The sequence below is a fragment of the Adiantum capillus-veneris genome, chromosome 11 (genome assembly GCF_014529385.1).
Source record: "Adiantum capillus-veneris isolate H3 chromosome 11, ASM1452938v2, whole genome shotgun sequence".
Classification (NCBI taxonomy): domain Eukaryota; kingdom Viridiplantae; phylum Streptophyta; class Polypodiopsida; order Polypodiales; family Pteridaceae; genus Adiantum; species Adiantum capillus-veneris.
Genome location: NC_140941.1, coordinates 163,025,978 through 163,098,066, shown reverse-complemented (window position 1 = coordinate 163,098,066; position 72,089 = coordinate 163,025,978).

Genomic DNA, 72,089 nt, shown 5'->3' with positions numbered 1-72,089 from the left:
GTAGGTGCTATGTCGCGGAAATCAATGCCCATTCCGTAGGAGTCGTATCGTAGATTCTGTACGGTTTCTCTAGCAAACTCTCCGTATTTGTGCACATGCTCATTACATATCCTACACTTGCGCAGGATTTGATACTTGCAGAGCGTGCACGAGCATGCAATCTTTTCCTCCATGTTAGTTGATGACGTTGCCATCTACAATGATTATGAATGTTTTTTTAATATATATATATATATATATATACTCCTCACAATGTAAACTACCTCGCATTCTCTAGTCTTGCCCAATCTCCGTACACCTCGGTCCAGAGGTGTACAGAGATCAGGACCACCGGGTCAAAATCTCGTCTTTATTGGTCAAATCCTATATGGGTAGACACATACGTGCACTCCCAGGTGTACATGGCAATGCATGTAGCAGACAAAACCCCTTTGCCTCTTTTAGTTCCATAGTTTCTTCTCTGTCTACGAACCCACCTGCCTCCATTCGGAGGTAGCCTGTCATAGAAAGCTTTCCAATGCCGCACTTGATGAATCATATATTAAAGCATGACCATTTTTGTCATTTTTGTAATGTTCCGTCTGTTTGCAATTTTTTGCACAGGTTTTTCCAAGGATATTATGCCCATCCTGGTGTTTTTTTCACCACATGCACAAGCCATGGAAGTTCTTAGCCCAATGAAAGTTTTCTACCTGATTGTAAACCGGACGGGGCCTCCATGTCCAAGCCAGAAGATAATGTGGAGATGGATGAGCAACTTGAGAAAGGTTCAGAAGCCTTGCATGGTTCTTGCTCAAAAAAGCAATCTCGATCTCTCTTTCTCTCTCGATCTCACTCTCGCTATCTCTCTTTCTCTCTCTCTCTCGATCTCGCTCTCGCTATCTCTCTTTCTCTCTCTATTTCCTTATTTTCCTATCTCTCTCTCTCTCTCTCTCTGTCTCGCTCTTCACTTCCCTACCTCTCTCTCTCTCTCTCTCTCTCTCTCTCTCTCTCTCTCTATATATATATATATATATATATATATATATATATATACACATATATAATATATATATAACTCTCTTTCTCTATCTCTCTAGCTATTTCCTATCTCTCTCTCTCTCTCTCTCTCTCTCTCTCTCTCTCTCTCTCTCTCTCTCTCTCTCTCTCTCTCTCTCTCTCTCTCTCTCTCTCGCTCTCTACTTCCCTATCTCTCTACTGATCAAACGAGCGACTGAGCTAGGGAGATCTAGACGTCCACGACTGTGGAGGACTACACAACATCGACAGAGGCTGCATCAGAGGATCTAGCTAGGTCACTTTGGCTCGACATGCATAACGCCCGATCAGACTACTAACCATGGAGGAGATTCATGAGATCCGCCAGCGACAGCTGCTGGATCTCCTATGATCTACCTATCCCAGCTAGCTCGTTTAGATGTTTAGTCCATACCCAGCAGTTTAGGACTCCATAATATTCTATTTTGTCATCTTCTTACTCTGACTTTGTATCAGATCCATCACATTGTAACTTTCTTGTCTCATGTCTCATAGGTCACTTTGGCCTTTCGAAGACGTTAATATAACATTTCATTTCATTTCTCTCTTTAATTATTTTTCTTTAATTTTAATTTCCTAAGCATACATTAATCTCTCTCTCTCTCTCTCTCTCTCTCTCTCTCTCTCTCTCTCTCTCTCTCTTTCTCTCTCTCTCTCTCTCTCTCTCTCTCTCTCTCTCTCTCTCTCTCTCTCTCTCTCTTTCTCTCTCTCTCTCTCTTTGATTACCTACACACACACACACACATTTCTCTCTCTCTCTCTCTCTCTCTCTCTCTCTCTCTCTCTCTCTCTCTCTCTCTCTCTCTCTCTCTCTCTCTCTCTCTCTCTCTCTCTCTCTCTCTCTCTCTCTCCTAAACACACACACACCGCTCTCTCTCTCTCTCTCTCTCTCTCTCTCTCTCTCTCTCTCTCTCTCTCTCTCTCTCTCTCTCTCTCTCTCTCTTTCCTACACACACACACACACGATGTGGAGAGAGAGAGAGGGGTTGGGGGGGGCATAATACCTTTGCAGCAGGTGGAGGCCAAGATTTGAGCAGAGCGCAGGCAAAAATGGCCCCTGTTGCTCGCGGGTTTCGCTTTTGCCCCAAAAATTTTTGCGTCGCTATACGCATCGATATAAGCGTGGGAAATAAATCCTTTCCACGTGTATATCGACGCACAATGCGACGCGTATATCGACGCCCGCTAATTTCGTCGATATACGCGCGTCGATATCTGCATGTTGTGTTGTAGTGCCATCCAAAAGGCTCTAACTCTTCTTCAGGAAATGGTTCTGGGATATAGTCCATATCCTCTATAACCCGCTCTAGGATACATTCCTCACGTTTCAAGCTACCACATTGTGAAGCTCCACACATCCACAGTTCTTTAGGATTACCTAACCAAGCTGGAAGTTCTGATCCTGCTACTGTGGCGGAATCAATCTCCTCAACCGGTGTTCTCGTCACATCCCTATAGCTATGGTCCCTCAATTTTACCTTTGTTATGGTTTCCATATGTCTCAGGTATATATGGTCATAACCCCAATCTTGGACCATTTTCAATTGTCGCATGAATGGTCTTCCCAGAATGATGTCATAGTTGTTATTCTTGCCAAAATCAACAACAACAAAAGTGTGTTCATATTCAATGCCACAAGAAGTAATAAGTACTTTTTCTAGAAATCCTAGGGGCTTTTCCTTGTGTCCGTCTGCAAGCTGCGGGGTCATTCGTGTGGATATCAAGGCAGGTTTTCCCCATTTTTTCCAAACCTCTTTGGTTGCAATGGCCACACCAGCTCCACTGTCAAGGATTGCCATGGTTTTTACATTATTGAATTCCACAGGAAGGGTGGTGTTTCCATCTTCTCCCTCGTAATACTCGCCTACCTTGTTTAATGGCACTGGCCTAGTATTTAGTTGAGGCATTTCAAGCTCTTTGATGCCTTCCTCGATTTGAGTCATTGGGGTTTTTACACCAAATTTCTCTAGACATTTACCCACATTAGCCCACATGTTTGGTCTTATTCTGAGAAACTCGGCTAACATTATTGTACAGGTGACTGGGGTAGATAGAATATCTACTAGCCCCTTTGAATCGATGGCCTTGTTGGGAGACAGTCTCTCAGATGGGACTGCAACCACATCTGACTTGGTCTCGTACTCTCCCATGTAGGACGGTAGTGTTCTTAGCGAATGGAGTTGACTATCCATAGATTGTACAGATCCTTTGTCGCCCCAATACGATCGCACGTCTAGATTCATTTGAGATCCAGTCTCAAATTCCTCTATTGGTGGTAGAAACACTCCTCGTTCATCACCAGTCTTTTCTACTCGTTGTCTTAGTTCATCGGCTTCATTGGCCTCTCTAACTTGTTTCCACAATTTGTCAAGACCATCTATCTCTTTACAATCCTCAGGTATAGCTTGGTGAAATCCCTCATAAGAGTTATCCGTGGTATTCAGTACTATCCTTGGTTCTAATGTTGGGTCTTGGGTCTGTGCTCATGACTAGAATCTGGTTGTTTGAGTTCCTGATTTGGTGGGATTACTTGTGTATGCATGACATGGATCACATCGTCAGGTTTTGCAACTGGTGGTTCTAGTAAAGCTTGGGCTGTTTGAATCATTTTCTGGCACATTTCAAACCTTTGCTTTTCTAGTTCCGCATAGGGATATGTCATCCACCTGTGTTCTTGGGTTTGGTTGTTTTTGAGCCTCACATCATAGGCTTTTAAGAGGTCATCTAATGTCTCATTAACCTTCTCTGCCAACACAGATCCTCCTGAACTAGCACTTCTCGGTTTCTCATCTGTGGATGGTTCTTCTAGAGGTTTAACCATCTGTGTAAGAGAAGGTGCCTCCTTTTCCTCATGTTGTTTTATCTTCTCCTCAACTTCGGTAATCTTCTCAGCTAGGGATTTTTGCTCTCATTCCCTGCTTGCTTTCATCCTAGTCTTTCTAGATTTCCAACTATTTCGTTTGCTCTTGGTTTTTTGACTAGGTGTGTCTCTCTTTGGTCCATCATCCGTCTTTGGACTCGTGTCACTTTCCGTGTTCTTTGTCTCTGGATTCTCATCAGCTTTCTTCTAAGCTTGTGCTCTCGTAACCACTTGAACTGGTACGACATTTTCATTTTCTAAGCTACTAGGTAGCTGAAAAATCCCTAATACATTTTTCGTGATTTTCCTGATTTGGTTTGGGTTTTTCAGGCAATCGGGGATCAAGTGAGTGATGCCACACTCAAGAAAATAGGCATTTACTTCAGTGATCTCCGTATGAGGACATTGTTTGACCAAGTGGTTGTCACGACTTTTGTGACAATCTGTCTCTAGTTGAGGAGATTCTTTTAGCATTTCCTCTTGACTATAAGCAAGCTTTGACCTAGATAAGCCGCTATTTGCAATGAATCGCAATGTCCTTTCGTCCATTTCATACCCTATTTCTTTTGATTGAAACCCAGGAGGTGGAGGTTGTATCGGCCTCACCACTCCATGTGTTTCTCTAAATTTTGTTGCTCTGAAGGGTAGTACTCACTTTGGTTGCTATACCACATTGTAGTTGGTACTGGCGTTGGTTTATTTGATGCCTCCATCATTGGCATGTATCTCATGTCTACCTGCATTCTAGCACCTGGCAGCGGAGGTTGTTGTCCTAAGACAAGATGTGGCCTTAAAACTCCTACTGGTCCTGGCGCCTTCCCCGTAATGTATCTAGGTGGAGTAGGCGCTTCTGGAACAGGTTGTACATACCTCTCCCTAGCATTTTCCATGCTATAATAGCACTCTTCCTCCGTATGGTTCGTCCATTTTCTCTCAATTTCACACCACTTCGGCTCTCCCGAATCAGACCTTACAAGAGGAATCAACCTCTTGACCAAGTCGTCGATAAGCTTTTCTTGATCAGTAGGTGCCGTTGGCTTGGCAATGGACTCACTTATCTGTGAAACACTGTGCTGAGAGGATGTGTCATGTCCTTGAATCCTTAAGTCCTTTCTTTGTATGCCTCACAATTATCCACTAGATAAAGAGATTCTTTGATCAACTGGTTTAGCGTCATCCTCCTTATCATATGCAGATCCTTCTAAAGGCCCGCATGTCTCATTCCCTGGATAAAGATCATCATCAGTTGTGCTTGCATAGGTAATTTTGCTCTCGGATAGAGCTGAACATATCTCTTGAGCCGTAATGATGCTTTGCGTACTGATTCATCCTCTTTCTGTTTGAATCTATGGATTTGCGAGACCGTGTTGTGAGCAATGCCTTTTGGTGAGAATTCTTCAATAAACTCCTCAAACAACTAATCTAGGGTCTCAAAATCCCATTTTTCCACCGAGTCGAACCATGTAGCTGCATCATCTTTGTAAGAAAATAAGACGTAGCTAAATAGATAATTGAGTAGATTACTTAATGGAGAGAGACAGATTTATATACACGAGATTATAGAGTAGAGAGAGAGAGAGAGAGAGAGAGAGAGAGAGAGAGAGAGAGAGAGAGAGAGAGAGTACACATGATATACGTGGTTCACCCAATGTGGGCTACGTCCACGGGAAAGCATCCACTCAATGGCTTTAGTACTTCAAAACAAGAAGTAGTTTACAAAGGGATTATACCCTTAATGGAGCTCCCGCCTTGCTTCACTCTCACCACCTCACACTTACCTTGTTGCATCAACTTCACACTATGAAATGTGTGTAGAAATGGCCTCCTTTTATAGGCCAAAAGGGCTACCCTCTCTTATGAGAGACAGCCATGTGTAGCCGCCCTTGTGCGAATAAGTCCAAATCGGACCCTCCAATCCGCCCATGTGTGGCCGCCCTTGAGAAGATAAGTCTGCTTTTGAATTCGGCCACCGGCCACCGACCATTGACTTCCGACCACCGGCCACCGGCCATTGACTTCCGACCACCGGCCATCGGCCATTGACTACCGGCCACCGGCCAATCGACAGGTTGTTTTCCACCCACTTTCCGGCCGTCGTCCGGCCATAATATTTCGGCGAAAAAGAATATTCCGGTGAAAAAAGAATATTCCGGCCTTTAAAGTTGCCCCTGATTCTTGTCCGTGAAAATTTTGGTTTCCGGTGAGTGATTTTCCTTCACGCACGATGGCTTCTCCTCATAATGGGGGCCTTACAAATGTGCGCTTTTACCACAGAAAATTATAAGGGTAAATCAGGCTCCATACTTAACAATCTCCCACTTGGAGACTGATCTCCAAACCAAACCTGTGACTGTCTTCCATTCTGGCTTCCTATCCTTGAATGCCGATTGAAGATGAGCAAAAGCTCAACTTCTCCTTGTTGACCACCTTTGTAAACATGTCTGCAGGATTTTCACTTGTATGCACCTTTCCTAGCTTTAGTTGTCCCTCTTCCAAAAGCGTGCGTATGAAGTGATATCTCACCTCAATGTGCTTTGTCCTTGAATGAAAGGCTGAGTTCTTCGCAAGATGGATAGCGCTTTGGCTATTACTGTACAAGACACAATTGTCTTGTTTGAATCCAAGCTCTTCTAAGAATCTGTGAAGCCACAGAATTTCTTTGCTTGCCTCCGTCATTGCTACATACTCTGCTTCCGTGGTAGAAAGTGAAACCACTTTCTGCAGCTTTGAAGCCCAGCTTATTGCTGTGCCTCCAACCGTGAACACATAGCCAGTAGTGCTCCTTCGAGTATCTTTGTCACTTGCCATATCTTCATCAGCATACCCTTCTAGAAAAATATCAGTTCCTCCAAAATACAAAGCATTTGTTGTTGTCCCTTTTAGATACCTAAGTATCCACTTCACAGCTTGCCAATGCTCTTTACCTGGGTTTTCCATGAGCCTACTCACAACTCCCACTGCATGTGCAATGTCTGGCCTTGTCCAGACCATAGCATACATTAGAGAACCTATCGCTGCAGCATATGGAACTTTAGACATATAGGCTATCTCCTCTTGTGTCTTTGGACACATATCCTTCGTTAGTTTAAAATGACCAGCCAAAGGTGTAGAAACTAGTTTTGCATTTTGCATTGCAAACCTTTCTATTACCTTCTTGATGTAATCTTCTTGAGATAGCTTTATTGTCTTCTTCGTCCTGTCCCTTGATTTTCGAGGCCTTTAAAGTTGCCCCTGATTCTTGTCCGTGAAAATTTTGGTTTCCGATGAGTGATTTTCCTTCACGCACGATGGCTTCTCCTCATAATGGGGGCCTTACAAATGTGCCCTTTTACCACATAAAATTACAAGGGTAAATCAGGCTCCATACTTAACAATCTTCTAGAGTCAATCCAAATCCCGCAAACTGTGTCGCAAAATCTGAAACTTCCTCTGCTCTAATCACTCTTCTAAAAGCCGTTACGTGATCTCTCGGATCTTTATCTCCGGAGTATTTTATGTTTACCCATTTCTGGACTTGGGATGGTCTAACTCGTCGATTGTCTACAAGTCTAACTAGAGACTCTCCCAATCCTTCTCTTGTTATCGCTCTTGAAGGGAATCCTGGTGGCTCTCTTCTTGGAATTCCTATAGGAATTCTCGCGTTTGGCATTTGTGGTCCTTCATTGACCCAATATCCACCTCTTTCTAGTAAATTATGTGGATTTGTGCTTTCTACAACTCTGTATTCTCGTCCATACTTGTCGCAACAACTATAGATCTCCATTGACAGTCAACTCCGTATGTGTAGACATATAAGAGCTTGTAATCCGTTATCTCTTCTAGGTATGGATCTGAGCACCTATAAAGATTTACCTCATTGTCGTCAATGTATCTATATAGTCCTTCACTCTCATGAACAATCATCCAAACTCTCTCAACAAGATGGATCTTTATCAATGGCAAGTTTGGAAGATCCATTGTGGGAGGGTATTGCTCTATCGTCGGGATCTCCAAGCTTGTGTAAGTTGCGTTTGAATCTAGGGTAGACATGATTTCAGGGCTTAAGAGCTTTTGCTTGGTTCAAGTAGACTTAGTCCACTGTGTTCAAGTGCTTTGGTTAGGAAAAAGTCAAAAGTATGTCCAAAACCGCAACCGTTTCGTCACAATTCTCACAATTTGTCGCTTTCAGACACCCCTAACTTGCGGATATATTTTGAGGCCTCAATAAACGTTGGATTTTTCTCTAGTCTGTAGAGCCGCTCTCAGGCTACGTTTTGATATAAAAACTTTTCCTATCCGATACCGTTTGTGAAAGTTATGGCCAAAAAAGTGAAATGCAGTTTAGAATGGTCAAAATGAGTCCATTCAATTTTAAAAGAAGATTTGGGATCTCTGTGACACTGTGAACACTTCTGTATGGTCAAAATTACACTTGGACCCTAAAGATGGCGTAGAGACATCCTACGCGTAGGATGTCTATATGCTCAAAATTTAACAAAATTTGGTCTAGAGACTCCCCTTAAGTCCAACAACACAATGGTATGCTCAGAATTTCATTTGAAATCAAAAATCTCCTTGAGACATCCTACACGTAGGATGTCTTTTTGCTCAGAATGACTTGAAATTTTCACCCCAGCTTCTCCTTGATGTGCTGATCACAGCGGTGTGCTCATAGGTTGGTTTGGAGTCCTAAATCAAGCTAGAGACATCCTACACGTAGGATGTCTAACTGCTCAAATTTTGTCCAAACTTGATCCCAAGATTCTCCTAGTGCTCATCAACCCAATGGTATGCTCAAAATTGAATTTGGATGCCAATAGGTCAAGATTTAGGCTGCAAGAGCTTCTATTGCACTCCAAGAGTAGGATGTCTGACAATTCTTGTCTTTGCTTGGTAAATAGGCCAAACAAGGTCCAAATTCACCTTTGAAAAAAGTTCTGGAATCCTTGAGACACTTAGAACCTCCCTATATGGCCAAAGTAGAATTTTGACCACTTTATGACCCTGGAGACATCCTATGTGGAGGATGTCTTTTTGCTCTGTTTCAGCTCAAACTTGCACTGTAGCTTCCCCTTGATGTGTTAAACTCACAACTATTTTTACTTTTTGATTCTGACACCTATAGGTTGGTCAAATGATCAAGAATCTGTTCCATATCTGTTCGGATGAATTCCTAAGTCAAATCAACTCCAAATTGGACCAAAATTGACTAGGAGGCTTGCCTAAGGCTATACAACACCCTGCTATGTCCACAGTTTGAATTTGGCCTCTAAATCATGCTTTAGACATCCTACTCGTAGGATGTCTTACTACTCATAATTGCCCCAAATTTGAACCATAGACTCTCTTTAAGGTGCTGATCATTGTGGTATGCTCAGAGGTTGATTTGGAGTGCTAAATCATGGTGAAGACATCCTACGCGTAGGATGTCTAAATGCTTAGAATTTCCCCAAACTTGAGCCACAACTTCCCCTTGATGTCAGCAACCCAATGATATGCTTAGATTTTAATTTGGATGTCAAAAGACCCCAAAACTAGCTATGCTTGCCTTTTTCAGTAAAAAATGCTAAAGTCTCCTTAAAACCCAATTTTCTCACCCAAATAAGCTAAAAACTCTCACATGCACTCAAAACATCATGTATAACATGCACATGAAGTCACCCTATGGTTTGGTCTCAAAAATTATGCCTTGGGCACAATTTGGATAGGATGTCTGGCAATTTTTGTGTTTTGGTCTTATCCTGTCAAAATATGGTCAAGTTCCCCTTTTCAGGTGAAAATAGGGTAAAACCTACCTTCTGAACACACTGGTCAACTCGGAATTTCAAAATTTTCACCAGATTACCCTGTAGACATCCTACGCATAGGATGTCTACTGTGCTGATTTTTTGAGACTGAAGTGTCCCTGATGCTTCCTTATGCTCTCAACAAGTGCAAGTATGCTTCACAATTGCAAAAACATGCAAAAATCACTCAATTTAGCCGTTGCTGGAATTTTACGTTTTTTGACTCCGCCTTTTGGCTTTTGGTCAACAAAAATAGGGAAAAACACCCAAGTGAATATGTTACTAGGGTAAAACCTACCCTCTGAACCCACTGGTGCAGTCAGAATTTTCAAATTTGGTCTCCATAACCCCCTTGAGACATCCTACGCGTAGGATGTCTATGTTTATAGAATTGCAGGTTTTCTTCACAGAACCCTAGCAAATGCTCTTTTATATGCACAGCATCAGTCAGTCATACAAAAATATCCACAAAAGCTTGTTTAATGCATTTTTACCCTCAAAAGAACACTTTTCCGTGATTTCAAATGCAATTAAGCACTTTAGCAAATAATTCAGTGTTGAATAGCTCTAGATCAGAATCGGATCACTTACCTAAAGCTACTCCTACAAATCATATGGGGTTTTACATCTATGAGTAGAAAAACGCTTCACTGCCACACAAGGACTAATAAACACTTTTATCACTTCACAAATCAATCGACCACCAACAACTACTCTATCCACAGATCCTAACTAAACCTTTCTAGTCGCACACCCTCGGCAAGACAGACGCTTCCTAGCTATCCACTTGATCGCGGAATATCCTCTTCCGGATCCACTTAAGAAAAACGCTTTCTTTAGCCAAAACTAAATCAAGATACCCTCACACGAGTGTTTGTAGGAAACCTACTTAGGTCCTTGTGTCCTCGGCAACGGCGCCAATGTTGGATGAGCGACTCACAGACACATGAAGTGCATGCAAACACTACCTAGATCAACATAATGTCAATCGAGGACACAAATGACACGATAGGCACACGGAGGAAATCTCTTTAGCTTGTCAGGATGAGACCATCCTACACATACAACACTCTGGAAGGCCAACTATACCACAATCAAGAACCTCACTGCTCTCAACTACACCACCTAGCCACATACACACATACGGAAGGTAACTCACCTAATCATGCCAGATTCGTATGAAATTTAAGGAACACCATCCTCTCACTAGGATACACCTGTCCCTAAGCTTCTACACTCAAAACCCTCACTCTAAACCCATCTGCGGAAAATGCGTAGGATGACAGAGCAGAATTTTGAAAGTGCCCGAGACTGAAATTTATGAGTACCTATGCATAGCTTATGTCGCCACAATTCTATAGACTACTAGCACGCAGAAAACAGACATCGTTTGATACACTTACGGCCACAAATAGCTCGTTGATGCGTCGGCGTGTGCGCTTCGTCTCGCGTGGAATGCTTGGTGTTGTCACGTAGCTCTCCTCGATCCTACAACAATGGTGCAATTGGATCTCCAATGTGTTGAGCTAGCCGGGCGTAGCGAGAGGATAAAGCTCACGCTCACTCTTTCTCTCTCACACACAGTAGACGACAGCGCTAAAATTTGTATTATGATAAAAGTCTTTTTCTTTACAAAATGACCTAGGTACCTTATATACTAAGGCTACCTTAGGTTTAACCAAAAATGGGGTTGAAAGGGTCAAATGGCTTTGTATTTACAATTTGGAAGTGCCATTGCACCCTGGCTTTTGAAACTAGGATAACTACTCATTAGAAATGACATTTATAGCTATAATCCGCAGCATTTCATAACTCGCAAAAGATAAGACTTTGGTATGAAACTTGAGTTATGTTGTGTTGTTGACCCGGCGGTCAACAGTTGCGGTAATATTTTCTCTCGTCTTAAATTTCCTAATAGGCACTGTTTTGACTACAACAAAAGTGGCCATACTGAAGATGATTGTTAGGCAGGTCACTATGATGAAGAACAAAATATTACCACTAAACAACCACATTTATCTGGAATTTTTTTTTCTTGTGAATAATGTGGATGATCTGATTGTCCCACTCATATGTGCTATAAGCGTCGATACGACACAGATCGCAATCTTGGAGGGGTCACCGTACATAAATTGTTTATATCACTTGCGTTCAAGGAATATTTCTAAAACTCCTTATCTATGAATTTTTGACATAAAAATACACCCTTTTCATATTCAATCTATAATTTTTTTTCCCAATTTCATTTTATGGTACCACTCTCAACTACTAAGGATTTTTTGTGGACTTGTTTGATGTGAAATGGTTCAAGATAACATGGAGGGCCACCATGCTACTCTGCACAAAGGAGAGTTGGGTTTCCTTGAGGTGGACTCAGCCAAAAAGTGAGCCGACCTTCGAGAAACTTTTGTATTACCCGAGTATTCTAAACAAGTAAGTCGGTAAATTTTGCCTCATCACTCATTCGGACTTTAAAGGACTTGTGTGCCTTGACTACTCATGTAAGATACCTCACTCTTATAGGTGATATTCCATCCTACAAAGTACCCAAATCTTGCACAACATAATGGTTTGAACTGCATGATAGAGCCAACCAAGGCTATGCATAGACACGATTGTTCAACCCATGCACACAGTCATCCCGAAGTACGACATCTAGGAGGGGTGGAAGGGCACTAAGTAATTAAGGGCAATGTTTGAAGAGGGAGGAAAAAGTTTGATGTTAACGAGTGATTTTTTGCAAAATTACCTAATAATGCCCTTATAATTCATTAACAGGGAAATTTAACTGATAATATCTCCCCGATGAGTGTAAATAGTGTATATACTATAAAAAAATCATCAAAATTTAGTGGTGATCAAAATGTCAAGGTGGACAAGCACAAAAAATTTCAATCAAATCGAAAGATGGAATCGGTAAGCCTAAATTAAGCGGTCAGACCTACATTTGCAAAATTCTTGCAGGATGAGCTACAGTAATCTGATTGGGAAATTTTTTGAGTTTAACATAGATTTCACGGCTTAGTAGGACTAACAGGGGAATTTGAGAAAAAATGGCTTTGGAAGCCCGAGTATAGATATCTCAGGTAGGCTAAAACCACCTCATTTCCACTGTTGCTTTGGAGAGAGAGCTTTTTGTCCTCTTTCGTGCATCTTTTTCGGAGTCTACAGTCACCCATTTTCAGTGCCGTCTCACACGAGACATGAGGGGTAAGTTCTTTACTCAACAATGATCCATTTTGTACGGCCGGTAGCTAGTCTAAACCCCTAGGAAAAACCCTAGAATTCGAGTAGTGCACGAAGACCAACGACCAAAAATTGACCATAGTGGCCCATCAGCTCCACCAAATCGGATGAGATTTGAACTGAAAAATGCTAGAATTACATTTTGACTCCACAAACAGCTTACCTATGAGGTCTCTAGACAATTTATATGATTGGTTTCATAAAATCAATCAAGCAAAGCCCTCGAAAAGCAGGAAACGAATCGAAGACTACAAAGCGTCAAATTGACTCCAAATGGGCCAAAATTGGATGAGTTGCTTCACAACTATGTTGCGGACAAGCCCATAGCCTCAAAAGTGACTAACCAACTCAAGAGGCAATGTAGTCACAGATATCGATGATTTTAGAGTCGACAAAGCACAAAGTGATGCCGGCAAGGCCAAACTTTACCAAATTCAATTTAGGACTTGTTTTAGGTGTATAGAAGGTTTTTAGGTAAAAATAATTAAGTTTTGCAAGAAAAATGTGATTACTATAAATAATCACGATTATTTACTTTTTCCCTATTTTGGCTTGAAAGTTGCATCACCACCTCACCTATCACTTGTACACACCTTTTACATGCCAAAATTCAAGTATGAGCCAAAATGATCACATATAACTTGTAAAATTACCAAAAAACGGAAAGAAGTCCTTGCAAGACAAATTGTGAGTTATGAGCCACATTTTTTGATCCAAATCACCTCATATCACATACACAAGGTCTATACAATGCCTAGAACCAAGTTGTACCAAAAAAATGTTCATTTTGGTAGAAAATCTAATAATTGTGATTGCAACTTTGCCATCACAGATCCAAAGTACATGATGTCCTAAGGCCACTAGCCAAGTTTGAACAAATTTGGATCTCAAAATCTCAAAATTTCTTTATATCTACTATTTCATAGATCTAAAGCCTAAATTTGGTACCATTTTCACCCAGTGCACTCAAATGAGCCCATATTTCACTCAGAGTATGTATTTGGTATATACTTCAAGCCTATAATGCCAAATTTGTAAAAATGTAAAAACATTATTCAGCTGTAAATAATCGCTTGCAATTATTTGCTTTTGTTGCAATTTTTTTTATTGATTTTATGAATTTGATCTTTACATGTTTTTATGCCTGTATGCATGTTCAAAAATTGATTTGAAGCAAATTGGACCAAATTTGTGAGCATTTCAGACTAAAGGACTGTTCAGAGAAAATCTACCGAATTTGCTAACCTTGACACTCTATTCACTCAACAGGAGCCATGCAAGACACATAGAGGGCCAAGAAGAAGCACTCACAGAAGGAGAAGTTGGAAGAGCTACTGCCATACCAACTGGACCCAGATTCAGTCAAGAATGCCAAAGCAACCTACCTGTCAAAGGAACAGCTTGAAGAGAACAACACCACAATGTTCACAGGCAGATTCAAGAGAGAGGAAGGACATCAGGTAGAGTTGAAACTTCTACCAAAAGAAGTTTATGATGTCGTAGCAAAGCCCGAGACCAAAGAAGTAGACCGAAGGTTGGAACTCAGAGATTTCTATGAAAAAGAGCCGTGTGAAGTAGACTTCCAAAAACTTATGAGTGTTTGCAAGATCAAAGAAGATGGAACAACCCAAATCTTTGACCAGCAAGGGAACAAACTCGAAGTGGTGATTACCAAAGAGATAGTGGCAAAATCTCTAAGACACTTCCACTTCCTTGCCAAGAGACCACCAAGGTATACGACACCAATTCATGGGATTTCCACGACCTTTACACAAGTTCTCAAATCAACAACCAGGAAACCAATTGACCATGCACAATATGTTTTGTCCACATTGAAGGGGACAAAGAAAAAAGGGAAAATTACATACCTGGGAGCACCCATAAGTTTTGACTAGAATTGCCTACCATGCTATCGGCATGGCTGACAACTTGCCGCCTATCCCAAATCAGAACACTTGGATAATGTCAGGACACCCTTCCCCTCAAGCTACAAGATCTACCAAGAGAACATACAAGGCAGATGAAGAGTCTACTGAGAGCTCGCTAGAACGGCATAGCAGTGAAAGCTCACAAAATGAGGATAAAAGAGCACGAAGGGAAGAGACGAAAAGAGAAGCCATGGCAGCAGACCAGGAGGAGCCTATACAAAAACAAACCCAATTTGAAAGAGAGAAGCAATTTTACGAACGCAGCCAGCAAGCACAAGGCAAGGACCCAGCAAAGTGGGTACCCATTGAGCTTAAAGGACCAAGAACTAAGCATCATACTAGGAAACAAGCTGAAGATCCCACCGAATCACTAGAAAAGATGTGTCAAGAAGCAGAAGCCTTGAAGCTGAGAGAAGCCCAAGAAGTGGCAAGGAAAGCAAAAGAAGTGGTAGAACATCAAAAGCAAGTAGAGGAAGCAACTAAACAAGGAGCAGCACAACATGATCATTGTGATGTGTCTCCCCACCCTTTTTCACCTGTTTCTGAACAACATGATCACCCCATACCAAGCCCACCACCATCACCAGTAGTTAGAACCATAGAAAATGAGCCAACAAAAGAGATAGAGCATGAACAGCAAGAAGCAATGGAATCTGCACAACAGGCAACTACTACACAAGAGCCACACAAAGAGAAAGAGACAAATCCGGAAATGGTAGAAAGTCATGCACCAGAGGACACCACAGGGTTTGAACAAACATGAAAAGAGGATATCGAGGAAACGCTCTCTACCTCAATACAACAAGAGAAGGCCGAGGCATCCACAAAGCCTCAGGATGACAAAGCAGAGGAGGGTCATCCACAGCCACAGCCACAAGGGCAACAGCAACCAACCGCCATGATGCCGCCAAAAGATACACAGGAATCTGTAGAAACATCAAGTCAAATGGCACGAAACAAAGATTGGCAATCAAACGATGAAGTGATCCTGCAAGTTAATGAGTATGCCAAGAAAATGCAGGACATGACTAAACAACTTTTCTCAGCAGCACTTAGCCGTAACACAAGGGCCAAAGAATTAGAAATGGTGAATGATGCACTCCAAGGGGAGTTAGACAACCAACTAAACGTCATTACCGATCTACATAGGCAAGTACAAGAGTTGAAAGTGGAAGCCGAACAACATCAGCTCGCAAGGGATAAGTAGTAGAAAGAGATAGAGGAGCTCGATGATCTGCCTACAAAGTTGTGAGATGCTTGCAAAGCAAAAGATGAACAGCTGACAAAAGTTACAAACAAACTTCTAACGGCAACCCTGTCAGCTCACAGTTAGATGTAGCAAATGACTCCCTGCAGTACTCAAAGCAAAGAATAAATGATCAGGCAATTTTCTTACGACAAATTAAAGAGAATCCCGTCGTAGCCTCGATCAAAGGAACATATGAGGTCTACAAAGCATTAGAGAAAAATAATTTAGAGTTGGAGCTTAAACTCGAGGAGTCTCAAGGCAAAGACCTGGCTTTAATGCGGGTCCAAAGAGAAGACGAACTACTGAAAGAAATAGTTGAACTTAAAAGAGTCAACTAGCTATTGAGAGAAGGACGGCCATAAACATAAGAAGAGGCAGGCACTTCAGAGCAACCATAGATAGAGATCCCATCAGTTTCATTTGTTGAGATGGAGACATAGCCAGCAGAAGAGCTAAGTGGCAAAGAGGAGTTTCAAGTACACGAAGTTTGAGGAGGATGCACTGAAAGAGAAAATTACATAAGAGATAGATGAGTAGTGGAAGGCATCCATGGATTGTGAGCTGAGAGTTATTCACTCTGTCAACGTTACACAACTCACTCCCAATCAAATCAATGCACAATGGCACCAACAATCCCTGCCTTACAAAGGTGGGGTTGCTCCAAGTAAAAGAGAGGTTGTACAAAGACATGCAGGTAGACAACGCAGATCAAGACCACCCAAAGTGGAGGCTCAGTTGGTTGAACAATAATCCAAGGTATTTGATTCTGTTCACAAGAGCACATGCGAACCTACAAAAGGATCCTACTTTTTGTCCCGTACCAAGAGTAAGGACCTGGATAGCACATGAGGCACTAACAGAGAAGCGGCCAACTTGGTTGAATTACCCCAGATTGCCTGCTCCAGTAAAGGGACCACCGACAGAAGAGTACATGGTGAAAACCCTAACGGGCACCATGTCCTTCTTCAAAAGTCTACCAAATCTATCATGGAATACTTTGATGCTCACCTGCATTGAAGTATTCCATGAGCCAGAGAAAGCAGGCACCCCGTGGGTTTCATTCCTTGAGGTTAACAAAGGTTTGTGCTATGATCTCAGTGGAAAACCTTCCAAAGAAGTCCTCTATGGCTTCTAGGCCAGATGCATGTTTTTACCTTCTCACAATATGTTGGCATTTGAGGAAGCGTTCTACACAGGGTTCTTCACTAGGCGAACAAAAATATTTGGGCCAATGATTAGCAACCTCACATCAAGGTTTGTAGGCTACTCAGCGGTGGAGCTGAAAAACAGAGTCACTATGAAGTTCTTGCAAGTGCTAGATAAAGAGAGGAAGATCAAATACCAAAAGGCACTAAATGCACTTAAAGACCGCCAACCTGAAGATTACTTCAGCCCATAAAGCTGTGTCAAGGGACGACGTGCAGGCGAGGAGGGGGGTAATGTTAGCAACAAGCTAACACGGATACCATTTTTTGAAGCTCCCATGTAAAAACACTTATTATTTTTTATAAATTGGGAATATTGTAACTCCTATTTTTCGAGTAAACCTTGTAATAGTTGAGTCGGGGGTTGTATCAACCTGTCATTACCTATCTTTAGTTAAAGCTCCCAGATTATTAGTTTTGACCACCAAAAATCTTGGCTAAGGTATAAAAGACAATTTTTGTACGTTATTTGTAAGTTTTGGATAATGAAATACACAGTGTGAGCTAACGATGCTCACTTCTCTCCTTCTCGTGCTTCATACTTCCTCTTTGGTTGTCACATTGCAATAGAAATTGTTGCATTGCAATCCCAAGTAAGAGCTCTATGCATTGACGCAAACACATCACAATATTTTGTAGCTTTTGGCGTCGCCGACCCGCGGCCTAATTTCATCATAAGTAGGAATTTATACTTCAAAATCAAAAACTAAGCATAGGTGGGATATTGGGGCATCATTGCTAAGCATTTGGATGCATTTTGGGTCGAAAACGACTAGGTCAAAAATCCACTGTTGTTAATAATCGCAATTTTGGCACTTGACCTAAAGTGAGGTTTGAGACCATAAGCATGTGTTCTTAGGTCTTATAAACTTGTCCTAGAAGTTTCATTACGTTTGGATGTCATTTGATGTTGTAACGGATGTGACTTGTTTGTCGATGAGTGATTGGCTTTTGGTAATTTCAGTCACTTGAGTGTAGCTTGAGTTAGATTCAAGTTTTTTGTTGTTTTCTAAGATATTGACAACATCTTGTAGCCTCTATGCACTAGTTCAGTCAGCTTCGTCCCATGGATTGACAATTTAATCGTGGTTCTCACTAAACTACAATAAGATAGGATAGTGAGGTTAGATACACATCCCACACCAAGTATATAAATCGCCACCAAATAATAATCAAGTGGCAATTTACTTTCTGCAACAATGCTATTGTGGATCAAAGTAGATTGGAACGATCGTCCCACTACAGGAGGCATCGACAAACGACACCTGGTCCAGAAGATTCATGCATGGGAAGCCAATCAAGAAGACCCTCCTCGCAAAAGAGGTTACACATATTTGCCCAAAGAAACCACAGTCATTGAGCAGCTCGCAACCCAAGGTGTGGCTTTGGCAAGTCAAGGAGAGATCCAACCTTGCTGCACGCTCGTATAGCAGAGCTAGAAAGAAAGTTGGCATAGTACGAGAGGTAAGATATGGACTTGTAATTGAAGAAGAGATAGGTAATGCGGGTCTAGGCGATTCATTTGGCAATTTAGAATTTTGTGAAAATCTTTTAGGGGATCCATCCCATGATCTAAATTAAATCTCCCAAAGAATAATGAGCTCTTTTTGTATCTTAAATCTCAAGATTTGTAACTAAAACCTCTTTTTGATATGTAAATCTCTATTTGTTGGAACAAATGAACATGCTGGATGTTGTTGCAATTGTGTAAGTTTTATTCTCTACCCCTCCCTCTTTTTGACAATGATAGAAAGAAGATGGAGAGAAAGACAGAGAGAGAGAGAGAGAGAGAGAGAGAGAGAGAGAGATTGTGAAGCTAAAATCCACACAAATGGCATTATAAAATTAATTGAGAATATATTACAAACTTTATAGATCATCCGTCCCCTCAACTACAGGCACATGTCATCATTTTCTTCGACATCTGAACATTCTGGATCAATATCTTTTGCACTTAGAAAAGAGAGATGGTTTAAAGAATTTTGGAAATCCAACTTGAAATACTTTAAAACCCTAACTTGAAGAACTCTAAAGACTAAACTAAAAATACAATTAAAGCTCTAGTTTGAAATATCACCACACATTGCACACCATTAATGGTAAAATATATTTTTACTAGTTTAATCATCAACAGGCCTCAAGCCAGATTTGGTTACAACATGATAGTCAACATTATGGGCTCCATTCAAACAAAGGCTTAAATCCCATATTTTAGGCCTATCAAATGTTTTGAGAATTTTCCACCAGCAAGATGTTTGTTCACATTTTGTAAAAATTCACGCTTGAGAACTTCAGAGGGCTCTAGAATACATGCACCCAAGCATTTAAGAATATATGAGAGACTATATATATCAGATGCTTTGGTGAAAGGAGGAGTGTTGATATCTTTAGGGGTAGGCCATGGATAATCTCGCTCAAATAGAGTTCTAGTTGAGGGTTGAGTTTGGCAGATCGAGAAATGTTGCCAAAGTTTTTGATGGTGTACTCTATCCCCAATCCATGATTCCAGCATACACTCCTTGTTTGCCAAAATGTAGTAGCATATTTCTAGTGTGAATATCGTTGTGAATGAGGTTGTGACCTTGTGGGGGGGGGGGGGGGGGGGGTCACTTAATAATTATATGACTATCACGTGAGTGCAATGGAAGGGGTTGTTAAATTTATTTTTTTCTCACATTTTCACATACAGAAGGTATTGTAAAATGCAATTGGGAAAAAAATTTACAGATTGAATAGGAGAAGGGTATATTTTATTTCTAAAAAATTCACAGATAAGGAGTTTCAAAAATAGTCCTTGAATGTATGCAATATACATAATTTATATGTAGTGACCCCCCCGAGGTCATGACTATGCATGAATTTCATCGTCTATAGAAGAGCATTGCAGATCGGCAAAATGTTGTCTATGAATTGTTGTAATGTTTGATGTGTGCTAAAACTCTTTGATTATAGGCTTGCTTCCATCATGATGAGGGGAGTAATCCCAAAGCTTTGCGGAAAGCTTCAAGCTTCTCACAAGACAATGCCTTTGTGAAAAGATATGCAAGGTTGTCCTGTGTTGGCACATAAGCCAAGCTGATCTCTCCTACTGAGAGCCTCTCCCTGACATAGTGGTAATGCACCTCAATGTGCTTTGTGCGAGCATGAAAAACTGGGTTCCTTGCAACTGCCAATGCGCTCTGACTGTCAGTGTAGATAGTGTTGGCAGTGTTCTGTCCACACCCAAATCAGCCATAAGGCGTCTGAGCCATACACACTCAACCGTAGCTGTGAAGACTGCCCTGTACTCAGCCTCACAACACAAAGTGGCCATAGTAGGTTGCTTCTTTCTCAACTATGATATACATGAACTGCCAAGCATGAAACAAAAACCACTTGTGGACACTCGCATGTCAAAACAACCAGCCCAATCTGAGTCCGAAAAAGCATGTAAATCTGGCGGCAATGATCCCCCTTGGGATAAAACAAGCCAAGATGTAAAGTGCCACTAAGTTAGCGGAAAATCCTCTTGACAGCCTGCCAATGCTTAGACCCTGGGCTATGCATGAATCTACTGACCTGTGAGACTGCAAACTGAATATTTGGCCTCGTGGTGCATACATAAATGAGGCAACCAACAATAGTTTGGTAAAGAGTGACATCAGCAGGATCACAAGCATCATGTATACTTAACTTCAAACCTGTTTCCATGGGAGTGGCAATAGGTTTGCAATCCTCAAGTCCAAACTTACATAGCAATGTCTCTATGTAACTTTTCTGACACAAGGAAATACCACCATCACACTGCTTAAACTGTATACCCAATTAATGATGCAATAGCCCCAAATCTTTCATCTTGAAAGTAGCATTAAAATCAGCCTTAAATTCAGCAATATGTCTCTCATTTGGTCTAGTGATCAGAAAATCGTCAACATAAAGAACCACAATGAGAAGTACATCACCCTCACGCTTTACATACAATGTGCTTTCTGTTGGACTGTTACGAAAGCCTTGTTTAACCAAATGAGTGTCAGCTTTCTCATATCAAGCACGAGGAGATTGCTTCAACCCATACAAAGCCTTCTTACATTTGCACACTTTGTCCTCTTGTCCTTTTATGACAAAACCGCGAGGCTGCGTTACATAAACTTCCTCAAATATGTCACCATTCAAGAAAGCAGTAACAATGTCTAATTGATGTACATCCCAACCAAAATGAGCTGCCAATGTACATAGAAAACGCACACTAGTCACACGACAAGTGGGAGTAAAAGTCTCTTCATAATCTATACCTTTTTCCTGTGCATAACCCTTTGCAACAAGTCGAGCCTTATGGCGGTCAATCTCACCATCCGGATTGCATTTCAACTTGTAAACCCACTTCGTACCAATGGCCTTTTTTCCAGGAGGCAAATCACATAAAGTCCATATGTCATTTTCTATGAGTGCATCATATTCTGATCGCATGGAAGCCATCCAATTTTTTGAATTCTGTGCTTCATCAAAAGACAGAGGCTCCTCAACATCATGTAAGCTAGACACAGCCAAAGCATAACAATCTGATGCATAAGATGCATGGCGAGAGCCTGAACGAGTACGACTAGACAAAGGTGCATCCAATTTACTATCACATAAAGTGTGCACCAACCATTTTGGCATACCTCTAGCCTGCTCATTTTCAGCCCTTTCCTCATCAAGTACATCATGTACATTTGCATCAGTAATAGGCTGATCTAGAACATTTTCAGAAACCCCCATAGGCTATACATTTGCCTAGGCTATACATTTGCCTCATTGGAACTTACATTCGTATTTCCACCACTGAAAAGAGGCAACAAAGTGTCATAAATGTCCCGTGAGCTTACATTACTGTCTCTAGTACATGACAGCAAGGGCTGAACAGAATCTTCCACAAACACTACATCCCGAGAAACCAGAATACGTTTTGTTTGAGGATGATACAATCTGTAACCTTTGCTTTCAGCACTATAACCAACAAAAATACATTTGACAGCCTTATCATCCAATTTTCTGCGCTGCACTTGTGGAACCAAAGCATATGCCAAACAACCAAAAACATGCATGTGCTCAATAGAAGGCTTTCTATCATGCCATGCTTCAGATGGAGTAATGGACTGCAAAGCTTTCGTAGGACACCTGTTAAGTACATAAGTGGCACACATGATGGCCTCAAGCCAAAAAGAATGCGGCAAAGCTGTACTTTTGACCATACATCGTGCCATTTTCGTAAGTGACCTGTTTTTCCTCTCAGCAACACCATTTTGCTGAGGTGTATAAGGCACTATACATTGGTATTTTATCCCACGACTAGCCAGAAATGCATTAAATTCATGATACATATACTCTCCCCCTCGATCAGAACGGAGGGTGCCCATAGTACATTCGAGACATTTTTATCCATAGCTAGAAATTGTTTGAAGCACATAAAAACTTCAAACTTCGCTTTAAGCGGAAATACCCATGCATGCCCGAAGTAATCATCAATGAAAGTCACAAAGTACAGGTAATTGCCCAAGGACGGAGTTTGCATGGGCCCACAAACATCACTATGCACAAGCTGCAACCTGCATGTGGCCCGAACTGAACCATCCTTTGGAAACTTAGAACGTTGAATCTTACCCAAAATACAGCCTTCACAAACATGTTTGATAGGTGCTTCAAGAGGCGGCAAAGAAGCAACCATATCAGATTTCTGCAAATGCAGCAAACAGGCAAAATTCAGATGACCAAAACGTGCATGCCAAAGTTTTGCATCTGAAATAGCCCTTGAATCTGCAACAGCATTTGCAAAATTTTGTCCACACTTGTCATTCAAAGTGAGCTTATACAGCCCACGGCACAGAAGGCCAGATGAAACAATTTCATCACCAAAACTGAGATCATGAACTGTACATCTGTCATCCACAAATTTGACTACACGTCCAAGTCTAGCAAGTGCGGATACAGACAAGAGATTATTTTTTATCCGAGGTACATAAAGTGCATCAACAAGTGTGAAGGAACTTCCCTTTGCAGCAGTGACTGAATTCCCATGAGGGACAGACTCGAGAGAGGTAAACAATTCACGATGTGAGGTAATGTGCTTTGTAGCACAACTGTCAAAATACCACACATGTGAATCTGTAGCAACCTGACAAGCATGCATCATGGACAACAGGATTGTAAGTGCACTCTGTGCTAAAATCCCATTCTACATCAACATCAGCATTACAGACTCCTTTCACAGAAGACTCAACAATGGTTGCATTTGTAGTGGAACTAGCATTTGCAGTGGAACCACCCTCTTTCTTCTTAGCCTCTTTGGCCTTCAACTTAGGACACGACTTGATCAAGTGATCATTTGCTTTACAATAATGGCAACACATATTCTTTTTGCCCTTATCACCAGAGTTTCTAGACGAATTGCTGCCATAGCAGAGGCATTAGGAACAAAAGTTTTGCCACTCACAGCAGAACCATGAGAAGTGGTTGCATTGTTGTTACCACCCTTTCTTTGAGAAGCAATAAAATCCTGTTCAATTGCACGCTGTCTAGTACTGTTTTTTCTGGAAAGTGACTCTTGCAACAGCAATGTGCATACTGCATCAAACTTGACAACTTCTGGATTTCCTTGGGTCATCAGTCTCCAAGTACGAGAAAAAGTCTGGTAGGAATCTGGTAAGGCATCAAGAATAGTTTGCACAAGGGAACTTTTTGAAATGACTTCACCTGGAGAAACAAGTTTCTCATTGATATCCTTGACACTAGCAAGGAGAGTTTCCATATCATCTTCCTCATGCATAATCTTCGACTCCAGCTCTTTACGCAGCAAAGCAATTTTAGCCTCATTGCGGCTTGCATAAAGACCTGCTAGAATATCCCAAGCCTATTTTGCAACTTTTGCTGAACGGATGTGAGGAACAATGGTGCGCTTCACAGACAACGCAATCAATGCATGAGCCTGCGCATCCTTAACATCCCAACGAGCTTGTTCTACCGTAGGAAAAACAACTCTTACAACAGTAATCCTTGCAGCAAGGCCTGCAACATCCTCAACATTGCCTACATCCTTAGAACCAGGGCGTACATCAATGCCCTGCAGAATATTTGAGACGCCCTTTGACACAAGAACGTGTTGCATCATGTAAGCCCGCATAGGGTAATTGTCCCCATCCAACCTGTCCTCAACAACAAACATCTTGAACACATCTGTGTTGTTGTTGTCAGCCATGGTAAATGTTGCACCTGATGTGAAAACTACCCGAAAAGAGGAGAAACGGAGCATGAAAAACACATGCTATATAGCACAAACCGTAGAAGACTGTAAGGCACCTGTTATGCAGAAAATGGCACTGACAAAAATTCTGCACAAAATGACGAAATAGCCTGTGTAGTTTACTGCCTACAGTGGAAACGGAGGCCGAAATGAGCACAAATTGACCTGCGAACGCTCGCCAAAGCTCACTGAAATTGGAGAAAGTGAGCAAGCGTGTACTGGAGCAGCTGGCGACTAAGCCCGGGAGGACGCAACCTGCTTTGATACCAATTGTTGGAATTAGGGTTGCAAAGAAACACACACAGCTTGGAGAAGATGAAGTAAGCTCAAGGCACACAATAGAGAGTGTATTACTTAGTGTGCAATGGAAAGATAGATAGCCCTAGAGTGATGGGCGTATATACAATGCACGGGGGAAAAAACCTCCTAAATAGGGAAAAAATGCCCCAACGGTCCTAGTGTGTTCACACACATCACTACCACATGTATATGGTAACAATTGCTCACCACCGAGTCGCACTACATGGATGGATTAGCTATCTTACATCATTTCTTCCTGGTTGTTGATAACCACTTCGTTGCACTACAAGAAGATTGGGTTTATAGATTACTTGTCTCTATCTATTGTTGACCACCGTGTCCCACTACAGGGAGGGGTTTAGAATTTTTAAATCCTTCATTCTTGGTTGTTGTTGATCATCATGTCGCACCGCAAGAAGAGTAGATTTGATAGATTATTTGTCTTTGTCTAATGCTGACCACCGTGTCGCACTGCAAGGAGGGGTTTATGGTTTTTAAATCCTTCGTTCTTGTCTATTACTGACCATCACGGTGCACCCCAAGAAGATTGGATTTAATAGATTCCTTGTCTCTGGTTGTTTTTGACCATCGTGTCACACTATAGGAAGGAGTTTAGGATTGTTAAATTCTTTGTTCTTAGTTATTGCTTGATCATCACATCGCACTGCAAGAAGATTGGATTTAATAGATTCTCTATCTCTAGTTGTTGTTGACCATCGTGTTGCACTGCAGAGAGGGGTTAGGTATCTTACATCCTTCACTCCTGGCTATTTCTGATCATCGCATCACACTGCAAGTTGATTGGATTTGATAAATTTCTCATCTCTATTTGTTGCTGACCACTATGTCTCACTGTAGAGAGGGGCTATGTATTTTAGATACTTCATCCTTGATTGCTATTGACTACCACGTCACATTGCAGGGAGATTGGTTTTAATAGATTTTTTGTCTCTGGCTGTTGATGACCACCTTGTCGCATTGCAAGAAGGAGTTATATATGTTTAGATCTTTTGTTGCTGGTTGTTATTATTATCCATGAAATGTTTTTGTTTTTTCTGTTTTTGTTTTTTGTCAAATTTATATCTATTCTGAATCTATCTTAATTTTATTGCTTTAGTCATGGTAGAGACAAAGTTAACGTGTCAGCATCACAAAATCATTTGTGATGCTCTAGTTTTATCTCTCTATGGAGATTCAGACAATCATTTGCATCGGGCATTGATCCACAATAGGCAAAGTTCAATGATTTTGTGACTGAACTTGTGGAGCAATGCTTGCTAAAACTGTGCAATGCATTCCTTGTTTCATTTGACCTAGCTCTACGCACTAATGGAGTAATGCACAACACAGTAAATTATTTGGCCAAGTCACTAGGAGCTTTGAGAGTATGGTTCATCCAAAAATCAAAGCCAAATGTGGAATTAAAGAGCGAATGCAGCTTGTGGCACAGTTACATTCAAAATTGAAGAGCAAGGATAAGTTCAAAGTCTCTTCTAAACGTCCTAGCACAGAAGAGGATGTGCCTTCTCCTTCAAGCGGCACCGAGCCCTTAGTTGTACACCTAGATGATACCACATGTCCTCCTATTCTACACTTACTTAGATATCATTCTATCTTTCACCTGCAAGCACCCCAATTAGGTGAAGGACGTTTTACAAATGTGAAACAAGTTTCAACAGCCCATCCTCTCTTCAAAGATCCTATCTATGCGGCAAAGATCTACAAGGACCAGATAGAAAGCAAGCTGCTTTACAAACACTACAAGAGGAAGCAACTACTACTATTGTTCAGCACCATGGCATGATATTGCCTCGTGCTCTTGTTCATTATAGCAAAAGGCCCATGTTAATCTTCAAGATTTGTAATGGAGGTCACCTTGAGCAGTGGGTTCATGCATGTCGTGGACTGATCATGTCCTTAGGGCATGGCACTTCCCTTTACTCATGTGCCAGCTCTCGTTCACTACATCACTCCAGGGGGGATTTGTTACCATATACATGTGGTAGTGATCTGTGTGAACACACTAGGACCGCCAGGGCATTTTTTCCCTCTTGAGGAGATTTTTCCCCCCGTGCATTGTATATATGCCCATCACTCTAGGGCTATCTATATTTCCATTGAACACTAAGTAATACACTCTCTATTGTGTGCCTTGAGCTTCCTTTGTCTTCTCCAAGCTGTGTGTGTTTCTCTACAACCCTAATTTCAATAGCAACAACCAGAGATGGAAAATCTAATTGCACATCCGAAGCTACTCCCTGTAGTGTGACACCACATAGCTCAATAGCAGACAAGGAAAAATCATCTAAAGTTTAAACCCTCCTTGCAGTAGTGTGTCACAAGGATCAACACAACCAAATATGGGTGTCTAAACTCTCTTTCTTTGCAGTGTGACACGGGGTCAAATAGTCAAAGAGAGCGACTAGCTTGCAAAATAACACTGAGGTGTGAGCAAAGCTCCACAACAATAGTGCTGGCAAATACATCATCAAAGGAAAAAACATAAAAAATAAGCATAAGTGCTTACTTGACTACTTTCTTTCTCTCTCTATCTCTATCCTGGATGTCACTGCGACAACTCGTCTTAATTATCGCGATGCCTTTTTTTATAAAGCAAAAGACATTTTGATCAAAATATGTTTCGATCAAAATATCTTTTATTCGGAGATACACATATAAGACAAGTATACAACATATAATACCAAATTATACGTACAATTTTTGTTATATAGACGTATAAATGCAACTTAGCTCATCCTCGCATAACTCAACATAACTCCATATGTCTATATAGAGCTCTCTGTCTAGGAAAATGTCCTCTATTTCATCTAAGAGTTCCTCTACATGCATCCCTCTTTCAAAACCAATTTTAGGCTTGTCTAGCACCACCCATAGATTCTTGCTCGTTCTCTTCTCCGGTCCTCTCCACGGATGCCAAGGTGACTCTTCAGTGATTAACTCAAGGTTTTATGATGTCGAGGCTTGTTGATGCTATCTTCCAAAGAGCAAATCTTGTAGCTTGTGTGCTCTTTTCTTGATTGTGCCATCAGGATGCTTTAGCATGGTGATTTACTGAGTTGTTGATAGCACTTTTGACTGTTGTTGATCTTTTACTCGCCATTGATTCCTTGGTTTGTTTGGTGTAGAACGGTGTGGTTGAGGTTTTTGAGGCTTAACTCTCCATTGCTTGATTGATTTTCCCTTTTGTAGAGAAGATAAGTGCTCTTTTTTCTGTCAAATCCATTTTGTGTTAGATTCCCTGCTCGGAGATGCTCATCTCTGTGTTTTGACCTTTGGAAACATCTTTGGTATTGTCGATGATGTTTTGGACACCTAGATTTAAATCGGCTTGTTCTTAAGCTGTGCTTTCGGTACCCAAATTTGCTTGACTCCTTGCATGCTACCTGTAGAATTTGCTTGTTGATAGGATGGAGAATATTTATTACTTTGTGGTTTGGTTTGTTGAGTGCTTCCTTTCCATTCCTCCTTGCTTGGTGCAATTGGAACAATGAGTTGTCCGCCTTTAGGTGATAGCTTGAGCTAATTCGTATCCCAATCTGGTATTGCCTTGTATGTCCGCATCCATGAAATTCCAAGAATCATCATCTCATTCATGTGTTCATTTGGCAAGCATACAAACTTATGAGGGCATGAACATCCATTTACTATCACGTATAAGTTGACTACTCCCAATGTTGGTGTTGGGTTCTTGTTGCATCCTTTTATTGTCGCTATTCCTACTATCAAAGGCTGACTTGTTACTTTCTTGTACGTGGAATAGCTGATTGCATTTACTCAAGCTCTTGTATCAACCAATGCATTTGTGCTATGGTTGTTACTTTGATGCAAAGGTCCATTCCATCTAACCAATCATCATCTCTTGACACTGCATCTTCTGGCAATTTCCATTGTTGGTTATCTATTTCGTGGGTGTTGATGGGAATAGATTGATGACTCTTGAGAGCAGCTTTTATTTTGAGTACCCGAAGTTGAGCTTCCTCTTGGGCTTCATCAATCACTTGCTGTTGTTTTATCTTCCTTTGCTTGGTTGCATGCATTCTTTCCAAAAATTCATTGGTTAGTGGAAAATTGTACTTCTTTAAATGACATCCACTAATCCAATTAGCCATTGGTTCATCATCTAGGGTGGATGGCTTAACTGATCCCCTTGGAGATACATCTTCAATGATAAACCGTCCATTTCCCTTTTTCTCAAACTTGGGAATGTGTTGCTTAAGGGAGTAGACTAGAACTAAGTCCCCTTTTTTGAAGATTTTTGTAATTAGATGGGAATCAAAAAACTGTTTTTGTTTCCTCTTTTGTGCGTAGATGTGAGCTACATCTGTTAGCCTTTTCTCATCTAGCTTCTCTAAATCTTCAAGTCTTTCTGACAATTCATGTCTAGTCCACTCAAGATCCTTTGCTACCCTTAGTGTCAGCAATAGAAATTCTATTGGCAGTATGGCATCAAGACCATAAACAAGATTAAAGGGTGTAGCATTTAAATTTGTTTTGAATGAAACTCGATAAGCCCATAGAGTTGCATGGAGATTCATTTCCCAATCTGTTCTTCCTGAACTAACCACTTTAGTCAACACCGAGCTAAGAATATTATTCATATGCTCAGCTTGTTCGTTTGCTTGTGGGTGACAGGGAACTGATTTGTTATGGATGACCTTAAATTCATTAAGAAAATACTCAATTAATTACCTCATTGAGAAAATGAGTTTCCCTATCATTGACAATTTGTATTGGCAGCCCATATCTTGTGAACACATACTCATATAAGAATGCGGCAGTGATTCTGGCATCATTCTTTTGGGTTGCTTTAGCCTCGGCCCACTTAGTCAAATAGTCCATAGCTACAATGATATATTGAGATTGGGTTCTATAAGCAGGTGGCTGGATTGGCCCAACAAAGTTTATACCCCATTTTGTGAAAGCTCTAGCTCCCATCATTGGTCTTAAGGGCATGCTATCTACTCGTGTTGGCATTTTATCTCGTTGACAAGCATCACACCTTTGAACATATTCTTTGGCATCTGCAAAAAGTGTTGGCCACCATATGCCTGCCATTTATATTTCTCTTGCGGTGGTCTCACTAGAAAAGTGACCACTAGCTAATCCAGCATGTGCTTGTTCTATAATCGGAATATATTTGTCTTCATTTGCACAAAGGCACAAATGTTTATCCTTACCTCTCCAATACAATTGGTTCCCAATAAGAGCATAGTCTCTTGCTTCAGTTTTGTCATTTATATATGCTGTGGATTATATTTAACTCTGAAATTAGTGTTTTCCCTATTTTGCATGATTTTTTACTTTATCGCATGTTTATATGCTGTGGATTATTTGACTCTGATCACATGCGTTGCGAGCATATTTGACTCTAATGGCATGAGATGTGAAATGGTGATTTTATTTGTTTACATTTTTTCCGTCGTTATGCCCTCTCGGTCTCTCTCTCTCTCTCTCTCTCTCTCTCTCTCTCTCTCTCTCTCTCTCTCTCTCTCTGCGTAGTGATATACAACTCTATGATTTTGCTTTCTCTCTCTAGAAGAGAAGTCACTCTCTCTCTCTCAAGGATTTATGATCTCTTCTTCCAATGGTAACTCGCATAAATACTATCTCTCTAAAATTTATACTTTCTCTCTCCGTCAACCACACATATATGGAGTCTTATGACGATTGAAAATTACATTAAATAGATACTTTATGCTATGACACATATTTGGTTAAAAAAACTCTAAAGATTGCTAAAATTGTCAAAAAAACTTGAAATGAAAAACTCGCAAATGTTAAATCCCCATCTAAAACACATAAGCCAATAGGCACTTTATTATTGAAGTGGGGCATCAAGTAGAGATTGCCTTCCATTTGTAGGCTCACCACATAGATTGACCATGGCAAATCTCCAGGCTCAATTTTCTCCTTTTGAAGGTGAATTGTCCATTGCATGTATTTTATTGATCCATCTGGAAAAGCCATTTTCTTTGTTCCACACTTCAAACTAGATCTGAGCCATTCCTCGCATAGCATTAAAAGTGTTTTATAAACAACATCATTGATGTTATACATTTTGACCACCTCCTCCCAATCTTTACATGGTGAAGACTCATTCAAATTGTTGAAGCCTTCAAGAAGTGCATCTTGAATCAATTTGTCTTGCTTCAACTGCTTGATTCGATCATACATGTCAGTTGCATCACCATCCTTTGCACTCTTTGATAGTAGAATCTTCTCATCTCTAATCTCTTCTTGAATAGTCTTTACCTCTGATTCCTCAAGGCCACAAAGGTATCTAAATACAATTGTTGGGGGTTTCTTATTCTCCTCTTCTAGCCTTTCAATGATTTCTATCCAGGAATCATAAATTGAATCAGAGTATGTGACCACGTGTGCCTGTTTAGCAATCCAACTTGCTGCTGTACTCATTCTTGCCAATCGAAGAAAAACCTAAAAAGAAATAGAGAAATAATTAAACTATTGAGCAAGATTTGTTAATTAAACACTATCAAAAAGATAAAGAAAATAACTTACATCCCATCCAGCACGAGATGCATGTCCCTCTGCAATTCCACTTGCTGCCTTTGGTGGTCGTCGTGAGAAGATCCATTGACTCTGTAAATGTCTCAATATTTGGCTGTAAGGTTGCTTGACATACAATGCATGAGCCTCCTCATTTGCAATGGCAGATATAGCAGTTGCAAAAAATGGAGGAGCATTCACAACAATGCGAGCCTTTCTAAATTTATACATGCTAATCAGTCTTTCAAATATCTCTTTGTTGTTTTGTTCATTGTGAAGCAAAACTTTTGCACCATAGATTGAATGCTACCCATCAAGAATCCAATAATGATAATCTTTAATTTTTTGCTCTTCTACCTTTTCTACAACCAAAGGAGTCCCCTTCTTTGACTTTGCATTTCAAACAGGCATCAAATATGCACATGCTGCAGGCTTGGTCATACTCCGTGAAAATCCAAATAACACACTTTCAACATGTTTTTTATCCATAATACGTGTATTATAGTGATCAGGAGCAAGCCAACAATTTTGAATAGGGATATCAAATTCCCTATATTGGAAAGGAAAATAGTTTATGCACTTATTCATTCCACCTGTATCTTTTTCTTGTCCTTTCATGGCCTCAGCTTCCAAAACATCTGGACCCACAATTCTCATCTTTGACATTGAACCCACTATTGATGAGGATGCCAAAGATGCCTTGTCTACATCCAAAATGGAACTAGTTCGCTTAGCTGCTACTTTCTGCACTTTTGCTTGCTTCTTTGTGGATGGTGGTCGTGAAGCTTTCACCTTGTTTCGTTGTAGTGTGGCAATGATAGAGATTTGAAGTTGATCTGCTGTGATATTTGGATTTGATTCTACAAACTTCCATCCTCGAGAAAATATTGTCTCTTCTTTGTTTCTAGACATGCGCTCCAATGCATATGCTCGTGGAGATAGTTGAAATTCTAGATTCATTGGAACTAGAATATCAATGCATTCCACCTCCGTATGACTATCAACTACAGAGACAGATGCTCCCACAACTTGTCCAACATCTTCAAACAAGTTGTCATTCTCCTTTTTGGCAATAAATAGATGCACCTTATGAAATTTTGCACCCTCTATACCCTGTATGTCCAAATACCATTTCCTAAGATCATTGCAAGTATAGTCAACTGAGACAACAACCCTTGCAACCTGTTTTTTTGGAGCTATCTTTCCTGAAACAAAAAAAAACCAAATGTTATTTTAACATATACTTTTTTGTAATGGATTAAGTTTGTGTGAATACTAGGTCCACCACTTGTTCAAGCTAGATCTACGCAAGTATACATAGTGATCTTTAAGCTAGTAAACTAAGGGAAGAGAGAAGCAAGGTCCACCACTTATCCAAGCTCAGCTCTACACAACATGGAGAGATTCGAGGTCTTCTAATTGTCTAATATAGGCTAACTCTATTGAAACATAGAGAGAAGCAAAGGTCCACCACTTGCCCAATCTAGGGTCCATTGAAACATGGAGAGAAGGATTCTCCACCATTTGTCCAAAATAGGCTCCATTGAAACATGAAGAGAAGCAATCTGACCATGTCTCTGAGATGCTAGGCTCCTTTGAAATACCTTAAACCCACGATATTTTGTATATGTGGGGTTTAAATTCAAAGTCCACCACTTGTTCAACGTATTATCCCGAGTAGCATGAGTGGTTTGGTCTCAAGATTCGCCACTTTTTCACTCTATGTCATTATATTAAGAAGATCTGATTGTTAAGGTCCACCACTTGTCCAAACTAACACTATTGAAACATAGAGAGAAGCAAAGGTCCACCACTTGTCCAAGCTAGGGTCCATTGAAACATGAAGAGAAGGATGCTCCACCATTTATCCAAGATAGGCTCCATTGGAACATGAAGAGAAGCAAGCTGCACCATGTCTCCAAGATGCTAGTCTTCATTACAATACCTTAAATCCACGATATTTTGCACATGGGGGGTTTCATTCAAGGTCCACCACTTGTCCAACCTATTATCGCTAGTAGGATGAGTGGTTTGGTTTCAAGATTCACCACTTTTCCACTCTATCTCATTATATTAAGAAGATCTCGGTTTTAAGGTCCACCACTTGTCCAACCTATAAGGCTATATCTTAAAGGGTATTCTTTCTCACCACTTGGAATGACCATGATAGGTTTTACATGGGGGTTTGGTTCCAAAGTCCACCACATGACCAAGCTAAATCTATTGAAACATAGAGAGAAGCAAAGGTCCACCACTTGTCCAAGCTAGTATCCATTGAAACATGGAGAGAAGGATGCTCCACCATTTATCCAAGATAGGCTCCATTGGAACATGAAGAGAAGCAAGCTGCACCATGTCTCCAAGATGCTCGGCTTCATTGAATTACCTTAAACTCACGATATTTTGTACATGGGGTGTTTACATTGAAGATCCACCACTTGTCCCACCTATTATCTCTAGTAGCATGAGTGGTTTGGTCTCAAGGTTCACCACTTTTCGAGTCTATGTCATTATATTAAGAAGATCTGGGTGTTAAGGTCCACCACTTGTCCAACCTATAAGGCTATATCTTAAAGGGTATCCTTTCTCTCTACTTGAAGTGACCATGATAGGTTACATGGGGGTTTGGTTCCAAGGTCCACCACTTGTCCAAGATAGGCTCCATTGAAACATGAAGAGAAGCAAGATGCACCATGTATCCAAGATGATAGGATCCACTGAAATACCTTAAACCCACGATATTTCGTACATGGGGGGTTTACATTCAAGGTCCACCACTTGTCCAACCTATTATCGCTAGTAGCATGAGTGGTCTGGTCTCAAGATTCACCACTTTTCCACTCTATGTCATTATATTAAGAAGATATGGCTGTTAAGGTACACCACTTGTCCAACTTATAAGGCTATATCTTAAATGGTATTATTTATCACCACTTTGAATGCACATGATAGGTTTTACATAGGGGTTTGGTTCCAAGGTCCACCACTTGTCCAAGCAAACTCTATTGAAACATAGAGAGAAGCAAAGGTCCACCACTTCTCCAAGCTAGGCTCCATTGAAACATGGAGAGAAGGATGCTCCACCATTTGTCCAATCCAGGTTCCATTGAAACATGAAGAAAAGCAAGCTACACCATGTATCCAAGATGATAGGCTCCATTTAAATACCTTAAACCCACTATATTTTGTACATGGGGGGTTTACATTCAAGGTAGACCACTTGTCCAACCTATTATCGCTAGTAGCGTGAGTGGTCTGGTCTCAAGATTCACCACTTTTCCACTCTATGGCATTATATTAAGAAGATTTGGGTGTTAAGGTCCACCACTTGTCCAACCTATAAGTCTATATCGTAAACGGTATTCTTTCTCGCCACTTGGAATGACCATGATAGGTTACATGGGGGTTTGGTTCCAAGGGCCACCACTTGTCCAAGCTAACTATATTGACACATAGCGAGAAACAAAGGTCCACCACTTGTCCAAGGTAGGGTCCATTGAAACTTGTCCAAGCTAGGGTCCACCACTTGTCCAAGCTAGGGTCCATTGAAACATGGAGAGAAGGATGCTCCACCATTTGTCAAAGATAGGCTCCATTGAAACATGAAGAGAAGCAAGCTACACCATGTATCCAAGATGATAGGCTCCATTTAAACACCTTAAACCCACTATATTTTGTACATGGGGGGTTTACATTCAAGGTAGACCACTTGTCCAACCTATTATCGCTAGTAGCATGAGTGGTCTGGTCTCAAGATTCACCACTTTTCCACTCTATGTCATTATATTAAGAAGATCTGGGTGTTAAGGTCCACCACTTGTGCAACCTATAAGTCTATATCGTAAAGGGTATTCTTTCTCGCCACTTGGAATGACCATGATAGGTTACATGGGGGTTTGGTTCGATCCCTGCCAATTGTGCACGCACACTATCTTCTACCTTGAAAGAGTATTGGAACTCTTGCAATTCCATAATCCACTTTGAGATCCTAGTGCTAAGATTCATTTGAGATGACACCCAAGGAAACAAATTTTCTGGAGTGAGAATTACAAAAGGTTTTGGTAGCAAGTAGGATCTAAACTTTCTCACCGCAAACATGAGAGAAAGCATCATGAGTTCTACTTCTGTGTAGTCTCTCTCCAAAGAATTTATGACCCTACTAGCAAAGTAGATGGGTCGCATCCTTATACTGTGGGGATCTTGTTGTAATAAAACTACACCAATTGTTTCCCTCCCAACACTAGAGCTAACAAAGAACGTGTACTCCCAACAAGGAGGTATGAGTGTTGGTAGCTCTGACAAAATGACATTAATGTTGCAAAAGTACACTTCAAGCTCATCAGACCATGCAAATTCTACTTGTTGTGTGCAAAGGATGAAACAACTCCGAAGCTAAGTGAAAAAAGCGTGACATATACTTCACCTTTTGAATGAATGAGATGACCTCTTTGAGATTCTTGGGTGATGGGAGCTCAATAAGAGCCTTTGCCTTTGAAGGATCCACCTCAATGCCTTTATAGGAAACCTTGTGACCAAGCAAGATCACTTCATCCTCACCTATGTGACACTTGTCCGGGTTGAGCTGACCTCCCATGTCGTAGAGCTTCTTTAAACCTTCTTCTACCCTTTGTAGATGCAATGATTTTGAGCTATAAATGCAAAAATCATCAATAAAAACCCTAATGGACTTTCCAAAGAATGCTTGAAACACCATGTTCATGAAACATTGGAAAGTTGCAGGAGCATTTGTCAGGCCAAATGTCATAACTCTAAAAGCATAACAACCCCAAGGAGTGATGCAGGTTGTTTTCAATTGTTCCTCCAAAGCAATCCCTATTTGAAAGTAGCCTGAGTAGCCATCACACACAGTGTACTTCTCATGACCAGCTACCTCATTTAGTATCTCATCCTGAAATGGGAGGGGAAAGTGATCTCTTTTTGTTGCCTCATTGAGTGGACGGTAATCTACACACACCCTCCACTTTCCGTTTTTCTTAGGAGTGACAACAACGGGAGAGACCCACTCTGAATTCTCAACTGGATAAATGAAACATGCTGCTAGAAGCTTTCTTACCTCCTTGAGTAGAGCCTGCTCCTTGATGACTCCTAGTCTTCGTAGCTTTTGAGCCTTAGGTGTGGCCTCTGGCTTCAACTCAATCTTGTACTGAATAACATCCACTCCACGCACATCGGTGTAGTCCTTAGCAAAAAGCCTAGGAAATTTCCTTAGCACACATTTGAACTCCTCTCTTTCGTCCTTTGTAAGTGTTGTAGACAACATACCTTCTAACATTTCTTCATCTTGCACATTTTGATTCTCTTGAGTACCTACCTCTTCCAAATCTCGAGAAGAGGTCTCCTGGTTGTTTGGCTTAAACCTTACCCCCATGACTTCGATGGAAGACTCCTCTTCAGTAATGCTGCCACTACTTTCTTCTTCTGAAGTGTTTTCAGTCAAATCTTCTTCCATCTCACTTTGAGATGATTCTTCATGGACCTCCTCTCGGCGTTGCTCCTTCCTGTCAAAGACAACCTTCTTATGATTGTCATTCCTGCAAATTAGCTTTCCACTCTCCCAATCCTACAAAGTTCGCATTTTCATTACCCATGGTCTCCCTAGGATAAATGGGTAACCATTTCCTTTGGTAGACATAACATAAAAATCCACCGCCTTCTTAATGCCAAAGGCCTCCACAAAGACATTTTTACAAATGCCTACGCACCTAGCTTTGCTATTGTTTGCCATCTTCACTTTGATTTCAGGTGTCTCATGGATGTGCATGCCTAGTCTTTGCATGAGTCTCTCTGTCATGATGCAAATTTTTGCACCCCCATCCACTAGGCCTTTCCTAACCAATCTTCCTTTGATGTAACAATCTAGCACAGGTGTAATATCCTCATTCATTTTAGCATGTGCAATTTTTACAACAGGAACACTCTCTTTTATCTTTCTCCTAGTGCTAACTGCCTTCGTTAAATCCCTCCTAACTTGTGGGCATAATGCAAGAAACTGAGGCCATGAGATATCAGGACCCTTACCTCTCAGGTCTTCCAACAAGTTGTATGGAGCCATACCATGTCCAAGAGGAAAGTCTTGGAGGTTAATACGACGCCGCGTCCTCTTGGTTTCCTTGGTCTCCTTTGCCTTCTTTTCTCGTTCATGGTCACTTTGTGATGTAACTCCTTCTTTCTCCTTACCTTTCCCTCGGCCACGCTTAATGCCATTTGCTTCCATGTCAACCTCTCTTGAATTTGTCACCTCTACCACATGCACATTTGGATCTGGCAAAGGTGGAACTCCTTCTACTCCTTGTGGAGGTGGTCTTGCTCCATTTGGACTTTGTAGAAGCCGTGGTTGCTGACTAGTTCCTTCACCTGCATTCATCACTAGGTAATTCAAGTTAGGTCTCCCTGGCTCCCCACGGGGCCTAGGACAATAATACATCCCATGTCCAGAATCTCCGCAATTCCAACATTGTAAGACTCTCCTAGGTCATGGATATCGCTCTTCAGACTTCTTTGCTTGTCCCTTTGGACCTACAGTTTGTGCAAGGTGAATTGATAGGCTGCTTAAGGATTCATTTAACTTCTCAATCACTTCCGCCGTTACCTCAGGAAGCTCCCTAGATGTTGATGCTTGTGACTTACCTTTGGGTCTCAGACCTTCTATTGGAACCTCTCCCCTTAAGCACTTGAGTTTCCTATATTTCTCAGCAGCCCTAGTTTCAGCTGCATCAAAGGTAGCAGGTGCACCGGACTCAACTTTTACCTTAAGGTTAGGAAAGAGTCCGGCTATGAACCTCTCCTTCTTTAGGAACTCTGCACCATCACCAGGGTTAGCAACATTTCTCACCCATATAGCCCAAAGACGTAGAAACTCTTGCTTGTACAAGTAGTAGTCATCTAAGTCTTTTTGCTTATGAGAAACAATGTCTTGCCATAGATTTTTAGTGTTTTGGGGATCAAAGAAGTATTTCTTGAAACGATTCAACACTTCCATGTAACTCCCCTTAACTTCCTCAGGCAAAGAGTCAAACCAAGTGCTAGCATCTTTCCTAAGGACTACCTCAAACATTTCTACACGTTCCTGATCAGTTACTATCCTCTTGATACGGCAAGGCATTTTGAAATTTGCTAAAAATAATTTTGCATCCTCCCCAGGCTCTCCAAATAACAAGGGGTAACCACTCATTTGCCTAGTTGTATCCATGTTGCTGGTTTTACTCAAAAATTTCTTTTTCTTTTTTTAGTTTTTGTGTTGCAAAATCAAATTTCAAAGTAGAATGAAAATATAAACGTCAAAGCTTAGATCACAGCAAATCAATGGCAAAATGAACGGATTGACTGAGACATTGATAGCCGCTACTTGCCTAGGTTCAAACATACGACGGAAAACACGTTGAAATTGTAACTTTGTGCCAACTATTACATGCACATCTTGTCTAGCCAAAGGAATGAATGTACGATACAAGTCCTCTTGATTCATTACCCTAGCTAAAACAAGATAAACACATGTACATCAAAAGAGACATTATAGTCTACAAGTAGGAATATAATAGGATTTGGAGATTGTACAATATCTCTTAATGCTTCGGCACCAAAGAGGAATACAATACGTTGTTGAAAAAAGATTTTTCTATCAATGCGAACATTTATCCTAATCCCTTGCACCAAATGAAACTGATGAAATTCAATTGCATGAGCAGGATTAGGAGGTGGTGGATTGTTCATGTAAACAAAACTAGTTTTTGAAGACTTACCTTATGTATGCTAACACAACCGCTCGTCCTCAGTGGGGGCACTAAAATTGAGGCAGTCCCGGGTGGGCAACAAGAGAGGCGACCTCTAAACACCCCTCAAGGCTCCCGTGCTGCTCAATTGGGGCTGGGGCAACTACAAGCACAACAAAACAACAAACCCACAGCCAAACCCAAACAAGATAAGGGCGCCACCTAGTTATGGTATGCGAACTAGAATGCAAGAGAGATTTTGGTACAACCAAGAAGATGCACCACAAAACACACACAAGCAACCTCACACCAAGACACACACAAAATGGACCAGAGAGAGCTAGAGCAAAGGGAAGAGAGAGAGGAAAGGATCTTGCGTAATACCTTATTTGTGACTTGCAAATGGAGATGGTTCGTTATGATGCTATCGTAAAACTTGTACAAAACTCACTCAATGCTTAGTGATTGCTAAACATTGCCAAAACACACACACACACAGTCTTAGGGTGTGGGAGACCTCTCACCACAATACCCTCTTACAATGGACAAAAAATGGAATTGAAAAACACACTAAAACACTTTCTAAAATCAAGATCAACCAATAAAAACTCAAAATACACAAGTCACCTTGAATTCACCAAACTGTATTGCACAAATGGAAGGACGAAGATTTGAACGTCGAATCACGCCTTTGATGCACCAAACCTCAATTTATTGATGATGAAGGAGCATATACAATAGTGGTTTTGAGATTTGTGGAACTCACGCTCTCTCACTTGCAATGTGTAGCTTGAAGGCTTCTCTCACACCAAGAGTGAAGCTCACAAGTGGTTGCTACACCTAAGTCTCTCCTCGCGCATAGAGTGTTGGGGTGCTATGTGAGATGTTGGAGGTTGTTTTACAAGAAGGAGAGGGGCCTATTTATATGTACGAGACCCCTCATTAAGATTATTGGAAATCCTAATTAACAACCTAACAAATCAGGATTATGATTTTTTTGAATATCAAAACATTGCGGGCCTTCTTTATCTGCTTGAGTCATGGGTGTGGGCTCAAAAGAGAGCATTATTAATGATAGATAAGGTGAAAGTAAGTAACGAAGGAGAGAGAGAGAGAGCGAGAGAGAGAGAGAGAGAGAGAGAGAGAGAGAGAGAGAGAGAGAGAGTTACCATACACATGTCTTGAGGTGAGGTTTGTGTTAGTATGTTAGTGGTTAGTGTTAGTAATCACTAGAAATTTAATGATATATTTACAATGGGTAGAATGGGGGGAATGGTTGAAGTAAGATGGTTGAATGAAGTGAGCAAATCCTTGTGATGGTGAAGATTGAAGAAGTTTTGGATTTACTTGTGTAGGTTCTCAAAATGACTATCGATCTTCTTCTTTGTCTTCTCTTCTTTACGCCACCACCGCCAAGGTTGATTATCGTGATGAAAATGGTAATTCCATTGATGAGATCTCTTGATTTGCAGAGGTTAATCATGGTACACATGCTGAATGTATGTATATATATAAGGATTAAGATAGAATTTTACTTTGGAGATAATAGAGAGACACATAGATATGGTGTATGTACATGGAGAGCTCATATGAGAGCTATGGAAGTAAGAGGGGAGGTTAATGGTGAATAAGGTGAGAGAAACCATTGAAGGTGCAGGTTTGAGTGAGGGATTGAGAGGAATGTGTGTGTGTGTGTGTGTAGAAGTGTGGAAAGAGGTGAGAGAAGACTATGGGCTACTTGTGAGAAAAGTGGGCTGACTGGGGTCCACTCAAAAAATCATAGCTCACCAGTGGTTACTCCAAAAATCACCAAAAATTTTGAGGTGATTATTCAGATCTTTATCCACATTTTGTCTTTTGACCACCACTCCAAATTCGGAGTGGATATGGGTGCCAAAATTCTCACCAAAAATCCTGTTTTTATGCCTGCAAAGTCTTTTAGTGGCCCTCTCCTTTGTCGAATTTGTACAATGCATCCAAGAGTGAGCCCCTCCTTTGTCGTATCATAATACAAAGTATCCAAGTTTCCCTTGACCCATGCATGGAGGAGGATTATTGGTGAATAAAGAAATATATACATGGTGGGACTAGTGTATGGACTATTCATGGACTTTAGCTCAATGAGCACATGGTGTTTAAATAATGAGTAAAAATAATAATAAAAATATGGAGGAATTATGGATATGGAAAGATATTGGAATCATATGATATGGTCCCTCTTTGTATTATTTTGGGTGAAAGAGGATAAGGTATGCAAGTAAATAATATAATAAACGTGACCAATGAGTAGAAATCAATTTTTTTGTTTTCACGAGGGTGAGGGTGAAAATGTGGGGGTGATTCGTATAAAAGAAAAATATGAGGTTAGAGTATGTACACATTGACAAAATATACTTATGGTGTAAGAGGATGAAAGAAGGCATACACAGGTTTAATAAAACACACACCTAATTATAAATATTTAAATAAAATACCAGAATAATTATAAAAATTCCTATATTTAGGCCATATATATGTAATGCAATATTTACACACAAATGGGCCATAATATATTTTATTTTTTTGATTTTTTTGATTTTTTTGACTCAACTAGCCTAGTGACTAGCTAGTTGAGGATTTTAAGAAGATATGGGAAAAGCCTCCTAACTCACACACACCTATTTACAGTGAAATGGTAGGGATAGCCATAGCGTTTGGGTGAATTTGGTAGGGTGGAGTAACTTACTATGGCAATTATGGAGAGCCCAAAAACGGCTATAAGTAGCCCTCCCGCAGGATGATGGTATATTCGTGTACCATCATAGAGAATCTCTTCCAAAGAGAGTGCTTCAGAGTCCTTGACGAGATCTTCATTGTTTGGCCGCTCAGAATTTTGGCTCCATTGAAATACCTTAAACCCATGATATTTCGTACGTGGGGGGTTTACATTCAATATCCACCACTTGTCCAACCTATTATCGCTAGTAGCATGAGTGGTTTGGTTTGAAGATTCACCACTTTTCCACTCTATGTCTTTATATTAAGAAGATCTGGGTGTTAAGGTCCACCACTTGTCCAACCTATAAGGCTATATCTTAAAGGGTATTCTTTCTCGCTACTTGAAGTCACCATGATAGGTTACATGCGGGTTTGGTTCCAAGGTCCACCACTTGTCCAAGCTAACTCTATTGACACATAGCGAGAATCAAAAGTCCACCACTTGTCCAAACCATTGAAACATGGAGAGAAGGATGCTCGACCATTTGTCCAAGATAGGCTCCATTGAAACATGAAGAGAAGCAAAATTCACCATGTATCCAAGATGATAGGCTCCACTAAAATACCTTAAACCCACAATATTTTGTACATGGGGTGTTTACATTCAAGGTCCACCACTTGTCCAACCTATTATCGCTAGTAGCATGAGTGGTCTGGTCTCAAGATTCGCCACTTTTCCACTTTATGTCATTATATTAAGAAGATATGGGTGTTAAGGTACACCACTTGTCCAACTTATAAGGCTATATCTTAAATGGTATTATTTGTCACCACTTTGAATGCACATGATAGATTTTACATAGGGGTTTGGTTCCAAGGTCCACCACTTGTCCAAGCTAACTCTATTGAAACATAGAGAGAAGAAAAGGTCCACCACTTGTCCAAGCTAGGCTCCATTGAAACATGGAGAGAAGGATGCTCCACCATTTGTCCAAGCCAGGTTCCATTGAAACATGAAGAGAAGAGAGCTGCACCATGTCTCCAAGATGCTAGGCTCCATTGAAATACCTTAAACCCATGATATTTCGTACGTGGGGGGTTTACATTCAAGGTCCACCACTTGTCCAACCTATTATCACTAGTAGCATGAGTGGTTTGGTTTGAAGATTCACCACTTTTCCACTGTATGTCATTATATTAAGAAGATGTGGTTGTTAAGCTCCAGCATTTGTCCAACCTATAAGGCTATATTTTAATGGGTATTCTTTCTCACCACTTGGAATGACCATCATAGGTTTTACATGGGGGTTTGGTTCCAAGGTCTCGCACTTGTCCAAACAAACTCTATTGAAACATAGAGAGAAGCAAAGGTACACCACTTGTCCAAGATAGGGTCCATTGAAACATGGAGAGAAGGATGCTCCACCATTTATCCAAGATAGGCTCCATTGCAACATGAAGAGAAGCAAGTTGCACCATGTCTCCAAGATGCTAGGCTGCATTAAAATACCTTAAACCCAGGATATTTTGTACATGGGGGGTTTACATTCAAGATCCACCACTTGTCCAACCTATAATCACTAGTAGCATGAGTGATTTGGTCTCAAGGTTCACGACTTTTCCACTCTATGTCATTATATTAAGAAGATCTAGTTCTTAAGGACCACCACTTGTCCAACCTATAAGGCTATAACTTAAAGGGTATTCTTTCTCGCCACTTGGAGTGACCATGATAGGTTTTACATGGGGGTTTGGTTCCAAGGTCCACCACTTGTCCAAGCTAACTCTATTGACACATAGCGAGAAGCAAAGTTCCACCACTTGTCCAAGCTAGGCTCCATTGATACATGGAGAGAAGGATGATTCACCATTTGTCGAAGATAGGCTTCATTGAAGCATGAGGAGAAGCAGGCTGCACCATGTCTCCAAGATGCCAGGATCCATTGAAATACCTTAAACCCACCATATTTTTTACATGTGGAGTTTAAATTCAAGGTCAACCACTTGTACAAGCTATTATTTCTAGTAGCATGAGTGATTTGGGTGTTAAGGTCGCCACTTGTCCAACCTATAAGGGTATATCTTAAAGGGTATTCTTTCTCACCACCTGGAATGACCATGATATGTTTTATATGGGGTTTGGTTCCAAGGTCCACCACTTATCCAAGCTAACTCTATTCTTCGCATAGAGAGAAGCAAAGGTCCACCACTTGTCCAAGCTAGGCTCCATTGAAACATGGAGAGAATGATGTTCCACCATTTGTCCAAGATAGGCTCCATTGAAACGTGAAGAGAAGCAAGCTACACCATGTCTCCAAGATGCTAGGCTCCATTGAAATACCTTAAATCCACGATATTTCGTACATGGGGTTTTTACATTCAAGGTCCACCACTTGTCCAACCTATTATCCTTAGTAGCATGAGTGGTTTGGTCTCAACATTCACCACTTTTCCACTCTATGTCATTATATTAAGAAGATCTGGGTTTTAAGGTGTCCAACCTATAAGGCTATATCTTAAAGGGTATTATTTCTCACCACTTGGAGTGACCATGATATGTTTTACATGGGGGTTTGGTTCCAAGGTCCACCACTTGTCCAATATAGGGTCCATTGAAACACGGAGAGAAGGATTCTCCACCATTTGTCCAAAATAGGCTCCATTAAAACATGATGAGAAGCAAGTTGCACCATGTCTCTGAGATGCTAGGCTCCTTTGAAGTACCTTAAACCCACGATGTTTTGTATATGTGGGTTTTAAATTTAAGGTCCATGACTTGTTCAACCTATTATCCCTAGTAGCATGAGTGGTTTGGTCTCAAGATTCACCACTTTTTCACTCTATGTCATTATATTAAGAAGATTTGGGTGTTAAGGTCCACCACTTGTCTAACCTATAAGGCTTTATCTTAAATGGTAATATCTACCACCACTTGGAATGCACATGATAGGTTTTACATAGGGGTTTGGTTCCAAGGTCCACCACTTGTCCAAGCTAACTCTATTGAAACATAGAGAGAAGCAAAGGTCCACCACTTGTCCAAGCTAGGCTCCATTGAAACATGGAGAGAAGGATGCTCCACCATTTTTCCAGGCCAGGTTCAATTGAAACATGAAGAGAAGCAAAATGCACCATGTCTCCAAGATTCTAGGCTTCTTTGAAATACCTTAAACCCATGATATTTCGTACGTGGAGGGTTTAAATTCCAGGTCCACCACTTGTCCAACCTGTTATCGCTAGTAGCATAAGTGGTTTGGTTTCAAGATTCACCACTTTTCCACTCTATGTCATTATTTTAAAAATATTTGGGTGTTAAGGTCCACCACTTGTCCAACCTATAGAGCTATATCTTAAAGGGTATTCTTTCTCACCACTTGGAATGAACATGACAGGTTTTACATGGGGGTTTGGTTCCAAGGTCCACCACTTGTCCAAGCTAACTCTATTGAAACATAGAGAGAAACAAAGGTCGACCACTTGTCCAAGCTAGGGTCCATTGAAACATGGAGAGAAGGATGCTCCACCATTTATCCAAGATAGGGTCCATTGGAACATGAAGAGAAGCAAGCTGCACCATGTCTCCAAGATGCTAGGCTTCATTGACATACCTTAATCTCACGATATTTTGTACATGGGGGGTTTACATTCAAGGTCCAACACTTGTCCAACCTATTATCGCTAGTAGCCTTAGTGGTTTGGTCTCAAGGTTCACCACTTTTTGAGTCTATGTCATTATATTAAGAATATCTGGGTGTTAAGGTCTACCACTTATCCAACATATAAGGGTATATCTTAAAGGGTATTCTTTCTCGCCACTTGGAGTGACCATGATAGGTTATACATGGGGGTTTGGTTCCAAGGTCCACCACTTGTCCAAGTTAACTCTATTGACACAAGTCCACCACTTGTCCAAGCTAGGGTCAATGAAACATAAAGAGAAGGATGCTCCACCATTTGTCCAAGATAGGCTCCATTGAAACATGAAGAGAAGCAATTTGCACCATGCATCCATGATGATAGGCTCCATTGAAATACCTTAAACCCACTATATTTCGTACATGGGGGGTTTACATTCAAGGTCCACCACTTGTCCAACCTATTATCGCCACTAGCATGAGTGGTTTGGTCTCAAGATTCACCACTTTTCCTCTCTATGTCATTATATTAACAAGATCTCGGTGTTAAGGTCCACCACTTATCCAACTTATAAGGCTATATGTTAAATGGTATTATTTACCACCACTTGGAATTCACATAATAGGTTTTACATAGGGGTTTGGTTCAAAGGTCCCTCACTTGTCCAAGCTTACTCTATTGAAACATAGAGAGATGCAAAGGTCCACCACTTGTCCAAGCTAGGATCCATTGAAACACAGAGAGAAGGATGCTGCACCATTTGTCCAAGCCAGGTTCGATTGAAACATGAAGAGAAGAAAACTGGACCATGTCTCCAATATGCTAGGCTCCATTAAAATACCGTAAACCCATGATATTTCGTACATGGGGGGTTTACAGTCAAGGTCCATCACCTGTCCAACCTACTATCGCTAGTAGCATGAGTGGTTTGGTTTCAAGATTCACCACTTTTCCACTCTATGTCATTATATTAAGAAGATCTCGGTGTTAAGGTCCACCACTTGTCCAACCTATAAGGCTATATCTTAAAGGGTATTCTTTCTTGCCACTTGGAATGACAATGATAGGTTTTACATGAGGGTTTAGTTCCAAGGTCCACCACTTGTCCAAGCTAACTCTATTGAAACATAGAGAGAAGCAAAGGTCCACCACTTGTCCAAGCTAGGGTCCATTGAAACATGGAGAGAAGGATGCTCCACCATTTGTCCAAGATAGGCTGCATTGAAACATGAAGAGAAGCAAGCTGCACCATGTATCCAAGATGATAGGCTGCATTGAAATACCTCAAACCCACGATGTTTTGTACATGGGGGATTTACATTCAAGGTCCACCACTTGTCCAACCTATTATCACTAGTAGCATGAGTGATTTGGTCTCAAGGTTCACCACTTTTCCACTCTATGTCATTATATTAAAAAGATTTGGGTGTTAAGGTTCACCACCTGTCCAACCTATAAGACTATATATTAAAGGGTATTCTTTCTCGCCACTTGGAGTGACCATGATATGTTTTACATGGGGGTTTGGTTCCAAGGTCCACCACTTGTTGTCCAAGCTAACTCTTTGGACACATAGCGAGAAGCAAAGGTCTACCACTTGTCCAAGCTAGGGTCCATTGAAACATGGAGAGAAGGATGCTCCACCATTTGTCCAAGATAGGTTCCATTGAAACATGAAGAGAAGCAAGTTGCACCATGTATCCAAGATGATACGCTCCAATTAAATACCATAAACCCACGAATTTTCGTACATTCAAGGTCCACCACTTGTCTAACCTATTATCACTAGTAGCATGAGTGGTCTGGTCTCAAGATTCACCACTTTTACACTCTATGTCATTATATTAAGCAGAGCTGGGTGTTAAGGTCCACCACTTGTCCAGCTTATAAGGCTATATCTTTAATGGTATTATTTACCACCGCTTGGAATGCACATGATAGGTTTTACATAGGGGTTTGGTTCCAAGGTCCACCACTTGTCCAAGCTAGGATCCATTGAAACATGGAGAGAAGGATGCTCCACCATTTGTCCAAGATAGGCTCCATTGAAACATGAAGAGAAGCAAGATGCACCATGTCTCCAAGATGCTAGGCTCCATTGAAATACCTTAAACCCATGATATTTCGTACGTGGGGGGTTTACATTCAAGGTCCACCACTTGTCCAACATATTATTGCTAGTAGCATGAGTGATTTGGTCTCAAGGTTCAGCACTTTTCCACTCTATGTCATTATATTAAAAAGATATGGGTGTTAAGGTCCACCACTTGTCCAACCTATAAGACTATATCTTAAAGGGTATTCTTTCTCGCCACTTGGAGTGACCATGACAGGTTATACATGGGGGTTTGGTTCCAAGGTTCACCACTTGTCCAAGCTAACTCTATTGACACATAGCGAGAAGCAAAGGTCTACCACTTGTCCAAGCTAGGGTCCATTGAAACATGGAGAGAAGGATGCTCCACCATTTGTCCAAGATAGGCTCCACTGGACCATGAAGAGAAGAAAGCTGCACCATGTCTCCAAGATGCTAGGCTTCATTGAAATACCTTAAACCCACGATATTTTGTACATGGGGGGTTTACATTCAAGGTCCGCCACTTGTCCAACCTATTGTCACTTGTAGCATGAGTGATTTGGTCTAAAGGTTGACCACTTTTCCACTCTATGTCATTATATTAAGAAGATCTGGGTGTTAAGGTCCACCACTTGTCCAGCGTATAAGGCTATATCCTAAAGGGTATTCTTTCTCGCCACTTGGAGTGACCATGACAGGTTATACATGGGGGTTTGGTTCCAAGGTCTACCACTTGTCCAAGCTAACTTTATTGACACATAGCGAGAAGCAAAGGTCCACCACTTGTGCAAGCTAGGGTTCATTGAAACATGGATAGAAGGATGCTCCACCATTTGTGCAAGATAGGCTTCATTGAAACATGAAGAGAAGCAAGCTGCACCATGTCTCCAAGATGCTAGGCTCCATTGAAATACCTTAAAGCCACGATATTTCCTACATGGGGGGTTTACATTCAAGTTCCACCACTTGTCCAACCTATTATCCTTAGTAGCATGAGTGTTTTGGTCACAAGATTCACCACTTTTTCACTCTATGTCATTATATTAAGAAGATCTAGGTTTTAAGGTCGACGAATTGTCCAACCTATAAAGCTATATCTTAAAGGGTATTCTTTCTTGCCACTTGGAGTGACCATGATAGGTTATACATGGGGGTTTGGTTCCAAGGTGCACGTACCACTTGTCCTAGCTAACTCTATGGAAACATAGAGAGAAGCAAAGGTCCACCACTTGTCCAATCTAGGCTCCATTGAAACATGGAGAGAAGGATGATCCACCATTTGTCGAAGATAGGCTTCATTGAAAATGAAAAGAAGCAAGCTGCACCATGTCTCCAAGATGCTAGGATCCATTGAAATACCTTAAGCCCACTATATTTTCTCATGTGGGGTTTAAGGTCAAGGTCAACCACTTGTCCAAGATATTATCCCTAGTAGCATGAGTGGTTTGGTCTCAAGATTCATCACTTTTCCACTCTATGTCATTATATTAAGAATATCTAGGTGTTAAACTCCACCACTCGTCCAACCTAAAAGGCTATATCTTAAAGGTTATTCTTTCTCACCACTCGAAGCGACCATGAAAGTTGTCCAAGCTAGGATCCATTGAAACATGGAGAGAAGGATACTCCACCATTCGTCCAAGATAGGCTCCATTGAAACATGAAGAGAATCAAGCTGCACCATGTCTCCAAGATTCTAGGCTCCATCAAAATACCTTAAACCCACGATGTTTCGTACCTGGGGGGTTTACATTCAAGGTCCACCACTTGTCCAACCTTTTATTGCTAGTAGCATGAGTGGTTTGGTCTCAAGATTCACCACTTTTTCACTCTATGTCATTATATTAAGAAGATCTAGGTGTTAAGGTCCACCACTTGTCCAACCTATAAGGTTATATCTTAAAGGTTATTCTTTATTAGCATTTGGCGTGACCATGATAGGTTTTTCGTGGGGGTTTGGTTCCAAGGTCCACAACTTGTCCAAGTTAGCTCTATTGAAAGATAGAGAGAAGCAAAGGTCCACCAGTTGTCCAAGCGAGGCTCCATTGAAAGATGGAGAGAAGGATGCTCCACCATTTGTCCAAGATAGGCTCCATTGAAACATGAAGAGAAGCAAGCTGCACCATGTCTCCAATATGCTAGGCTCCATGGAAATACCTTTAACCCACAATCTTTCGTACATGGGGGGTTTAAATTCAAGGTCCACCACTTGTCCAACCTATTATCCTTAGTAGCATGAGTGGTTTGGTCTGAAGATTCACCACTTTTCCACTCTATGTCATTATATTAAAAAGATCTGGGTTTCAAGGTCGACCACTTGTCCAACTTATAAGGCTATATCTTAAAGGGTATTCTTTCTCACCACTTGAAATGACCATGATATGTTTTACATGGGGGTTTGGTTCCAAGATCCACCACTTGTCTAAGCTAACTCTATGGAACCATAGAGAGAAGCAAAGGTCCACCACTTGTCCAAGCTAGGCTCCATTGAAACATGGACAGAAGGATGATTCACCATTTGTCGAGGATAGGCTTCATTGAAGCATGAATAGAAGCAAGTTGCACCATGTCTCCAAGATGCTAGGATCCATTGAAATACCTTAAACCCACGATATTTTTTACCTATGGGGTTTAAATTAAATCTCAACCACTTGTACAAGCTATTATTCCTAGTAGCATGAGTGGTTTGGTCGCAAGGTTCACCACTTTTACACTCCATGTCATTATATTAAGATGATTTGGGTGTTAAGGTCGACCACTTGTCCAACCTATAAGGGTATATCTTAAAGGGTATTCTTTCTCACCACTTGGAATGACCATGATGTGTTTTACATGGGGGTTTGGTTCCAAGGTCCACCACTTATCCAAGATAACTCTATTCTTCTCATAGAGAGAAGCAAAGGTCCACCACTTGTCCAAGCTAGGCTCCACTGAAACATGGAGAGAAGGATGCTCCACCATTTGTCCAAGATAGGCTCCATTGAAACGTGAAGAGAAGCAAGCTACACCATGTCTCCAAGATGCTAGGCTCCATTGAAACACCTTAAACCAACAATATTTCGTACATGGGGGTTTTTCATTCAAGGTCCACCACTTGTCCAGCCTATTATCCTTAGTAGCATGAGTGGTTTGGTCTCAAGATTCACCACTTTTCCACTCTATGTCATTATATTAAGAACATCTGGGTTTTAAGGTGTCCAACCTATAAGACTATGTCTTAAAGGGTATTCTTTCTCACCACTTGGAATGACCATGATATGTTTTACATGGGGGTTTGGTTCCAAGGTCCACCGCTTGTCCAAGTTAACTCTATTGAAACATAGAGAGAAGCAAAGGTCCACCACTTGTCCAAGCTAGGGTCCATTGAAACATGGAGAGAGAAATGATCCACCATTTGTCGAGGATAGGCTTCATTGAAACATGAAGAGAAGCAAGATGCTCCATGTCTACAAGATGCTAGGATCCATTGAAATACCTTAAACCCAGAATATTTTGTACATGTGGAGTTTAAATTCAACGTCAACCACTTGTCCAAGTTATTATCCCTAGTAGCATGAGTGGTTTGGTCTTAAGATTCACCACATTTCCACTCCTTGTCATTACATTAAGAATATCTAGGTGTTAAGGTCCACCACTTGTCCAACCTATAAGGCTATATCTTAAAGGGTATACATGGTAGGTTATACATGGGGGTTTGGTTCCAAGGTCCACCACTAGAGAGAAGCAAAGGTCCACCACTTGTCAGAGCTAGGGTCCATTGAAACATGGAGAGAAGGATGCTCCACCATTTTTCCAAGATAGGCTCCATTGAAACATGATGAGAAGCAAGTTGCACCATGTCTCCAAGATGCTAGGCTCCATTGAAATACCTTAAACCCATGATATTTCGTACATGGCGAGTTTACATTCAAGGTCCACAACTTGTCATACCTATTATCGCTAGTAGCATGAGTGGTTTGGTCTCAAGATTCACCACTTTTCCACTCTATGTCATTATATTAAGAATATCTGGGTGTTAAGGTCCACCACTTGTCCAACCTATAAGACTGTATCTTAAAGGTTATTATTTCTTACCAGTTGGAGTGACCATGATAGGTTTTACATGGGGGTTTGGTTCCAAGGTCCACCACTTGTCCAAGCTAACTCTATTGAAACATAGAGAGAAGCAAAGGTCCACCACTTGTACAAGCTAGGGTCCATTGAAACATGGAGAGAAGGATGCTCCACCATTTGTCCAAGATAGGCTCCATTGAAACATGAAGAGAAGCAAGTTGCACCATGTCTCCAAGATGCTAGGCTCCACTGAAATACGTTAAGCCCACGATATTTCGTACATGGGGGGTTTACATTCAAGGTCCTCCACTTGTCCAACCTATTATCCTTAGTAGCATGAGTGGTTTGGTCTCAAGATTCACCACTTTTACACTCTATGTCATTATAGTAAGAAGGTTTGGGTGTTAAGGTCCACCACTTGTCCAACCTATAAGGCTATATCTTAAATGATATTTTTTCTCACCACTTGTTATGTGCATGATATGTTTTACATGGGGTTTTGTTCCAAGGTCCACCACTTGTCCAAGCTAGATCTTTTACATATATATTATACATACAATATTTAACTAGATTCCCTACCTATCATGTCCAGTAGCCTGAATGGTCTGGCTTTAAGGTCCACCACTTGTCCAACCTATACTCTCTTATGTAAGGGAGATCTCCCTATAAATTCAAAACCTTCCCGCCTAAATTTAAAATTCAAAATCTTATCGGCTAAATTTTAAATATCCCTCCGAAATTTTAAATATCTCGCCTAAATTTGAAAATATCATGCCCAAATTTTAAAATTCAAACTTTTTTATAAAATTTAAATTTTATCGCTTAAATTTAAAATATTCTACGCGAATTTGATTTTAAATTCAAGTTTACCACAAAAAGATATCATTATCCCACCTAAATTCAAATTAACAAGCCTAAACTGATATTAATTTGCATAGATATGAATTTATCACACCTAAATTATGTCACCATGTTAGAGAGAGAATTTGAACAAGATCCACCACTTGTGGTAAGGGTCACCAAAAAGTGTATATACTCATTCAAAGAAATACACATATTTTTGGTCTACATGTCCTAGTTTCAACCATTTATGTCCATTAGTTGTACCACTAAACAACACTACTTTTGTTGAGAAATAGAAGTTCCAATCATATCTACAAATGGATAAATCAGCTCAGCATACATCCAGAACTCGCTACAAGAATAGACTTTAACAGATCACGCAAGTAAGTCTTCCATTCAAGTTTACTAGTATTACAATGTATTAGTTATCTGCGATATTTATGTATGTATATATACTATGTGTGCATATCGTAATTAAGTGTAATTGTGTATCTACATTATGTACGAGTATTACAATGAAACAACATAAATATACATACATACACATAGATAACACAGACGCACACATACATGAGCATGTATTTTCAAGAGAGAGATAGCAAGATACAGAGATAGATAGATAGATAGATAGAGAGAGAGAAATACTTGTTTTCTAGAGAGAGGAGAGAGAGAAAGATAATAGATTTCACTGTGTTTATGTATGTGGAAGAGAGGAAGACGATGTATGGGAATATGTGCATGTATTTTCAAGAGAGAGACAACAAGATAACAGATTTCCTGTGGTTATGTATGTGGAAGAGAGGAAGACGATGTGTGGGAATATGTGTATGTGTGCAGGAATACTTTTAAACTATGTATCTCTGTCTTTTGACGAGAGAGTGTGTGTGCAAGAAAGAGTTAGAGAGAACCATCTTCTCTATATGGAGAAAGACAAAGAGAGAGAAATACCTGTTTTTTCTCTATTCATGAGGTGTGCAATGTCTCCTGAGAAGAAGCTATTCTCGATCCTGCCCTTTTGGAAAGCGTTGCGTACGATGTTGTTTCTTTATCTTGTGCATGAATTGTCAATCCTGTGCGCTCCACCTGTGCGTTGTGTATGATGTCGGTTTGCTCCTCTACGTGAGCGTATACTCCAAACTGTGTGCGATCCGTGTGCGCTTTTTGTGTGTTTGCTACTCGCCTACTTTCTCTGTGTGCGTTGCTCGTGTGCTCTCTCTGTGCCTAATCTTGATAGGGTTTATTAGAATGCCACGTAAGCTACAAGTCCACGTTTTATCATAGGATTAAAAAAAACAAAAGCAGTATAAAACATTAACCAATTCACACGGCCAAAATTAAAGAAATCATGGTTGAAAATATGCAAAATATGCGTAACTCTATTATAGGAATTCACTTTTAAAAACAAAATCTATGGGCATTGCCTGGGGCACTGCCCCAGGACCAAGCCGGAACAATATCCCAAAATCAGCCTCCCAAGCCCCGCCAACGAGAGCGCTATATTCCACATCCCCATCAAGAGCGCTACCCCCAAACCTCACATGGAAGCGCTACCTCGTCGGATGCACCCCATTGTGGCATTGCCCTAAGACCCCGCATCTGGAGTGCTAAATGGGAACATTCTTCATTAGTGAAATTTTGAACATAACTACTAATTTACTATAGCACTTCTAGATTATGCCCCATACTATATTTAAGGTGCCAAAGGTTTGGCGTTATGGTCCTAGATTTCGGTCCTAGATTTAGCCAAGTGGTCAACACATATAGGACCAAGTGCACACTTTGCCAAAAAACTTGGCCACCACTTTACTTGCTAAAGTTTAGGCCACATGGTCAATCCTAAGTTTCCAATGTTCTTATTATGTCATAAGAGACAACAGTTCTTTTCTGTCACCTTTTGCCTCGTGGAAAACCTAGGCTTGTTTTCACATACTCAGGCACTTCAAGCCATAATAAATTTTTATTACTCTTCGGAAACCCTTTTGTTCAAGTCTTTGAAAAAATGTTGTTTAAGGCCACCCTAAACCATTTTCATTTAGGGGTGCCTAAAACTAGCTTTTTCGCAATTCGGGAAGAAAATGGTCAAATTTTTATACTTAGTTTTAACCACGACCAATTCAAATATTGGAAAGCAAGGTCTTGTAATACTTTCCTTTGGACATCACACATTAAAACTAGGTCCCTCGCTTGTCCAAGCTATGCTCTAATACAATAAAGGGCTTTGGTTTTCAAGATGCACCACTTTCCCAACCTTGATTCCATTAAAGAAGCTAACTCTACTTAGACATTTAATAGCAAGGTCCTCTAGCAGTTCACATTGAACATTTTCCATCATAGTTAGGTCCACCACTTATCTAGGCTATGCTCTAATAGAGAAAGGGGATTTTGGTTTCAAGATCCACCCCTTGTCCAAACTTGATTTGGGAAGCAAGGTCCTATAATATTTTGCTTTGGACATTCACCGTTACAACTAAGTCCACCACTTGTCCAAGCTATGTTCTAATACACTAAGGAGGTTTTGGTTTCAAGGAGAACCACTTGTACGACTTTGTTTTTGGAAGTAAGGTCTTTACATAGTTCACCTTGGACCTTGGACTTTGGATACTACAACTAAGCCCACCACTTGTCCAACCTATCCTCTATATATAGCCAAAGGGTTTGGGTTTCAAGATTCACCACTTTTCCAACCTTGCTTCCATTAAATAAAGGAGGGGCATTATAACTAGGTCCACCACTTGTCCAACCTATGCTCTGATATAGAAAGGGGATTTTAGTTTCAAGGTCCACCACGTGTTCAACCTTGCAAGACTTAAGGGATACTTGGAAATTGGAAAGCATAGTACTATAGTAGTTGATAGGTGGCAGTGGGTATTACAACTAGGTCCAACCTATGCTCTAATATAGCAAAGAGAATTTGGTTTCAAGGTCCACCACTTGTCGAACCTTGCTTCCATTAAAGAAATGAGGGGCTACGTAAACATTGGCAAGCAAGGTAGCAAGGTCCTAAGGTATTTCACCTTGGATATTGGGCATTATAACTAGGTCCACCACTTGTCCAAGCTATGCTATGATACAGAAAGGGGATTTTTGTTTCAAGGTCCACCACTTGTTCAACCTTGCAAGACTCAAGGGATACTTGGACATTGGAAAGCATAGTACTATAGTAGTTAATAGGTGGCAGTGGGTATTAAAACTAGGTCCAACCTTTGCTCTAATATAGCAAAGAGGCTTTGGTTTCAAGGTCCACCACTTGTCCAACCTTGCTTCTATTAAAGAAATGAGGGGCTACGTAAACATTGGCAAGCAAGGTAGCAAGGTATTAAGGTATTTCACCTTGGATGTTGGGCATTATAACTAGGTCCACCACTTGTCCAACCTATGCTCTGATATAGAAATGGGATTTTAGTTTCAAGGTCCACCACGTGTTCAACCTTGCAAGACTCAAGGGATGCTTGGACATTGGAAAGCATTGTCCTATAGTAGTTGATAGGTGGCAGTGGGTATTACAACTAGGTCCAACCTATGCTCTAATACAGCAAAGAGGCTTTGGTTTCAAGGTCCACCACTTGTCCAACCTTGCTTCCATAAAAGAAATGAGGGGCTACATAAACATTGGCAACCAAGGTAGCAAGGTCCTAACGTATTTCACCTTGGATATTGGGCATTATAACTAGGTCCACCACTTGTCCAAGCTATGCTCTGATATAGAAAGGGGATTTTAGTTTCAAGATCCACCACGTGTTCAACTTTGAAAACCTCAAGGGACACTTGGACATTGGAAAGCATAGTCCTATAGTAGTTGATAGGTGGCAGTGGGTATTACAACTAGGTCCAACCTATGCTCTCATATAGCAAAGAGGCTTTGGTTTCAAGGTCCACCACATGTCCAACCTTGCTTCCATTAAAGAAATGAGGGGCTACGTAAACATTGGCAAGCAAGGTAGCAAGGTCCTAAGGTATTTCACCTTGGATGTTGGGCATTATAACTAGGTCCACCACTTGTCCAACCTATGCTCTGATATAGAAAGGGGATTTTAGTTTCAAGGTCCACCACGTGTTCAACCTTGCAAGCCTCGAGGGATACTTGGACATTGGAAATCATAGTCCTATAGTAGTTGATAGGTGGAAGTGGGTATTACAACTAGGTCCAACCTATGCTCTAATATAGCAAAGAGGCTTTGGTTTCAAGGTCCACCACTTGTCCAACCTTGCTTCCATTAAAGAAATGAGGGGCTACGTAAACATTGGCAAGCAAGGTAGCAAGGTCCTAAGGTATTTCACCTTGATTATTGGGCATTATAACTAGGTCCACCACTTGTCCAAGCTATGCTCTGATATAGAAAGGGGATTTTAGTTTCAAGATCCATCACATGTTCAACCTTGCAAAACTCAATGGATACTTGGACATTGGAAAGCATAGTCCTATAGTAGTTGATAGGTGGCAGTCGGTATTACAACTAGGTCCGCCACTTGTCCAACCTATGCTCTAATATAGCAAGGATGCTTTGGTTTCAAGATCCACCATAATTTCCAACCTTGCTTCCATTAATATAGAAAGGAGGATTTGGTCTCAAGGTTCACCACTTATCCAACCTATGGAAACCTTTTTCATGTTGTAGCATGATTTTTTGTTTGAAGAGTATTTTTCTATAGCTAAGGATTTAACAATGTGATCTTTTTCACTTATAAGATGGACTTCGAATCTGGGGAGAAAGTACATATGATACTTGACAATGAAATTGTTGGTATTGGTTGTGTGTGTAGAACAGATCTAGATTCCACTTGTGGTGGTACAAAGATAGGGCAAGGAAATGTCTCCATACTAGTGGAGGAATGCTTGAAGGATGTGGTCCTACCTTTTCCTACAATGGATACTTCATCTCTCCAAGGCTCATTATGGAGTGATGTTCGATGGTCAAAGCTTCTTTTGCGATCTTTTATATTAAATGGTAACTTAATTAATCCACATGAAATCTACAATGGTGATGAAGAACGTGATCATTCTGATCCTCTAGTTACAGATGCAATACCTATGACAAGCCCAGAATTTGAAGCAGTGATTCGAGAGTCTTGGAGAAATCAGAGGGTCCTTTTAAAAGATGACACAATGATGCAAACCATGAATGAAGGGACCATCTTATATGTATTTCCACATGATTATGTCAACTTTCAGGAACTTGGTCATGATTGTGTGGGTGTGGGTATTGAAAGAGAAAATGCAAGCATTGATGATGTGGTTGAAGTGGGTAGCATCACTTTGCTAAGTGGCCCATCAAGCAGACAACAATGTTGAATGGGAGCCCATTAAAACGCTTTGTTCCTATTGATGGCATGCATGCTACATATGAGGATGTATCCAACGATGACAATGTTGGAAAAAAACTTGATGGGAGTAATGTTGTCCAGTTGTGTCAAGGAAGAGATGATACACTTTCATGAACAGGACTCAAAAATCAAAAGCAGCACCAGCTTTCACTTTTTACCTTTCAAACAAATCAATTCAAAGGGTATCATGCATTGATTGTTGTGCACAAAAATGTTGCCAGTTTGAAGATCGTGATATGGTGACAAGGTTACGACAACAATTTTGGGGAGAGTCTCAAAAATCATGCACTAATTATGTTTATGATGTTCTTTCTATATGTTATCAGAAAGATGAGAAGTCACGATACCAATTCAGGCTAAATGGCTCTATTGTTTGTTGTAGAGCATGGCATGAGCTACATGGAATACCAAAGACATCATTTATCGATACAAGGAGAACTTTGAAAATAGTGTGCGCCAATATGTACATGAGAACACATGTACATTGAGAAGGGGACTTCAACATACTAGTTTAGCAAGAGCACTACTAAATGAGTTTGTGGAAAACAACTGTAAGAAGATGCCACATAGAAGTAGAACACTGCTAGATGGCTCAAGAGAGACTCAATTGATGATTCCATCAACATACAAACAAGTGGATATTTTATGTGAAATCAACACGACATTTGACCAAATGGGCTATGAGAAGAAGCTATCCCAATCTTCTTTTGGTAGAATTTGAAACAAAGAGTACCCACATGTCACTTTAACAAAGACGAGTGAGTTCTCTAAGTGAAATATTTGTAGCTCAATCAAGGCAAGGTTAGAAGCTAAACCTTCTCTTGAAGAGAGAGCTCTTCTCTTGAGGGAGAGAGAAGTTCACATGGCACAACAAAAGAGTTGCAGAAGCCTATATTATGCATGGCGCTCGTATTCAGAAACTCAACCACAAAAATATGTATGTACAAGCCATGATAAGATGGATCAAAAGAAGACTGCCATTCCTAGATTACGCATTGTTCCTAAGGGTGTGGATTCAGGATATAATCTGTAGGTGGCATTGATTGGCATGATCACTCATGGACATGGAGACGGTCATTACAGACACTTTATCTTGAACAGTTTATGGCCAGCTGATCCAAATCTTACAATTGGCTCAATTGCTAATTGTTTACATAACCTAGAGAGGATAGATAAGCATCCTCTTGGTGATCTAGTAACAAATGGACTTCCAAGGAGCAATATTTCACTACTACATGCTTTGAACTCAAGGGATGCTTTGGACTATCATAACTTGAGTGATGGAAAAGAGCCCATTGTGCAGTCATCAGAAATTGCAGAAGAGGAATTGGGGCCAACATTTCGCAGGTTGCCAGAGAACTTGTTGCTACAATTGGATAATTGTGCAGGGGAAAACAAAAATCGATACTTATTTGCCTATTTGTCAATGCTTGTTGCAAGGGGTGTTTTCAAAACATCCAGCTAGGATTTTTAATGGTTGGGCATACACATGAGGACATAGACGCCATGTTTAGTAGGTTTTCAGAGAAGTTGAGAGTTACAAAAACCTATACTTTGCCACATTTGATGGATACATTACGAAACACCTCATCTTCATCTCCAGCTCCATTTTTTCTCACAAAGATCCTCAATTTCAAGCAATATTGTGATGGCTATCTTTGTGATGGACAAGACATACTTGTTGGACATTCCAAACCGCTTCAGTTTAGGTTCTTTATGCAGGATGAGACACCAATGATGCAATATAAGGCACATGTAGGTGTATCAAGTTGGAGTGGAAGTATTCACCTTTGGAAAATAGACACAGAAGGAAAGCCAATGTTACCACATGGAGATCCACCTCTAGTACCAATGGCGGAGTATGTCAAGGCCCACGAAGAAGTCATTTTGGGGCTAAAGAACTATATAAAATTTTGGAAAATTTTAGGGAATGGTTCAAGTATTCCGCGATATTATAGACCCGTGATAGATTATTGGAGTAAGGTAATTGAAGAGATTGGAAAAGCAATCATATCAAAGGGAGTCTTGTATGAAATGTTTTGGCCAAAAACTCAAGAATATTCTCACCTACAAAGCACTACAATGAATTTGCAACAAGGAGCAGAAAGATTCCTAGGCCTTGAAGAGTTGAACGATCATTTTTGTGGGCCTAAACGAGATAGGCCAAGGGAAGAGTTTGACCCTATGTCTGATGTGCACCAAGGTGACTTTCTTATGCTTGTTCCGAGTGACACAAAAATCTATCCAGTGTGGCTTGCAATGGCTTTATCTAACATTGATAATGAGCCTACATCACCAAACTACAGAAAACTCTTGATTCAATATTACGCGAGAAAAAGTGGGATGACAGATACTCAAGCTTATAGTAACTGTTGGAAGGGTTATTGGGCTGTCAACTATAAGGACCCACAAGTGTGGAAAAATGTAGATGCAATTGTTTGGTCCTGGTGACTCAACAAAGAAGGACCATTTTCTAGAATAAAGATTTCAGAAAGGCATGCTCTAAAAGCCAAAGAAGTCCTCACTCGTGCACATCAACCACACTTGGATCAAAGTTTAGATATGGTATCAAATGTGGAGTAGAATTATGTGGAGCTTCTATTGTGACTATACTAGTCAATTTTGTAAACAAAATCTTTTTTGTATCATCCTTTGTTTTATGTAATTCGTAGTTATTATTAAAATCCATGTGTTGTACATCCTCTTGACTTTTGGTATTTATCAACACCACAATCCTATGAGATTTTCGCTTTATTTACTAACCACACACCTCAATTTTTCCCACTTTAAGTGGAAAATTCCCAAATTACATGAATTTAGTCGATTTGGAGATTCCCATAATGTGAGATTTTTACCAAAATACCTAATATGGTCTTTTCAATTTCTCTTTGACGACATTTACTCATATCCTCAGGAAATGTTTGGCTCGTTAAGTAAGTGACTAGATAGTTACTCCACTTAGGAACAAGAAACATTTGAAACAATGTTACATGAGGTATGGGTGTTTTTTTTTTTATATTGAGGACAATCCTTTACGAAAGAGCGAGCATCACTCCTCATAGTTGGCCAAAATACTCCAAGTCTGAAGATCCTTTGCATAGTTTGCTCTTCAGCAAAGTGAAGTCCTACTATGGTAATATGTGCTTGACTTAGGTATTGGTTTTTCTCTTCAGGATTAATGCATAAGAGAAATATTCCATCTCGGTTTCATTTGCATAGCCTGCCAGCTAGTAATTGATACATAGCCGATTGCTCAATTAATCTGATTGTAATCAGAAGTGGTATTTGCGAGCCCACTTAAGATATGTTCATCAATGATACCATATTTTTTGACCATCGAGGTATCATTTCCACAGAGAACAGATATGCATCTGGTAGATCATCATCTACTCCTTTAGCTGATTCCCTGAAACATTCCTTGACAAATGATCTGCTCTTTGATGGGTGGTGCCCTTTTTTACAACCACAATGAAATCAAATTCCAAAAGAATGATGAAGCATCTCAATCTTCTTCATGTGCTGCATGGCTTGTTGACCAAGTATAATAAGTCTTGGTGGTCAACGAAGAACACAAATTTGTTTGCTAATAGGTCACGTCTATACTTTTTTACGGCATAGATCATTCCTAATCATTCTCTTTCAGTGGTGGTATAAATCTTTTCTGCCATGTTCAACTGTCGGCTAGCATAATATATAGGAAATCAATTTTTTTGTCTCCTGGTTGAGCTAGTATACACCCAATGGCAAAATTGGAAGCATCTACATGTATGTGGAATATCTTATTCCAATCTAGTGATTTTAATATTGGAGCTGAGGTGAGAGCTTGCTTAATCATCATGAAGGATTCTTTACATGCTTCAGTCCACTCAAAGTGTGTAATCAAGCTATACATAGGTTTTGCAATTAGAGCATACATATAAATGAATCGTTTGTAATATCCACAATGTCCCATGAAGGCTTGAACCCCCTTGATTGTTGTTGGTCTAGGCAAATCAGCAAATTAACATGAATTTTATCCATATCAGTAGCTATGCCATTTTAGACACTATATGTACAATAATTTTTCCTTGTCTACCCATGAATGTGCACTTTTCATGATCTAAGCAAATCCTATAAAGTCTACATTTTTCGAATACCTTTTTGAGGTGTTCAAAATGATCAACCCTGATTGTTGATGAATGTACGCATAGATCATCCATATATACCTCCAAGAATCTCCTAAGATATTCTTTAAAAGCATGACTCATCAATCTTTGAAATGTGGCAGGAGCATTAGTTAACCCAAAGGACATAACCCGATAGGAAAAAACACCCCATTCCATTGCAAAAGCAGTTTTATGCTGATCTTTTGGGTCAATTAAAAGTTCGTTGTATCCCAAAAAGCCATCTAAAAATCTGTAAGCTTCTTTTCCCACAACTCGTTCTAACACATGCTCAATGATTGGAAGAGGAAAGTTGTCTCTAATGGTAGCTGCATTCACTTTCATGATATTGACGCACACTCATAATTTTCCATTCTTCTTGGGTACTACCACAATTGGAGACACCCAATCTGTGTGTTCAATTCCATAAATGAATTCTGCTTCCTTTAGTTTTTCAATCTCTTCTTTGGTATTCTTGGAAAATGTTTCATTATATGTGTATGGCCTTTGTCTACTTGGTTTAGCATCATCTCTCATGGGTATGGTATGTTGACAGGTTTCTGGATCAACACCCTTGAGATCCTTGTAAGACCAAGCAAAAATATCTCGGTATTCTATTAGCAAGCTTAGAAAAAGATCTTCTTCTTCCTTTGTTAGGTCATTTTCAATGTAGGCAGGCCTAGGCTCTTCTCTTGGTTCAGCTAAATCTATCTTTTTAGCATTTTCAGGCCCTTTGTAGGACTTGCCTTGTTTTTGTAGTTCTCTAACATGTTGTTTGACAATGATGTTTTTATCTTGGAGAGTATATTTTTTGTAATGGGATGGAATACTCATTACATCCTTACCATCCTCTTTTGTGGTTTCCATTTTGGTTGTATATTTCTCTTTAGATATTTTTTCAACTCTTGATACTTCTTTTTCCGCTCAACTCGTGTCATGGTTGACTCCTTTTCCTGTTTTTTCGGCTTTGTTTGAGTATCCTTCCTTGTTTTTCTCAATGTTTTTCAAATTTTGGATTTTTGTTTGAAGGATATCTGCCAGTGATTTTGTCCTTGACACATTCTTGTGCATCTACCTGCATTAGGAACTGTGTTCTACTTGAGACTGATGGCATAGGTCTAGATTTCACGTTTCTGGTGTCTCTTTTTTGTCTATACCATTTTTGTCTTCTCGCTTTTTGGTTAGGAAAGTCAAAAAACTTTTCCTCCCCTCCTTTCAAGAGTAGCTTAGCTCTCACATGTTCTTTTTCTAACCCTGAATCTTTTGAGGTAGCCGAGTGTTCTTCTAACTCATTTGTTGTATCGTAGTAGAGTTCTGAAAAGACTTGTTGAGCTTTCATCAAGTCCTTGGGTTCCTCAATTTCATCTTCAATTTGGAGGGTTGAAATCATTTTGATGGGAATTATGTCATAGTCATCCTCATTGCAAAACTGAGTAGGCATTGACGTATTCACACATACATCCATTGTCGCTAAAATTTGAGTCCACTCAAATGGCTCAAACAAATTCTATGGAAAGGGTTCAGGTACATAGGCTTCATCGGTGCAATCCATTTCTAAAATACATTCTTCTCGTTTTAAACTCCCATTTTTTGAAGCTCCATACATCCAAATAGGAGTGTCTTTGTTCAACCACGATGGAGGCTTAGTTTCAGCCAAGGAGATTGAATCAAACTCTTGTATGGGCGTTTTCATGACATCTCTATAAGTGTGATCTTGTAGATTAACCCTTTTTATAGATCCCACTTGCTTGAAGTACAGATATTTGTTTCCCCAATCTTGGATAAGCTGTACCTCTTGCATGAAAGGTCTTCCCAATAAGATTTTGTAATTGAGTTTTTTCCCCAAAGTCTACTATGGCAAAAGTGTGTTGCTATTGAATCCCATATGAATTGACTATCACTTTTTCAAGCAGCCCTAATGGTCTTTCAAATGTGTCCATCAGCCAATTGAAATTTCATTCGATTTTGTCTAATGGCTGGTTGTCCCCAGGATTCCCATACAACTTTTGTGGCTATGGCTATGCCTGCCCCACTATCGAGTATTGCCATGGTTTCAATGTCAATATACTGCACTGGAAGGGTTGTGTTTTCTTCTTTCCCTTCGTAATATTCTCCGACTTTGTTCATCAGAAAAGATCAAATTTCTTTGTTGTCCATTTTGTTTCTCAATTTTCCCATTTTTTTTGAGATTAGCCCGTTATCCCCACCTTATCTAGGGTTTTTTGTATCCATAAATATGGTCTGATTTTTAACCGTTCTTCCAAAGTAAAAGTACATTGGATGGGTGTAGACATGATTGAATGAATGTTGTCTACTTCTAGGGTCTGTTTCGCTCTTTTTAATTGAGTGGTCTTGCACACTATGGATTCATCTTCATTATCTCCCAAGTAAGAGGGTAATTTTTTCAAGGTCAATGGTTTCGACATTCTTGAATCTTCAGATCCGCAATCCCAATACAAGGATTGTACGTCTATGTTCATATCAGGAGGTAGATTTTCTAACCAAACTTCCTCTATAGGAGCGGACTTTAGAGTTAGACTCCCATCATTGATCTCTCTAACTTTTTCACGTAAGTGTCCCGGCCAGTCTTCCTCTACGAATGGAATTCCGTGTAAGGCATCTTCGCTGTCCGGCACTATAAGTTTTGGCTCTTTTGGTTCAATGTGGGGTTCTACCACCACTTAGATTTTTCTTTAGTGTCTCTTACCACAAGCTCCTTAGGTTTTGCTATACTTTTGAGCTTTGGTTTTTGTTTTTCCAACATTTCTTGCGTGATTATTATCAAATTTTGATAATCTTCAAGCTTAGCTGCTTCCATGTATGGAGAAGGATAGTTTTTCCATTTTTTTCCCATGTTTTGGCCTACTTTAAGTCCCACTTGATAGGCTTTCAAGGCTGCATTAATAGGCAAAAAAAATTATCAAACCAAAATTGATCCTCCAGATTTCACGGTTGTTTCCTTGACTTCGCTTCCAATTTCTTTCACCTTTTCATGGAATAGCTTCTTTGCTTTCTCCTTGATTTTAGCCTTTTGTTTTTGCCTTCTCATCTCATATATTTTGCTTCTGCTTCTTTTGGTATTTTGAGAGGCAATTTTTGTATTCTCTGAATCATTAGAGGAGTTATGTTTCTTTTTCTTAGCTTGGGCTCTGGTGATTACCTTGATTGGAACAATCGGTTCACTCTCACATGAGCTACTAGGTATCACTTAGACTACGTTTACTACTGGTTTACCCTTGTTTAAAGGATTTTCTGGACAATCTTCAGAGAAGTGTCCTCCCTTTTTGCAACATTGTATGCAATAAGCTTCAATTGGCTTAAGTTCCGTGTCAGGCTCTGGGCATTCATTTTTCCAATGATCATCTACACCATAGTTATGACAGTTTCCCTTTCTTGGCTTAACCATGGGTCTTCCCATAGGAGGTCTAACACCTTGATTAGCTACATAATACATTGGTGAAATCTCTGGTGGAGCATAAGTCATAGATTATTCCATTGGTGGTGGATGTGAATTATACCAGTCTCCTTCTACCATTACTGTAGATGGCCTAGGCTCAGCATAGGGTGTAACAGGCAATAGTGCTTGTTTATCTATGACTCCTTCTGAATGCATGTGCTTTACAGGTACTGCATAACGTCCTGAATATGGAGGTTGTTGACCCAACAGAGGTTGAGGTCTTTCCATACCCATTGGTGGTCTTTGAGCTGGTGCCATGTTAGGCTGATATCTGTACATGGGTTGTCCTTGTGCATGGCCTCATGGGCATGTACTGAACATTAAAATCATAATTTGGTCAAAAATAGCACTCATTGGTCTCATGGTTGGTCCATTCATCCTCAATTTCATACCATTTTTGCGGTCTAATTGGTTCTCCCTATTGAGGTATCCCTTGTCATGGTCCTCTTATAGGTGCTTTATGCATGTTATTCGTCATGTCATTCATTCTTTTGAGCATGTCTTCTATGAATGAAAGTGGTGCTACAACAGCCGTTCCTACTTGTGCTGGTTTAATGGATGATGTTTTCTCACTTTGGTTATCCTTAGGGACATCTTCTTCGTTGAGAATATCAATTGTCTCGTAAGTCAATAGCATCTGACACACACTCTTCTAGGGTTTTATGCTTCTTGATATAGAGTATAGCATGAAGTTCTTTGTTTAGCAGTCCCTCTAGAAACAATGATACTAGTCGTTCTTCTCAAGTATCTCTAGCCCTGGGCATTTGAAAATGTATTGTTTCATTCAAGTCGCACAATCCCTAACAGACTCACCATGTTTCTTTTTAAAGCTATAGATTTGAGCTACTGTATTATGTTTGATCCATGTTTTGGAATGAGATACTGTAAATCCTTAAGCTAATGTGTTTAAGTCCATGATTGACCTTGGTGGAATGTTTTGGAACCATGTTATTAATGCTTTTCCTTCTAATGTCATTCCAAACCCCACGAATTGAGTATAGAAATCAAATATACGCTCTACTCTTAGCACTTGTTTAAAGCTTGCTAAGTGGTTGTATGGATCCCTTGATCCACCGTATTTTCTGACCCATTTCTGGAAATCAGCCGGTCTGACACGTCTATTTGGTTCAACTCCCGGTCTCCTGGTAGTTGGTCATGTTCCAAGTCCTTCAAACCAATCTGTTGGAAATAGCGACTCATGTAGCCCTGGATTGGCCTTAGTGTCACTAGGTTTTCTTTGTGATGAGGTGGTTTCTGGTTTCTTAGCATTACTCTCAGACGATCTCTCACGGTGTTTATCTCTTGGAATAGTTTTGGTCTTCGCCCAATATCCAATACCTTATGAAATACCCTTGGTATTAGGTTTGTTGTACCTCTTCAGGAGTCATCATAACAAAGTTGCTGCTATAACAATCCCAAAACAAGTAGGTTGGTAGGTCTATTGATCCCTTATCCTCAATCTTGAAGATATAGATGATCTTCCTGGCCATTAGCTGTCCTGACTTGGCATGCAAAGTCCACAGAAGATCTTTGCCGTTTCTATCCTCCCAACAATAGACTCCGATCCTAGGATTATCCATACTAAGCCATTTTAAAGGTTTCAAATCAATTTAATCGTATTCCTTGAATTCTAAAGTTGGTGCTCCTTCTTTTGCGGCCATATCTGGAATTATGGTGTTTACTTCTAAACCCCATTTGTCTATCACGTCAGGGTCTTCGACGTGTAAATATTGAGTTTCGTTTTTATCCATGTACAGTTTTCCTTGCTTGTTTGCCATGATCTCTTCTTCAAAATCAATACCATGCACTACGAGAGGTTATTCATATTAGCGACGCTCAAAAAAGAAAAATCCCAGCATCGCTATGAGCGTCGCAAATTTACTTGTAAATTTGCGACGCTCATAGCGACGCCGGCTGGGCTAAAAAAAATAACAGAGAGCGCCCAAAAACTCAAATCTCAGATCTGAGTTTTTCGGCGCCCTCAAGCAAGGAGCAGGTAACGCTCTCTCTCTCTCTCTCTCTCTCTCTCTCTCTCTCTCTCTCTCTCTCTCTCTCTCTCTCTTTCTTCTCCACACACACATACACACACGAGGAGAGGAAGGAGAGCCAGCTATGCTCCTTCCCTCTCCTTACTCTCATGTTCCCTTCCCCTCTTTCTCTCTCCCTCTCTCTCTCTCTCTCCCTCACACACACACACATAGTGTTTTTTTTAGAGAGAGAGAGAGAGAGAGAGAGAGAGAGAGAGAGAGAGAAAGAGTACAAACATAAACAAAAACACACACACACATACATAAACAAAGAATGTACGCACACATTGAGAGAGGAAAAGAGAGAGAGAGCATGCATAAACAAAAAACGCACACATTGAGAGAGGAAAAGAGAGAGAGAACATGCATAAACAAAAAACGCACACATTGAGAGAGGAAAAGAGAGAGAAAACATGCATAAACAAAAAAACGCACACACATTGAGAGAGAAAGAGAGAGAAACTAATTTAACGTCGTAAGAAACTAATTAAAATTAAAAGACCTAAAGATCTAGCCGACGAGGAGTTGAACTCAAGACCTATTATTCAAGAGGAAAATGACATAACCAATCTATCATACTTGGCATGGGTGATAGAAAGGTTATACCATTTATCTCTTTTTATTGGCACACACATCCACACACACGCACACACACAAGAAGAAGAGAGTTATAACGTCGTAGGAAACTATCCTAAAAGACGTTAAAGATTAGGTTAGATGTAGACTTACGTTAAATTAGATTTAGGTTTATTTATAGTTAGATTTACGTTTATTTACGCTAGATTTAGATTTACGTTATATTAGATTAGATTTAGGTCTCCATAGACTGCGATGCCTGCATGAAGCGGGTGAAGAAAGCCCTCAATGGAATATAGGGTATTGCTGCCTTCACTCATGGTGGGCTCCGTCGATCCAAAAGTACTGGTGAAATGTCTTTAGAAGATAGGGAAGAAGGTGGATCTTCAGGGCGGCAAGAGTCACTACATCCCCGACAATGACCATCTAGACAACCTCTACTCATTCAACAGCAACTTCAAAGTTAGTAACAAGAGCAAGAACGGTCCAAAGGGCCAATTGCTGTCGTCAGATGTGGATGGAGATGAGGCAGCCTCACCGCCGGAAGTAAACTCTCACATCTTTAGTGATGAGAATGCCAACTCTTGCTGAGTTATGTGAAAAATTATGTGTTAAATCAGTTTTAAGGTTCTTATAATCCCTGTTAGTTTAGTTCTTTGTTTTTAATATAACATAATTTACGTTAGATTTAGATTTATGTTATATTAGATTAGAATTAGGTTTATTTAGGTTTACCCACACACACACACACACACACACACACACACACAAGAAGAAGAGAGTTTTAACGTCGTAGGAAACTATCCCAAAAGACGTTAAAGATTAGGTTAGATGTAGACTTACGTTAAACTAGATTTAGGTTTATTTTTAGTTAGATTTACATTTATTTAGATTTACAATTATTTACGTTAGATCGATTCCACGCAAGAATGACTTACGGTTTAGGGTTTAGAGTTAGACAAACAGTGAAAAGATCTACTGTGAAAAGATGTTAAGATGCTCTGAAGTGCTACAGCTAGAGAAGAGGCAAAGGGGTTTTGTCCACTACATGCAGTATCATGTAGACGTGGGTCTGTAGATTTCTTGTACCCACAAATATAGGTATTGACCAATAAAGACGAGATTATAACCCGGTGGTTCTGATCTCCGTGCACCTCTAGACCGAGGTGTGCGGGGATTGGACATGACTAGAGAATGTGAGGTAGAGAGAGAGAGAGGGAGAGAGATAAGACGAAGAATGCCAATAGAATATTAAATTTATTGTCCAGGTTATAAGATTTTTATCCTCATTATGAGTAGTGACGAGGATGTGGGACCGTCCAATCGAAACACCTATCTCTCAACGAGGGTCTTATGTCCTTGTAATCAATGCAAGCATGCTGTACGACGGACAAGACGTGTTTCTTTGCAGCACGTTCGCGAATTTGGCGAGTTCGATCCATCTATTATAGATCGAGTTGTTGCCAATTATAACTCGTCAGACCCTGACGCTGGCCAACAAGCAGCAATCTTGCAACCCAATAGACGTGTTCGCAGGCGCTTTGGTCAAGCAGCATATGTGAGGCCACAAGATGTAGCCTCTGACAGCTCGGGGGATGATCATGCAGAGCACATTCCCAACAAGGCAATGTTTGAGCCCGAGATTGATGAAATGATTGAGACGATCATGGATTCAGAAAGGCTTATCTATGATGATATGAAAAGTGAAGCCAATACGCCATTGTATAATGGAGCACGTATGTCTAGATTGAAAGCACTCCTAGTTCTTCTCAACATGCAGGCAAAGTTTGGATGGAGTGACACTAGCGTCACAGCGCTTTTCAGGTGATCTATTACAATTAGTTTACTTTAATAAAACTCTAAATGTATAATGATCTGATAGATTTTTACACGACTGTATCGTATTTTTATGTTGTGTAGATTGCTTAAAGAGCACATACTACCAGCTGACAATGTGATGCCAGATTCCCGAGATGAAGCAAGAAAGATTTTGCGAAACTTGGGGATGGATTACAATTCTATCCACGCTTGTCCTAATGACTGCATTTTTTTCCAGAGGGGAATACATAGACATGGAGAAGTGTCCGAAATGTGATTCCGAAAGATATCGAGTAGATCTCCACGGGACAAAAATTCCACAAAAGGTTTTGCGACATTTTCCTCTGCTTCCTCGCATCAAGCATTTCTTCGAATGTAAGTCCATGGCCGCCCTAGCATCATGGCATGAGGAGAATAAATCTTCGGATGGTGTGCTACGAATTCCTGCAGATTGCGCAGCCTGGAAACATATAGATGGAACATGGTCTGATTTTGCCAGGGAAGCTCGAAATTTGCGCTTAGGCCTGGCTATGGATGGCGTAAATCCATTTGGTCAAAGATCAACATCTTACAGTGTATGGCCCGTTGTCATCGTCAACTACAACATTCCCCCGTGGTTGACTACGAAGAAGGGGCACCTATGGCTAAGCTTGATTGTGCCAGGGCAATATAAAGTGGAGAATATGGATGTGTATCTTCGTCCACTATTGGAAGAGCTACAACAATTGTGGATTGGCATAGAGGTGGTGGATATGAGCCGACACACAGGACGACGAAATGCTTTGATCAGAGGCATTCTAATGTGGACCATGCATGACTATCCCGGGCTAACAGAATGCTCAGGTGATCTATTGACACTCCTCACTCAGACACTGTAAATCTTGTTTTTTCCCATAGTTGATCTATTATCATGTGTATACATGCAGGGCTTCAAACAAGCGGATATAGAGCATGTGTCACATGTGGACCTAGACTGAATGCACGTAGGGCGCCCTCACTGAAGAAGCAAATCTACGAAGGTCATCAAGCGTATCTTCTAGAGAATCATGTGTTACGTGACGGCTTTTTGGGAAGAGAGCCACCAAGGATGTCTGCACAAGCATGGTTAAAGCAGAAGGAGATGTGCGATGAAGGATTGCCTCCAGGGATGAAGAGACTATCTCTATGGTACGAGTTACCATACTGGCCCCGAATCATGATGAATCACTTGCTAGATCCAATGCACATATTCAAGAATGTGGGTAATCTACTATGGGACCATCTGACCGGCAAGAAAGATACTTTGGGAGCCAGAGTTGACCTTAGAAATGTGGATCGTATGGAGAAATATTGGCCACAAACAGCGTCTGATGGATCGATAAAACTCCCTAAAGCACCATGGATTTTCACAGGAGCCCAAGAACGCAAAGTAAAAGAGACCATTCGATCTTTGCGGACCCCCACTGGCGTAATGCACTCTCTCCGAACGTGTTTTACTAAAGAAGGAAAGCTTACCGGTTTGAAGTCACACGATTGGCATAAAATGTGTTAGGTACGTTCATAGTGGACTTTAATATCATTGCATAAAATGTGGACTTTAATATCATTGCTGCACATACTTTACAGTTTATTTTACCGGTTGCCATTGAGGGATGTTTGTCTCTCGACATCCGTAACACAATCTACAAACTTGCAAAGCTGGTGCAATGGATCTCACAAAAGGAGATCAACGTAGACTCCATACCATTCGCCAAACTAAATGCTGCGGAGCTTGTGTGCATGTTTGAGAAACATTTTTCTACTACCATGCTAACCATTCAGGTGCATCTTCTTGTTCACATAGTTGATGAGGTGGAAATAGCTGGCACAGTTCATTCCAGATGGATGTTCTTCTTAGAACGTTTCATGAAAACGCTTAAGGGATATGTGCGTCAAAAGGCACGTCTTGAGGGTAGCATGGCAGAAGGTTGGTTGGTATCAGAGTCCCTAGTGTACATTGGAGAGTGGCTAGACGGATTTGATAAAGCCCGGGACACGCTATGGCGAACCATAGATGATGAGCGCATATCTGGGATTGTCATGTGCAATCTCGGTGTTGAGAAGAAGATGACGGAAGATCTAGAGGCTAAAATCAACCGATTTTGCATGCTTCACAATATGAGGATGCAAAGCAAGAGCGACAAAGGGCACGAATCGAGTGGAGACAGGGAAGACGACCACCGATGCACTATCCGACGGTTCTGGAGAGCCTACCAACATTCATGAGCTTAAGATGGTTGCACAACCAACTGAAAAGCGCACAAGAATGCGGTGACGAAGTGACTGAGAAAGAGTGGGAGTACTCTCGGGCTTGCGCGA